At 43.2% G+C, this 71,761-nt stretch overlaps 1 protein-coding gene across 4 annotated transcripts; it reads left to right on the top strand.

Moving 5' to 3' along the window:
• Positions 1 to 12,419: 12,419 nt before the first annotated feature.
• On the top strand, positions 12,420 to 37,268 carry LOC309862323 (conserved oligomeric Golgi complex subunit 2-like). 4 transcript variants are annotated; one of them, XR_014310418.1, is made up of 5 exons: positions 12,420 to 12,486; positions 31,671 to 31,832; positions 32,979 to 33,041; positions 35,268 to 35,348; positions 37,202 to 37,266. XR_014310418.1 is itself a non-coding variant. In XM_082726071.1 (5 exons), exons 1-5 carry the CDS (start codon positions 15,336 to 15,338, stop codon positions 37,232 to 37,234), a joined length of 420 nt encoding a protein of 139 aa, XP_082582197.1. In that variant the 5' UTR covers positions 15,226 to 15,335; the 3' UTR covers positions 37,235 to 37,268. The 4 variants fall into 4 exon arrangements, 2 of the variants coding, with proteins under 2 accessions (XP_082582198.1, XP_082582197.1); XM_082726071.1 differs by lacking the exon at positions 12,420 to 12,486 and adding an exon at positions 15,226 to 15,416 and having other exon boundaries at positions 37,202 to 37,268; XR_014310419.1 differs by lacking the exon at positions 12,420 to 12,486 and adding an exon at positions 30,683 to 30,777 and having other exon boundaries at positions 37,202 to 37,243.
• Positions 37,269 to 71,761: the final 34,493 nt, after the last annotated feature.

The raw sequence follows: 71,761 nt of genomic DNA, 5'->3' as shown, positions 1-71,761 counted from the left end.
AATCGTAACTATAATAGAGTATTTAATTGCATCCTAGCTTTCATCAAGGGTAAGATGCACTATAGTTTATGTTCGACTAAGAAAGAGAAATGCTGTCAGTTAAACTAGGATATGTCATCAAGTGCAAGGTGAGTGCCACCTTAAGAGATATTAAAATGGGGGGGACAAATCTTAGAACAAGTAAATTGTGGTAGTAGAATAATTAAGAAAGATCCAACACTTGGATCAACTAAAGAAGTGATTATTGCTTACCATGTGCCCCAAACTATATTAAGTCCTAGAACAAGAGACGTGCTCATCTTGATGCCCCGCAGCTGTTAGACCCAAGGTACAGAGGGGAGTAGCCAACGACCAGCAGGCCCCAAGTGCCATGTGCAGACTCTAAGAGCAACTGCCTTTGAAAGAGGAAACGGTTGAGAGTGGGCTTTCTGATGTAGAGAATTACTAGCTGGGAAAGTAGGACAATTGACACGGAATCTGAATTGATGCCCCTACATGACAGAGTTGGTGAAACTTCCCTTCTCAGAGATCTTGAGGCTCCTCTGAAATGAATTTTTCATTTTGGACAGAACATTCAGGATAAATATGATCTGTTTGAGATCCTGGTTCTCTCATTAGGACAGTTTCTTAGGATTCACTGGCACAAGAAAAGGGTTTTGATAATCCAGGTAAATCCTGACAAAAGCCTAGCACGGGATCTATGAAAATCTAACCACTCAGAGGAGAACAACAGATAAAGGGCCAGGCCGACCTGACCCTGCAGGATAGGTAAGGCTGGTCTGGCAACAGGGGTAGAGGTGAAGTGCCCATCTCCTGCTAGAAGAGCTAGAGAACACCCCTTCCGGAGAGACCACCAGGAGAGGAGAGCAGTAGGTGCTGATGATGAAGAATATTTTAATCAGCAGAGAAGGTCAAAATGACAAAGTTCCACGATCAGAGTAAACATATGGGATAAAAAATAAAAAATAAAGAAAAAAGATTTTTTTGAAAGGACTTTTTTTTAAAGGAATTTAAACAAAAGTCCTTTTAAAGAGACAGTTGGCTGTTTAAACCAATAGTACAACTCACTGAGAGAATCGCCACATTATTTATTGGGGTAAAAAGGACCTGGAATGTAGAAAGACCTATTCTGCAGAGGAAAAAATAGAATCACTAACAGGCCTAATGCCTTGCACAGCCAGTGGCTAGAATCCCTGCCTCATGAGACCCTGTGCTAGAAGGCCGCTAGAACCATCTCAACTATGTTAGTCTTTCTTGGAAGCCAACAAGTGTTTGCCCAGTTAAGAGCGCGGTAACAATCAGTCACGTTATGTTATAATGATTGTCGATATCTTTAAAACCCTTGTCAAGTTCCTTTTCGAGTAACCCTCACCGCACCCTTAGAGAAATTTATCTGTGGTTCACCTCTTTGAAATACCTCATTGTTGTTCCACATGTACAATAGCCGAAAAAAAAAAAAAAAAAGCTTTCTATTAACAAAGTGTTCAGAAGTGGGCGCCACTGTAAACAATGAGAGTTTTCGCTGCAGGGACAATTTTGTTGCAGAAACAGCTGAAAGCAATCAGGTCAGACAGAGCCAAGGGCTGGAGTGATTTTTAAAATGACAAAAACCGAACCAAATCTAACCAAAACAAAAATCAAAAACAATGGCCAAGATTTCAAGTTTGCTACTAAAGGTATGACATTCTCCTAAGACATGCGAGTGACTTGATCACTTTATTTATATATTTATATTTGAAGAAGAAGGAACTATTTGATGCAGCAAATCCACGTTGGTTAAAAATTACCAGATATGGGGGCTCATGGGTGGCTCAGTGGTTTAGGCCTCTGCCCTCGGCTCAGGTCATGAATTCAGGGTCCTGGGATGGAGCCCCACATTGGGATCTCTGCTCAGCGGGGAGCCTGCTTCCCCCCTCTTTCTCTGCCTCCATCTCTACCTACTTGTGATCTGTCTGTCAAATGGGTAAATAAGATCTTTAAAAAAAGAATTACTAGATGTGAAATACATCGAGGGTATGGGAAGGAAAATGATTTCACCTGATCTGACTAGGAAGTGGTTGAAGCCTGAATTAAAGTGCTATAAAAGGAGTAAAGACCTGGGAAATATATGGGGTAAAAATCCGTAGAAAAACAGCAATAATAACTGGCTGCTCTTTATTGACCAGATCATGCGGTAGGAAAAAAGAGCTGGTTTTAGCCAGATGATGATCTCCGTTTGTCTTCATGATCTGGCATTTCCTGCAAGCCAGGCATGGGGCTCTGCACTACAGCTGCAAATGCGGGGGGCCCTCATTGTCCCTTTTCTCTTCTCAGGGGGACAACGGGCATGTCCATGATGCTGTGTGACAGGCTTTACCACAGGGAGATAATTGACTTCCAAGGGTAGGTGGGAGCTGGGAAAAGCCACTTAGGAACAGATTTTCAGGGGAGGTGATAGACAAGGGCAAAGCGAAGAATGAGGATGAGTGTGTCAAGTTTCAAAGTGCCAGGAGGCAGCACAGTGCATTCGGGAAACTACAGCAAGTTCATGACATCTGACAGCTGATCTGGCAGCATCACCTGGGGATGGAGGCTGAGCCCCGGGGTTAACACTGGGGATGAGATGGTTTGTATACTATGGCGAGGAGGTGAGGTACTACACTGTGGGGGCACAGGGAGCTACCGGAGGATTTCTACTATCAGAATCGTAACCATAATAGAGTATTTAATTGCATCCTAGCTTTCATCAAGTGTAAGATGCACTATAGTTTATGTTCGACTAAGAAAGTGAAATGCTGTCAGTTAAAATAGGATATGTCATCAAGTGCAAAGTGAATGCCACCTTAAGAGATATTAAAATGGGGGGGGGGGACAAATCTTAGAACAAGTAAATTGTGGTAGTAGAATAATTAAGAAAGATCCAACACTTGGAACAATTAAAGAAGTGATTATTGCTTACCATGTGCCCCAAACTATATTAAGTCCTAGAACAAGAGACGTGCTCATCTTGATGCCCTGCAGCTGTTAGACCCAAGGTACAGAGGGGAGTAGCCAACGACCAGCAGGCCCCAAGTGCCATGTGCAGACTCTAAGAGCAACTGCCTTTGAAAGAGGAAACGGTTGAGAGTGTGCTTTGAGAGGTAGAGAATTACTAGCTGGGAAAGTAGGCAATTGACACAGAATCTGAATTGATGCCCCTACATGACAGAGTTGGTGAAACTTCCCTTCTCAGAGATCTTGAGGCTCCTCTGAAATGAATTTTTCATTTTGGACAGAACATTCAGGATAAATATGATCTGTTTGAGTTCCTGGTTCTCTCATTAGGACTGTTTAATAAGTTTCACTGGCACAAGAAAAGGGTTTTGATAATCCACGTAAATCCTGACAAAAGCAAAGCACGGGATCTATGAAAATCTAACCACTCAGAGGAGAACAACAGATAAAGGGCCAGGCCGACCTGACCCTGCAGGATAGGTAAGGCTGGTCTGGCAACAGGGGTAGAGGGGAAGTTCCCATCTCCTGCTAGAAGAGCTAGAGAAGACCCCTTCCGGAGAGACCACCACGAGAGGAGAGCAGTATGTGCTGATGATGAAGAATATTTTAATCAGCAGAGAAGGTCAAAATGACAAAGTTCCACGATCAGAGTAAACATATGGGATAAAAAATAAAGAAAAAAGATTTTTTTGAAAGGACTTTTTCTTAAAGAATTTAAACAAAAGTCCTTTTAAAGAGACAGTTGGCTGTTTAAACCAATAGTCCAACTCACTGAGAGAATCGCCACATTATTTATTGGGGTAGAAAGGACCTGGAATGTAGAAAGACCTATTCTGCAGAGGAAAAAAAAGAATCACTAACAGGCCTCATGCCTTTCACAGCCAGTGGCTAGAATCTCTGCCTCATGAGACCCTGTGCTAGAAGGCCGCTAGAACCATCTCAACTATGTTAGTCTTTCATGGAAGCCAACAAGTGTTTGCCCAGATAGGAGCGCGGTAACAATCAGTCATGTTATGTTATAATGATTGTCGATATCTTTAAAAGCCTTGTCAAGTTCGTTTTTGAGTAACCCTCACCCCACCCTTAGAGAAATTTATCTGTGGTTCACCTCTTTGAAATACCTCATGGTTGTTCCACATTTACCATAGCCAAAAACAAAAACAAACAAACAAAAAAAAGCTTTTTATTAAGAAAGTGTTTAGAAGGGGGCGCCACTGTAAAAAATGTGAGTTTTCGCTCCCCGGACAATTTTGTTGCAGAAACAGCTGAAAGCAATCAGGTCAGACAGAGCCAAGGGCTGGAGGGATTTTTAAAATGACAAAAACCGAACCAAATCTAACCAAAACAAAAATCAAAACCAATGGCCAGGATTTCAAGTTTGCTACTAAAGGTATGACATTCTCCTAAGACATGCAAGTGACTTGATCACTTTATTTATATATTTATATTTGAAGAAGAACGAACTATTTGTTGCAGCAAATCCACTTTGGTTAAAAATTACCAATTATGTGGGCTCATGGGTGCTCAGTGGTTTAGGCCACTGCCTTTGACTCAGGTCATGATAACAGGGTCCTGGGATGGAGCCCCACATGGGCTCTCTGCTCATCGGGGAGCCTGCTTCCCCCCTCTCTCTCGGCCTCCCTCTCTACCTACTTGTGATCTATCTGTCAAATGGGTAAATAATATTTTTAAAAAAAGAATTACTAGATGTGAAATACATCAAACGTATGGAAAGGAAAATGATTTCACCTGATCTGACTAGGAAGTGGTTGAAGCCTGAATTAAAGTGCTACAAAAAGAGTAAAGACCTAGGAAATATATGGGGTAAAAATCCCTAGAAAAACAGCAATAATAACTGGCTGCTCTTTATTGATCCAGATCCTGCGATAGGCAAAGAAGAGCTGGTTTTAGCCAGAGGATGATCTCCGTTTGTCTCCATGATCTGGCATTTCCTGCAAGCCAGGCATGGGGCTCTGCACTAGAGCTGCAAATGCTGGGGGCCCTCATTGTCCCTTTTCTCTTCTCAGGTGGAAAACGGGCATGTCCATGATGCAGTGTGACAGGCTTTACCACAGGGAGATAAAAGACTGCCAAGGGTAGGTGGGAGCTGGGAAGAGGGCACTAAGGAAGCGGGAACCTAGAGACACCGAGTACATCCACGTTTGCTAGTGATAGGCGTATTCGGTGCATGGACCACCTATGAGAATTCACACACCTTGCACATTTTTAAGTTGACATCTGAAACTTTTTAATCATAAACTTTTCATCACAATATATGTATATTTTATTAACTAGGTTTTGAAAATATTAAACATTTAAAAAATGAGATAGAGGGCACCTGGGTGGCTCAGTCACTAAGCAGCTGCCTTTGGCTCAGGTCATGATCCCAGGGGCCTGGGATGAAGGCCCACATTCCTGATCAGCAGGAAGCCTGCTTCTCCCTCCCCCGCTCTCCCTACTTGTGTTCTCTGTGTGTGTGTGTGTGTCTACCAAATAAATAAATAAATCTTTAAAAAGAAAATGAGATAAGAAAGGATCGACTTCATTGGAATAACATTTGCCTGCTACAAGTTGTTTTTTTTTTTAAAGCAGAACAGTCTCATTTCCTGTTATTTTATTTCCCAAACCACACTGGAATGGAATGAAACCATTAAAATCCTTACTTGTGCTTTTTCCTATTATGTCCCTAAAAATATGTAGTTTAATTTAAATATGAAGGAATGAGTGTCACTAACCAAAACTGATTGTTATTCTGATGTCAGAGCACTTCCAACATCTGCCCTAATCCCCTTTCCGATGTTAACCTTTACCCTTAATAAGGAGAGGAAGCTCTAAAGGCAGAGCCCCAGGATTGCCCACAGAAGGGCATTATTTGAAACAAAACTGGTATTTCAACTTTGGTATCAGCCCAAGTCCTACACTCTAATAAGATCTGAGAGGAGTGTCTTGATCTTCCAGGAAGTAGAGGAGTATCCTGATATCAGACCCAAGAATGGGCATATGACCTATCCTACAGAGCACACATGGAGTTTGGATCTGGAAATGGACTCCCTTAAAATGATCTGCACATAAGGATTCTTTATAGAGATTTTTCAACTACCCTTGGGGACACGGTACCCTACACCCACAGGTGTAGACAAATATTTTACAAGCTATGCTGGGAATGAGGTGGGGAGAGAAATATGGAGGTTGTTATAGGAAGGTCGAAGGTTAAAGGAAGTCTTTGTTTTGGGCTTTTACCTTTTGTTTTTAAGAAAAAGGTCATTTGTATTCTGACTGGAAGGATCCATTGGGACAAGAATTTGATATTGACCCTGGGAGTGGAGTCCTGGAGAGGGTTGGAGGGAACAAATCTCAGGCACAAGGAAGAACAAACCCCAGCTGGGGATGTCTGCTCTTCTCAATAAACCTGCTCTGTCTTCAACTCTTTCTGTGTTTCTTGTACATTTCTCCAATTACCATGTAAATTCCATGATGCCAGGGACTTTTCTGTGTCGTTCACCACAGATTTACAAACACTCAGGGCAGTGTGTAGCACACAGTAGGTACCGACTAAATATTTGTTGAGTAAATGTCTAAAAACAAATTAAAAATGGATACAAATGTAGGTATAGATTTGATTGGGTGGTGGTAAGATAAGGGAATTCCTGCACAAGGGGCTTTTATGTTCTTGAAGTGTGACACTAGTGATGAAGTTTTGGAACACAGGTGAGGTTTGGTGGGGTGAGGTCCAGAGCCGATGACCAAGAAAGGATTCTTGAGACGTCTTAGGTGCAAATGGTGGTTTTATTAAAACACAGGGACAGGACCCAGGGTCAGAAAGAGCTGCTCAGACAGAGGCATGGTTGACTGGGAGCTGAGGAAGGTGAGGACAAAGGGGGTGTCCAGAAGGACTGTCATATGCTAAAGAAGAATTTCAGGATAAGGGAGACCTGGTTATTGTCAAGTCAAGGCTGTTTTTGCCTCTAATGAGGGAAAGCATGAAGACAGCTGGGAGTTTCCTGGAGATATGTTACATTCCTCCTATCACACATCCTTGTCAGTGGGCTTTGGGCTTAGAAGAAATGCAGTTTTATTACACTTCCCTCCCCCTTAGCCTCCCTCAATTTTATGGAGGGGAGGGTGATGTTAGGGCTTCCGGAAACTGAGGTATGGGTGTCTGGAAGTCAGGCTATTGATGAGAAAGCTTCTTCCTTCCTTGTAAGTCGCTAGGACATTTGTAGATGGAGGGAAACTCCTGTCCTGCAAGACTGGGATCTCTATCAGTTAAGAATCGTTTTTCCTTTAGGGCAGCCGGGAGTGCATGAGGAATGTTACACATATGGCATGGGGAGAGGGTGTAGGGCGCCAGCTTCTGCTTTGTCCTCAGCTTGCCTTCTGCTCCCTCATCCTTAGGACAGGAGCTGGGAGTGAGGTGACATAGTTCAGAAGAGGTAGGGGTAGGGATTGTTGAGGCAAGTCTTGAAGGTGTGAAACGGTCATCCATTAGAGGGAAAGCAAACTCACCAGAGAGACAAGGGAGTTTGAAGCCAGAGTTGAGTATCCACTGTAGAATTGTGGTCAAGTGTTTTAAAGTACAGCAGGTTGGCTCAGCTGTATGATTCCTTCCTGGTTTCTGGTGCATGCCGCTGGCATTGGTAGAATCATTTCTAAAGAAACAAAACAAAAGAGGATAAGCCATTCTTTCAGAAATGACGATGAATCAAGTTTTGAACATGCTGGGTTTTGAGGCACAGGTGGGATATCAGTGAAATAGCATGAGTAGGTAGTCAGTTACACAGGCCTGGTGGGTAGGAAAGAAACAGATGGTCATGTATCAGTGGGAGAGATGTTGGCTAGGGAATGGGAGCTGAAACCAAGGGCACAGTTGATAGCACTACAAGAGAGGGTAGCTTGGAAGAGAAAGGTTAACTGAACCCCCGGGGAAACCCTGATGGGAAAGTCACATGCATTTCTCAGGCATGTCAATGTTGACACATATTATTGTAACTTCTGGAGGCCAGAAGCCATGGCTTTGAGACTCATTCATTCTCTGCCTCTGGCATAGCATGGGCCACATTAAAGGTAATTCTAAAATTCATTCCGATTTGATTGTACATAATTGATTGCACTTCTCATTTACTAGAATCTTGTCATGGTTTGCTAGTGTATCATTTTCTCGAAAAGATTAAATAAGGACCATTTTACAAATATGAGATGAATGCGTGAAGGGATTTTGTTTAATTCATTCATTAGCTCGGGAACCACTAAGATGTTACCACCATTTCAAGCAAAAATCTCCAGGCAGACACATATACAATCAGTAATACTTAAACGAATTTGCTTTGATATTTGCAAATAGATATGCAAATAGAGTGCAAATGAATGCAAAACTGCCTTCTACCAAAGGAAAAGGGGTCAACTCTACTTCCAGTGGACAAAATTCATTTACATATAGCTAGACAAGATCATCTACATCCACATCAATTATGTACAATCTATAGAGTTGCAAAATAGCTCAAAGACAAGAAAGGCACAGAATATCCCATAGAATTGGTCATCCCAGAAGGTTACATGAGACAACACGTGTTTTCCCTTGGAAGACACTATAATCTTTTAGGTTCATTTCAATGTCTTTCGTGATTTTGCCTATGCTTTAAAAAAAAAAAAAAGTTACCCTTATTCTTATTAGTTTGAAAAAAAACTAATAAAATACTAGTCTGTTATAAAATACACATGGAAGAATGTTCTGGCACTATCATACCCAATTTGGGGTACTAACTGATTAGGAAGATGAGGCAGAATTTGGGAGCCCCTAGAATGAGTCTGTTTCCGGTTGGAATGGAAAATATTTAAGAATCAAATTAAATGATCTCAAATCCACTCTGGAATGAAACAGGTTATAAGGAAAATACAGAAGATGTTGAAATGGACCTGTTGGCTCATTGTGAGCTTTCCTGGTCGAATGGAGACCTCTACCATGATGCTTGTCCTCCATGTCCCACCCGTCCCATACCTGCTATCCTGGCACCAAAGGGCCATCAGACTTTAGGCTCAGTCTGCAGTTCCAAATGGAAACCCTCTGTTCCCACAGTAGTGGACAGGATGACTCTGGTTGCTGGTGGAAGCGTCAGCTGCTTTAGTCCAACAGTTCAAGAGAGGATCAGAAGAGCATAAGGACGATATTGGAAAAAAATGCTCGGACGAATTTCCAGAACACAATATTTCTCTTTGCAATTTTTGAGTGTTCTGTAGCCAACCTGCCAAAAAAATGTGAAAACTATAAATAGAGAGGAGTGGGAAGGAGAAATGAGGACCTGTCACAGTGCCAGCGAAAATAGGGAACTGAGAATCTTCCAGAGATTCAGAGTCAAAGGGGGTTAATATTTACTTAGAAAAGAAGTCGTGGGCACAAGTTCTAGGATGAAATGAAGGCAAGAGAGGGAAGTTAGGGAATCGAGAGAGAGAGAGAGACTTGAAGATAAAAAAAAGTCAACTTAAAGTCTCATTCCTCATTAAGGAAAGTACGTATCAAAGAAGAGGGGAGAGACTGGGATATAGTTGATCGCCGATTGTGTCTGGCTCTGATTAGAAGCTTTGTATCCACTTTTTAATTTAATCTTCCAGCCTGTTTCCTGGATTCCAGCTTCTATTTCCTATGAAATAGGTACAATCACCAAAGACAAGAGTCAAACATGTACCAGTAGTCAAATCTTTAACAGCGCGGACAACTAACCAACCAAAAGCTGGCCCGGGGACCCCTGCAGAGTCAAGTGTTACACGCCCAGTGCCTGGATCACGAGGCCATGGTAGGGATCTTGGGAAGGGTTTAGGGTAGGGAGACACACAGCAGGTTCTGGCCAGAGGCTAGTCACCAAACTTTGTGTGGCTGAAGGGGTGTGTACCAGCTGAATGTCAGCTTCCAGATGAAACTGAGGGAAATGTACTTTGGGAAGGTTTCCGCTGACTCTCTGCCTTTCCTTCATCCTCCCCAGGGTGTTCCATTAGCATTTGGGGTCTGGGGTCTTGCCTGTTGCTCCTGGCTTTGGTGGGCCACGCCACTGCCACAGCCAGGGCTCCAAGTGACAGTGCACTGTATGGGCTCTTGACTGTTCCCTCCTTACTCTTGGAAGGAGAACAGGCAGCAGGGATTTTCATTCTTTGTTGGCACCTACTCTCTTCAGCAACCCCAAGATCAGTACCCCAGGCTGCACAAGCTCAGGTTCATGTCTTTACCAAAGGCCGGCAATAATTTCAGAAAGGAATGACAATGAAGGTAAAAAACAGTTCAACTACTCGCTCATCTGGACTTCTAGGGCAGGTGGGGTTCCCAGACAACTTTATTCCATCGGTCTGGCACCCTTGCCCCCCCGTCTCGGTGCCTTGGTGATGAGTGTGGGCCTTGCTGTTTGCGCTGCCTGAATTTGCCCTTGTCGCTTATTAGTACTGTGGCCCTGGGCTAAAAGTCATGCCTCTCAGAGCCAATCGGAATAGCTTATTACACCTATTGATTCTGGCATAGTGGGCCTGTGCGGAAATCTCTCTTCTTCATCCCTCCTCCTTCTCAGTCTTCCCCTCCTCCACCTCTTCCTCCTCCTTCTTTGATGTGTAAACCAAGGTATTTGGGGAGCAGGGAATGATGTGATGTTTGGGATTTACTTTAAAATATATTCCAGACCTCCCCCCTCCCCAAAAACAAAAATACAGGTACTTCGGGGGCAGTAGAAGGAGGAGGGCCTATGAAACAGTTGGGGAAGCAGAGTGATAAGTACTCGGAAGGGGCGGGATCCTTCTGCTCTACACATTTTGGTGTATGCTTGAGAATTTTCATAATAAGAGTAAACAAACAAAGACCAAATAATGAGGCTTTCATTCCCTATATCCAAATGACCACAACAGGGCATAGAATGCAATTTCATAGTTGTTCCCCTGGCAATTTATTCTGATTCTCCAAATAAGATTCCAGCTCTCATTCTACCTGTCATAGTCTCTGGATATTGACTGGGAACGTTTTCCTCAACAAGGCCTTGCCAGGCCCACTGCTAGGGAATGTATTGTTTCAGATTCTGTACTCAGGTTTTAAAGATTTTTTTTTATTTATTTATCAGAGGAGGGGGAGAGCGAGCACAGGCAGATAGAATGGCAGGCAGAGGCAGAGGGAGAAGCAGGCTCCCTGCCGAGCAAGGAGCCCTTGTGGGACTCCATCCGAGGACGCTGGGATCATGACCTGAGCCAAAGGCAGCTGCTTAACCAACTGAGCAACCCAGGCGTCCCTGTACTCACGTTTTAAAAAAAGTGACCAGTTTCCCATTTGGAGTGACTCGAATGCAAGACTCACTGTAAGCCATTGTCTTGCTGTGTCCCATCCCTTTCTAAGGACTGCTTGTGCTATCTCTGGGAGATCACAGCATTGGGAGGGGCAGCCCAGGCCTGGGCTATTACAGCAAAGCTGCAGCCTGAAGGGCACGCGTGAGATCTGTGGTTTGAGCTGTCAGAGTCTTACGGAGAAAAAAAAGAGAAATGAATCATCATTTGACCATGACATTCCCACTAAAGGGGAGGACAGTGGGAGAAAGAGCAAGGGAAGAGGAAAGAAAAATCTCAAAATAAATGTGGGGTGGACGGCAGGAGGAGGGGGGGCAGGTGTGGCGATTGAACCAACGCTAGCCAAACACACGATTCCGCCCATTCTAGAGCGGACTGGACATAAACATGCTCCCACATCTAATTGTCGGCTGCGTTTTGTCAGCCAGTAGCGAGGTGATTCTTTAAGAGCTCTGAGAACCCAGACTTGTGGCCTCCCAGCAGCTGAGCCGAAGTGGAGCTGGGAGCTGCCCAGACGACCCGAGGCTGCCAGCTGACCACCTTCCTCCCTACTGATCGCTGGAGCCAAGCTTGGCGGGGGAGAAGCCACGCTCGCGGGTGGGTGCGGGGGCTAAGGGCGGAAGCCGGGTTCCCACAGAGGACTCCGCGCCCAGGCGGCTGCAGCGGCGGCGCAAGGGGACCGGAGGCCTGACACCGGGACGCGCCCCCCACTCTGGACACCCGGCCGCAGAAGTAAAGGGCCAGCATCCCGCCACAGCTATGCTTCCCACGGGACAATCTCGGGAGAAGGTCCTGGAAGAGGCTCGCAGGCCGATTTTCCGAGGGAAACGGCGAGGTGGGGAGGGAGCGCCCCTGACCCTACCCGCCCTCCCCTCTCCCGCTCACCCCGCATCACCAGCGGCGGGGCTGCTCCGCAGAAACTTACTCGAGGTTGTAGTGTCGCCCTCCGCTGCATGGGGGCCGCATCACCTGCTGGCTCGGCGTTAGTGGTCCGCACCCCTCTCTTGGCAGAGGCAGGCGGAGGCGGGCCTGCGGAGTCCTCTTTCATTGGCCGGGGCACAGACGCTGCCATGTTGGAGGAAGCAGTGCCTTCTGTTCGGTGGAAACGCCGTGGCTTCACCGGTAGCGTTGGTAGGAGCGCAGCCTCCTACCTTTCCTCCTCGCTCGAGTGTCGGTGCTGAGAGGCGGCGTCCGGCGGAATGGAGAGAAGTAGGATGAACCTGCCCAAGGGGCTGGACAGGCTCTGCTTCAACAAGGACGTGTTCATGAAGGTGCGCGCCTGGGCTCTGCTCCCCGGAGCTGGGCTGTGGGTGGCCTGCCCTCCTTGGCCCTCCGGGGCCTCTCCTCGGGCTTCTCCTGCGGGCTTCCTGGGCCGTCCCCGCCCCGGACGGGTCCTCGGCAGGGACCTCACTGCACTTTGCAGTGAGTCTCTTGGCCTCGGGTGGGCTAGGTGCAACCTGGAGAAAGCACTCCTGTGAAATCATGCACATTGAATGAAAAAGCCTGAAAGTTCAGGGCAAGTGGTTTTGAGCTAAACGTAAAAGCCCCGGACCCCTAGGACCCGCCTCTGGTACCGTGCGGCACAGTAAGACCGCCGCTCCCCCAGCCTGACAGAAGCCTCCCAGTGCCTTGTGCCTAGAAGCTCAGCGACTGTGAGTTGAACACATCTCTGAACACACGTACTTACCAGGAATCGGGTCAAAAAGGCACTTAAGCTAACGTTTATGCCTGACTTTCGTCTTAAGCTCAGAATGAGAAATCTGAAAGACTGTACTGTCCTTACTGGTTCTGGTCCAGTACTACAAAGCATACCAAGCTCCTTTTCTAATGTTGCCCTACTTCTCTTGGTGAAGTCAGCCTCAAGCTGGCAGCAGATAACTGTAGGACATAAACTTACAGAATAGAAATTTAAACTGAAAAGACTTTACTGACAGGAAAGGTTCATCAGACATAGCCTTGAAAATGTCCCAAGGTTTGAATCAGAGCCAGGAGGAGCTTTATCTGTTTTCTGTATCCCTCTGGGTCTGTACTTAAACTATCAAAACGTATATGTTTAATTTCTAAGGATTGGGATTTAGTAGCTGGTTTCAGTGTTAAAAAGTTTTGGCTCTGTAGGTACCTAAAATTCTGAAGAGTTTGAATTTCTTACTTTTTTATGGCTTCAAGTCATAATATGTTTTTTTCTTTTTTGGGTTAACCAGCTAGTTCCTTTTTGATACTTGCATTCAGATCACATCTCCCAAACTCTGGCTTTAAAAGTGCTTCTGTCCGGATCCTCTGCGGTGTGGCCATATCATTTTTAATATGTAGGGATGTCTAGACGAAGGTATATTGTACTCTTGTTCTTGTATGGTGATGTTAAGCCACTGTAATAAAAGGTGTTAAAGTGAATGGAGTGTCTGAAGGAGAGCACAGAGTGAATTCTCTGATCCAGAAACCTTTTGTTAATGAAGGACACGTGATGAGGAGAGAGGTCATTGGAAGAAGAAAAGGCACACACATAGACTTAAAGAATCTCAAAGCACGGAAGTCTCTTTAGCTTGTCTGTCTTTGGACTTCGTCAGGCTTTCTTTGGGCCTAACACTAGCATTTTCTAACACTTCCTAGCCCTGCCGTCTTTCTCACTCTGAGCTGACAGAATGCCTTTGGTCAAAGCAGCTTCGGAAAACAGAAATCTCAAAATAGCAGTTCTAAAGTAGGACTTAGAGGTAGGAAGAGAGCAAACTGGGAAAGTGGCTAGAATGCCAGCAATTCCATATTCTTTCAAAGCTCTGAAATTTCTGAATATAATGTACAATTTGTAGTGTTAATGAACATGACCCCTTCATACATAGAAGGAAAATACATGGAACAGCTGTTCTGTGTAAAGTGGTATTGATCTTCTATGTGGGAGCTGGAGATAAAGGTTATTTGCAATTTCTGTTTCCATCAGAGAGATGTTTTGTTAAGTTACAGTTCCGAGGCAGAAATGAGCGGAGAGCTTGCTGTCGGGGTTGTATTTCTACATAGGTGTCTTGTTTGGCACATTTTGGAATGAGACTGGGATGGTAGAAAGGGAGATGGGGTGGGGCTGCGGGTTGCACCTTGGACACTGCATACATTGAGGGGTCCACGTTGATGCAGTCTTCATGGTAGAGCTGCAGTCAGGTTTACAGCAGGAAGTTGCATGGTCATATCTGTTGAGTTCGAGCTGACTGGTGGCAGGAGACTACTTAAAAAGTCATGTTTATGAGATCTAATAAGAAATAGAAGGGGAAAGGTATGCAAAAGAGGTAGGTGATCAAAGTGCAGGAATGGCAGATGGGGAAGGGTCACCTGGGGCAGAGGCACTGGCAACATCATACTTTGTCGGCTTAGAAATCCGAAAATCCTTTGGGTTGACATCCAACTAATAGATGAGCAGGACATAAGGTATTGGTAGTAGGGGGAGAAAGTGGCATAACAGATAAATTAGACCATTTACATGGGTGTGCTATTGACACCACAAGTAGCCTTCCTCTTTCATCTCCAGTCGTACAGAAAAATTAGCAGCCATCCCACGGGACCTCTTCCATCCTGCTGATCATGATCCCATTCTTGTATTTGTCCCCTTCTCCTCTTCGCCTGGTACGGGGAGGGGCTCTCCTTCCTCCTCGGGTTCAGTCTCCACTCTGGCGAAGTCCATGCCCTCCCGCCCTTCCAGGAGCCTGCAAGGATCCTCTCCCCTGCACTCCTTCCCATCACGCGCTCCTGTTTGATCCTCTCCCACTTGACTGCCCCACCTCTAGGTATTGCCCTGTCACTGTCGCGACTGCCCCACCTCTAGGTATTGCCCTGTCACTGTCGTGCATCACAGCCAGTGCTCAGGGGTTGACTTGACTTTCCCACCTTCCACCCTTCAGGCCCTGTCATTCCACTAAAGAGTTCTTACCAAAACTGTTTCTAAGTCAGCGCACCTGACCTTTCTCTGTCTCCTTACTCGACATCGCAGTAGACCAAATGCTCTGCATTGCTTCCTGTCTTTCTTCTACCTCTCTGATGTGTCTCCTGTGCAAAGTCATGCTCCTGGTAGCCACTGAATGCTGATTATGGGCTCAGCCCCGTGTTCCTTTCTTTCCCTAGATGACCTTTTGTGCAGCTTCATGACCACCTATCAGCAGGTAAGGCAGATTCCTGTCTCTGGTCCACACGCCTCCTGAGCACCAGTTCTGTGTATCGGACTTGCTGACCTTTCTTCTCGGATGTGTCTGTGGCCCCTCAGACTCATCAGGTTCAAGACGGAATTCATGAGCACCTCCTCCACGGAAAACCACCTTTCTTATTCTATTGCCTCTCTCGGTAAACACTTCATCCGTTTAGCCTGGAGTCGGGAAACCAGAAGTCAACTCCTACTCTGTCACCTTTCCAAAATCTAGTCTGTTACACCAAGTCCTGTGGATTTTGCTTACTAAACCTTTTGAGTCCATATACTTCTTTCCATCTCTTCTCGTACCTTTGCAGTGCGCCCTTGCCATCACACCGTAGAAGCTTCTCACCCAGTCTCCATGTGCCTTCCTTGTCTTTCTGGCCCCTGGTCTACACTGCAGGCAAGCCACTCTTGTCAGAATGCGGATGTGATCTTGTATGTACCAGGTGACTGGTCAGTCCACTAGCTCTTGAAAAACCATTTTCCCACACACTCGAACGTATTTCAAAGAGAATCAGTCCCCCATGGGGTAGTTTTCCTTGGTAGACAGTTTGTTTCTGCAATGAGCCATCTGCCTCCTTCGAACTTCTCTGTGTCAGTTCCTCTCTGGAACCTGTGGCTTCGTTGGCACCCTGGGTAGGCACATGATGACCTTTTCCATGAGAAGTGAAGGCAGGAGCCCTCTGGACGGTGAATGTATGTACCCTCATGTTCCATAGGTAAAAGAACCGTGTGTGGGGGTGGGGGGGTAAGTCCTTGAGGCTCCTCCCTGTTCTAATTGGGTGAACTGGGAATTTTGAGGCAGGAAGCAGGTCCTGTGTGTCCTTGTTTGCAGGGAGCATGCATTCTGATGGACAAAACGGAAAAGGGGAAGAATGAGCAGCTGCTCAGATCTGTTTGTACTGTGCTGGCTGATTAGCTGTGACCTGCAGATGTGGGTCCCATCCTCGGCTCTGCTCTCTGCCTGCTTATGTCTGACTTGGGGCAAATCACTCGCCTCCGGCCTTCTGTTTGCTTGTTAGTATAATGAGGTGGTGCTTATCTATGTGATCTTTGCGGGCTCCTCTGAAAAGACTCTAGTCCATCCTGGCTTGCAGATAAGGAAACTGAGGCCTGAGGTGTGATGACTTCCTTTAAAGCCACACAGCTAGTTGGGGCCAATCACAGGCCAGATCTCCTGACCCCCACGCATCAGTCCTTGGAAATCCTACTGTAATATGTTCCTTTCCAGAGGCCACAGGTGGGAACTGAGGGAAGTGGGACAATCAGAACATTAAGAATAGCGCAGAAGATGGCACAATGTCCGCATGCCTTGGCACCTGCATTTCACCAATAGGGCCACCTCTTACCTTAGAAGAAGTTCCCACAGAGCTGGTGATCTGGATGCCTGGCCTGGAGCTTAGCTATGGTAAATGGGACCAGAGGGAAGTGATGGCTGTTTGAGGGGGACTTTGTTGACAGCAGCTGGAGATAGCAGCTGACAGAGGAGGAACAAGGAAGAGTGACAGACGGCAGATAGCCGCAGGCCCGCAGGTCAGCCACTGTTGCCCAGGGTTGCCCATCCCCAGGAGCCGACTTCGTATCACAGGATCTGAGTGCTTACCCTGTGGGTTCTTAGTTCGATGTCACGTCTTGATGACAAGATTCCATTCTCTTCCGCATCAGTGTGAGACAGACATCGTAATGAAATTCTAATTAGCCAAATATGGAATGTAAGCCTGGGACTCATTTTATAGAGAAATTTTCTTATGTGAACTACTTTCCCTGATGATAGAGGAGTTGTGACGATGTAACATCAGATAAAGTTTATCTGATTGGCACTTGTAAGAAGGGTTCCCGGCAAAAAAGAACTGTTTTTTTGTTGTTGTTGTCCTCCCTTTTGATCTTTCCTTTCCATTACTTTTTTTTTTTTTTTTTGTCTTGTGAGTGGTCATCTGATTTATAAAAAGATGCAACAAAAAGTAAAATGGTACAAGATAATCAGTTTCAAAACATAAAAAAGTGAGTGTCTTTAGCCATAGCTCAGAACAGAGGAACTGGGTAAGGAGAATTGCTTGTATGAACTGGCAACAGGAAAAGTTGGTAAAGGAGAGCTGAGGAACTCTATTAAGACATAGGAGTGAGGGGCTCCATCATCATCTGGCATTTGCTCAGTGTCGTCTATATGGTTAGAGATGTCCATGATGGGAACTCCAGCAATCTTCTGGGTCTGGGTCAGCTGATGCCACAGTGTAACACTCTGAAGTACTTCCATACTGAGCAGTCATCTGCATAGTTTGTCTTGTGTGTACGTGGTAATCATTTGAATCTTGGCTCTTTCGCAATCTTTAGAGCCTCTTGATACTTTCACCCCGGTTTCTCAGGTTCAGCCATTACACAGTCAGTTGTACAACTGGTAAACTTGGCACACAGCCCATCCATCATTGACCGGTCAAGTTTGGCTTAAATAGAAAAGTTGATAAAGTCGGTACCAACCAGGATGTGGTAAGTCGGCCCAGCTGTGTGTTTATATTGGAAAAAGCAGGAGGGATGTTGGGGGACTTCTCTTTCCTTGAGTGCATGGGATCCTTCTTTTCTTTCTTTTTAGGTTTTAATCTGTCCTTCTCTCAGAGAAGGATCTCAGAGCTAAGCATTCGCTTCCCGGTCACATACTTTCTTGCTTTCTCTTGCTTCCCCATGTTTACATCATGCCCATTTCTCCTTGCTTTTGATTTTCTAATTCACTCTTTGTAGTACCATAAAACTTATTTAAATAAAATGTTGGCCTACTAAGTCATTGATTATTAGTAAGTTCTTTGTTCAAAATTTGAGAGCAAGAAGTATTATGTAAATATATCTTTTTGTTATTTAACTAGTCTTACAACATTTAGCATCAAATTTCTTGAAACATTTAAACAAATTAATCACAAACTGGGGCTTGGGCTCTTTCTTTCTTTTTTTTTTTTTTAAGTAATCTCTATACCCAACATGGGACTTGAACTCACAACCCTGAGATCAAGACCTGCACGCTCCAGTGACTGAACAAGCCAGGTGCCCTTTGGGCTTTTTGTTTTTAAGTTCCTCAGGTGAGGGGGTGCCTTAGTGGCTCAGAGGTTTAAGCTTCTGCCTTCAGCTCAGGTCATGGTCTCAGGGTCCTGGGGTCGAGCCCTGCATGGGACACTCTGCTCAGCATGGAGCATGATTCCCTCCCTCTCTGCCTACTTGTGATCTCTCTCTCTGTGTCAAATAAATAAATAAAATCTTAAAAAAAAAGTTCCTTAAGTGATTCTAATGTGTGACCAGTGTTGAGAACTCTAGCACTGGATAGTTCCTTTAAATAGCTCAAGAAATTAATTTTGAAAAGCGAACTAAAAGCCTACATAGATTATGATTGGTGTTAAATTGAGGGGAAAAAAGAGATAAAGAGAAGAAATCAGCTGGAACAGAGTGTAATTAGGTACTCAAATATTTGTTAGATGGATAAATACATTACGGAATGTAGGGTTTGTTGTTTTTTTTTTTGTCTCTTCATAATTATGTCAAATGGGTCTATAAATTCAAGAAAGGAGTTTGATATAAAATTGATTAAAATGTTAGAACAGAAGTTTTTTAGAATTTTAGTGTTACTATTTCATGATGCTTTTAAGATGATCTCTCTGTAGATGGTGGGAAGATCTTGTTAGCATATGTTTTTAATTTCTCAAGCTTGAATAATTTAGTCACCGAACAAAGATTTAGAATGAGTTTTGGGAGACACAAGTCCTAGATTATGTCCCCACCTAGCTGTGTCAGAGATTTGAGAGCAGGGGAAGGAGGGAAGAGCTTCAAGGACACTTTTGTATACATGCTGATACCTTGGGTGGGAACACTCTTCCCACACTTCCGGTGGCTAGCTCTTTTGTGTCATTTGGATCTCAACTCATTGTTCTATATTTCCTGGTTCATCCAAGTTAAAATACATCCCATTTGTCACTCAACCTTTACTGTGTCCTGTTTTCTTTTTAGCTGTGATCACTATTCATTAATCACTATTTGATCACTGTTCATTAATATAATGTTTGTTTACATATATATTTTCTCATTTCTGCATTAGAATATCTGCTCCTTAAAAGCAGAGACCTTGTCTTTTCTTTTCATGACTGTGTCCCCAGGTCTTAGAGCAGAGCTGGAGTTGCATGATAAATATTTGAGGAATATTTATGGGATATACAGGGACATTTATTCATCTCTGTTGTCCATTGTTTTCAAGAATGGTTGGAAACACACACATACGTGAGCTCACACAAACTTTCTATGTCTTTCAACCCCTATGTAGTGTGCAGATTAGTGCTTAACTATTTTGTTTTTTTGTCTCGATGAAATGGGACATGTTTCATAAATTTCATATGCCCTCTTAGTACTTCTCATCATTACAGAGTGATGGTTCTTGGGGATTCTGCTTCTCGTGGAGATAGTATATAGTGATTTTATAAGTCCATGTATCTGGGAAGGAGTGTTTTACTTCTTGGCAGCTTAGAGAACTTCAATCTTTCCAAATTCTATGTAATTTTCATAGCATTAAAGCTACTAATTTCAGATTATTGGTAAGTTTTAAATGATTAATTCCCAGGTTACTTTGAATTAGTCTTTGTTTGCCATCCCTGATTGCAGCTAGTTAGTAAAGTAGCTAAACTTTTAAACTCTACTTGGTTTTAATTTTGAGTGATGTCACTGCTTCTCTCATGGTTAATGGTTCTTAATTACCTGCAGCTTGTCTGGTTTGCTCATTTATTTTTCTGTGTTCCAACACCTCTTGTGATCTCCCAACTTCTGGCCTTTTGGGGGATTTGTACTTTAACTGGGTTCAGATAGGAAATACCCCTGAGTACAGATATTTTTCTTCTAACTTCACTATCTCCTATTATTAATGTATTACATTGTTGTGGTACATGTGTTACAACTGATGAACCAGCATTGATACAGTATTAATTAAAATCCATGGTTTACATTAGGGTTCACTCCTCTTTCTATAGTTCTGTGGGTCTTGACAAATGTATAATGTTATTTACCTACTGTTGGTATCTTTCAGCCTAGTTTCATTGCCTTGAAAAACCCTGTACCTCATCTATTTGTTTCTTCTCCTCTCTCTGCACCCTCCTTGCTCACCCCTCAGCCTGGGATCTTTTTACTGTCTAGAGTTTTACCTTTTTAGAGGCACCTGGCTGGCTTAGTTGCTAGGGAATCTGACTCTTGATCTCAGGGTTGTGAGTTCTAGCCACCACATTGGGTATAGAGATGACCTAAAAAATAAATAAAAATTAAAATGTTGGTTAATTTTTACCTTTTCCAGAATGCCATAGAGTTGGAATCATATAGTATTTAGCCTTTGAGACTGGTCCTTCACTTAGCAATATGCATTTAAGGTTCTTCGAAGTCTTGTGGCTTAATAATTCATCTTTTAATTGTCGAATAATCCGTTGTGTGGGTGTGGCACAGTGTACCTGTTCACCTACTGAAGGAGATTGGATTGCTTCAAAGTTTTGGCACTTCAGAGAATAAAGCTGCTGTAAATATCCGTGTGCAGGTTTTTGTGTGGACACTAGTTTTAAGCTCTTTTGGGTAAATACAAAGGAGCACAATTACTGATCTTATAGTGAGAATGTGTTTAGTTCTGTGAGAAACTGCCAAGCTGTCTCACACAGTGCCTCCCATTTTGCATTCTGACCAAACAGTGAATGAGAGTTCAGTTGTCCCACATCCTTGCTAGCATTTGGTATTACTAGTGCTTTGGATTTTTTATATTCTACGTGATATGTAATAGTACCTTGTTTAAATTTGCAATTTCTTAATGACATACAAAGTTGAGCATCTTTTCAGATCCTTTTTTTTTTCGTTTTTAAAGATTCTATTTATTTATTAACAGCACAAGCATACGGAGAGGTAGCAGCAGGCAGCAGGAGAGGGAAAAAAGCAGGCTCCTCGCTGAGCCGGGGGCCCAGTGTGGATTTCAGTCCCAGGACCTGAGCTAAAGGCAGATGCTTAACTGACTGGGTTTCCCAGCCACCGCTCTTTTCACATTTTTAAATTAGGTTTGATTTCTTGTTGCTACTAAGACATCTTTATATTATATTTCTTATTTTAAGTCCTTTACCATGGCTGTGTTTTGCAGATATTTTCTCTACTCTGTGACTGGTCTTTTCATTCTCTCTCTCTCTTTTTTTTTTAAGATTTTATTTATTTATTTGTCAGAGAAAGAGCGAGCGAGAGTGAGCACAGGCAGACAGAGTGGAAGGCAGAGTCAGAGGGTGAAGCAGGCTCCCTGCGGAGCAAGGATCCCAATGTGGGACTCGATCCCAGGACGCTGGGATCATGACCTGAGCCAAAGGCAGCTGCTTAACCAACTGAGCCACCCAGTTGTCCTGTCTTTTCATTCTCTTAACAGTGTCTTTTACAGAGAAGTTTAATTTTAACAAAATCCCTCTCATCAATTTTTTTTCTTTCGTAGATCATGCTTTTGGTTTTATATCTGAAAAGTCATTGCCAAATCCAAGGATCCCTACATTTTTTCTTATGTCATCTTTAAGAAGTTTTGCATTTTACGTTTAGGTTTTGTGAAAGGTGTGAAAAGTTTGTTTTTATTCTTTTCATTTGTTTGTTTTTTCTTATCAATGTCCCATTGTTCGGTTCCATTTGTTGAAGACTGTCCTTGCCATTGAGTTGCCTTTGCCTGTGTGTGTGGATGTTGTTCTGGGCTCTCCACTCTGTTCCAAGCACCTGTCTCTTTTGCCAGGCACCTTCTGTCTTAATCACTATAGCTTTAATAGTAAGTCTTGAGATTGGGTGGTGGCAATCCTCAATTTCCTTTTTTTCCCCGCTCTTTAATATTTTGTTGACTACTCTGGGACTCTTGGTTTTCCAGTTTTCCATCCAAATTTTAGAGTCAACATGTTGGTATCCACAGAATAACTTCCTGGCATTTTGATTGGGATTGCATTGAGTCTGTCGATCAGTTTGGGAAGAACTGACCTCTTAACAGTATTGAGTGTTCTTACCCAAGATTATGGACTTTCTTTCCACTTCACATCTTACCTTGCTTGTTATCTTTCATCAGAATTTTATACTTTTTCTCATATAGATCTTGTGCATATTTCGTTAGATTTGCACCTAAGTATTAATTTTTTTGGTATGCTAATGTAAATGGTCTTGTGTTTTTAACTTCAAATTCCACTTGTACATTGCTGGTATATATGAAAGCAATTGACTTTTTAAATTTTTTAATTAAAATTCAATCTCGTTAACATACAGTGTACTTTTAGTTTCATGGTTAGAATTTCGTGATTCATTGGTTGCATACAACACCCAGAGCTCATCCCAACAAGTGCCCTCCTTAATACCCCTCACCCAGTTACCCCAACTTTCCCCTCTCCAGTAACCCTCAGTTTGTTTCCTGTAGTTAAGTCTCTTGTGATTTGCCTCCCTGTCTGTTTCTATTTTTCCTTCCCTTCTCCTATATTCATCTGTTGTTTCTTAAGTTCCACATGTGACTGAAACTATATGGTATTTGTCTTCCTCTAGTTCCATCCATGTCCTTGCAAATGGCAAGATTTTGTTCTTTTTGATGGCTGAGTAATGTGTGTGTGTGTGTGTGTGTGTGTGTGTGTGTATGTATACCACATCTTTATCCATTCATCTGTTGATGGACATCTGGGCTCTTTCAATGGTTTGACTATAAACATCGGGGTGCTTTTGCCCCTTCAAATCACTTTGTGTACTTTGGATAAACATCTAATAGGGCAATTGCTAAGTCATACTGTTTTCCAGAGTTGCATTCCCACCAACAGTGTAGGAGGATTCCCCTTTCTCCACATCTTCGCCAACATCTGTTGTTTCCTGACTTGTTAATTTTAGCCATTTTGACTGATATAAGGTGGTGTCTCATTGTGGTTTTGATTTGTATTTCCCTGATGCTGAGTGATGTGGAGCCCTTTTTCATGTGTCTGTTGGCCATTTGGATATCTTCTTTGGTCTGTTCATGTCTTCTGTCCATTTCTTGACTGGATTTTTTTGTTTTTTGGATGTTGAGTTTGATAAATTCTTTATAAATTTTGAATACTGGCCCTTTGTCTGATACATCATTGGAAAGCAATTGACTTCTGTATTTTAACTGTGTATTGTGCAGACTTGCTATAATCACTTGACTAGTTTCAGGAGGGTGTGGGGTGTGAAGTCTTTGTATTTTCTGTAGACAGTCATGTCATCTGTGAACAAAGTTTTATTCTTTCCCAGGTTGTATACCTTTTGTTTCCTTTTCTTACCTTATTTCATTAGTTTGGCCTTCCAGTATAGTATTGAATAGTAGTAGTAGAAGGGACATCCTTGCCTTGATTCCCTGTCTTCTATTTTCTCAGTATTAATATCATGTTAGCTGTGAATTTTTGGAAACATTCTTTATCAAGTTGAGGAAGTCCTCCTATTCTTAGTTTCCTGAGGGTTAATAATGAAGAGGTGTGGATTTTGTTAAATGTTTTTTTTCCTCCCTTCATTGATATGATCATGTGATTTTCTTTCTGTTGATATGATGGATCACATTGATTTTCTAATGTTGAACATTTTCTAATGTTGCATACCTGGAATAAATCCTACATGACCCTGGTGTATAATTTTTTAATATAGTGTTTGCTTTTATTTGCTAATTTTTGTTGAAGATTTTTGTGTCTGTGTTCATGAGAGATACTAGTTTGTAGTTTCTTTTCTTGTAGTATTGGTTTTGGTGTCAGGGTAATAATGATCTCCTAGAATGATTTAGGAATGATTTAGGAAGTACTCCTTCTAGTTTTACTTTCTGGAAGAGATTTTAGAGAATTGTGTAGTATTCCATAAATGTTTGGTTGAATTTACAGTGATTGGGATTGTTAGCAGTAGCCCTCCCTTCTTTCATCTGATATTAGTAATTTATGTCTTCTACCTTTTTTTCTTTGTTTGACTGGCTAAGGGTCTGTCTGTTTTATTGATGTTTTCAAAGAAACAGACTTGGGGTTTATTGATTTAAAAAAAAATTCCTGGTTTTAATTACATTGATTTCTGCTCTAATTTTTATTCTTTTTCTACTTCCTTTAGGGTTTTTTTTAATGATTTTATTTGACACAGAGAGAGTCAGTGAGAGAGGGAATACAGGCAGGAGGAATGGGAGATGGAGAAGCAGCCTCCCTGAGCAGGAAGGACCCTAGGACCATGTCCTGAGCCAAAGGCAGATGATTAACCAACTGAACCACCCAGGAGCCCCTCCTTACTTTAGATTTGATTTTGTTGTTGTTGCCTAAAATGGAAGCTTAGATTATTGACTTTAATCCTTTTTTTTCTAATATTTGCATTCAGTACTGTATTTTCCCTTTAAGCAGCATTCCACACATTTTGCTACATTGTATTTTGTTGAGACTGGTCTCCTGTCATTTAGAAGTGTGTCATTTAATCTCCATGTATTTTGGACTTCTTCAACTATCTTCTGTTACTGATTTTTAATTCCATTGCGGTCTGAGAACATACTTGGTATAATTTTTATTTTTAAAAATGTGTTGTGTTTTGTGGCCCAGAATTATTCTGTCTTGATGAGTGTTCCATATGAGCTTAAGAAGAATGTGTGTTGCACTATTACTGGGCGAAATAGTCTGTGTACATCTGTTGTACGGTAATTGATGGTGGTGTTAAGTGTGCCATGTCTGGACTGAATCCTTGTTGCCCTGCTGCTGGATCGGCCCATTAATGATGGAGAAGTGTTGAAGTCACCAGCTGTGATAATGGAGTTGTTTATTTCTCCCTGCAGTTCTGCTAGGTTGTGTCTCACCTGTGTTGATCAGGCACACATACCTTAAGGATAATTGTGTCTTCTTGGTCAGTCGATTTCTTTATCATTATGTAATGCTGCTCTTTATGCCTGATAATTTTCCTTCTCTGAAATCTGCTTTGTCTGAAATTCATGTAGCTACGCCATTGTTCCTGTGATTAGTGTTACTTTGGATTGTTTTTAATGTATCCTAGCATTTAGCTACATTAGTTGATATTTAAGTTGTTTCATTTTTCATCAAAATATAATTCACAAAGCATAATAGTTGCCATTTTAAAGTGTACTCTTCTCTGGTTTTTAGTATATTTACTGTGTATATGGTACATACGTCACTTCTGTCTAATTCCAGAATGCTTCAATCACCCGAAAAATAAACCTCTTACTTCCAATTCTCCCCTCCCCTTATTCCCTGGCAATCATGAATCTACTTTTTGTTTTTATGGATTTGCCTTTTCTGGAACATCTCATATCAGTGGAATTGTATAACACGTGACCTTTTGTGTCTGGCTTCCTTTAACCTGAGAGTAGAATGTTTTCAGACTTCACTCGTGTTGTAGCATGTAACAGTTTATTCCTTTTTATGGTTGTGTAAGAGGCTCTTCCACATTTTATGTATCCATTCATCAGTTGATGGACGTTGTGTATATACTCTTTTCGCTGTTACGAGCAGCGCTGCTGTACACATTCATGTACAGGTTGTGGCAGGAACATCTGTTGTCAGTTCTGTCGGTGTCATACCCCTAGACGTAGAACTGCTGGGTAATTGTACGTGTGTAACTTCTTGAGGAGCTACCGAGCTGTTTACTGCCTTAGCCACACTGTTTTACATTCTCACCGACAATACAGGAGGGTTCCAGCTTCTCCGCCTTCTTGCCAGCACTTTTCTTCTTCTTTTTTTTTCTTTTTCTTTTTCTTATTTTACCATAGTTGTCCTAGTGGGTGTGACGTGGCATCTGCATGTGCTTTTGATTCGCATTTCCCCAATGACTAAGGATGTCGAACATCCCGACATGTGCTCTTGACCGTCTGTGTATCATCTTTGGATAAATGTCTATTCAAAAGTCTTTGGCTTGTTTTTAAATTAGGTTATTTGTCTTTTTGTTGTTGAGTTCTAAGAGTATATTTGCATATACTGGTTATTAGACCCTTGTCAGACAAATGATTTGCAGATACTCTCTCCCATTCTGTGGGTTGTCTTTTCACATTCTCCGTAGTGTCCTTTGACACACGAAAGTTTTTATTTTGATCAAGTTCAGCTTATCTAATATTTCTTATTGCTTTGTGTATCATGTCTAAGAAAGCTTTTCCCGATCCAAAGTCATACAGATTTTCACCTGTTTTCTCTGAGTGTTACAGTTTTGACTCTTACATTTAAATCTTTGATCCATTTTGAGTTATATTTTTGTGTATGTGTGACGTTGCTGTTCCAAGTTCATTCCTTTGCATGTAGATATTCACTTGTCCCAGTAGTAGGCACTCGAAAAGACTGTTCCCCCCCCCCCCCATTAAATGGTCTTGGCATCCTTGTGAAAAATCAGTTGACCATAAATGTATGGGTTGTAAATACTTTCTTTTTGAATACTTGGGGAATCTACACTATAAAGTAAAACCATTTCTAAAGTAGTAAAACCATTCTTGGTTAAGTGAAATGGGTCTCTATTATGGCACTGTGAGTTTGGGTTTGCTTTTCACAGCAAACGCTGCCTAACCCAGTATTCACAGATGTTCCGAGTTATTTAGTCATGTGTTATGCAACTTTTGTTTATCTGAGAACAAATGCATAAATGGTAAGTTGAGTACTAATATTACCTAATAGCATTTGTTCACTGAGGCTAAGTTATATGATTTACTTATTTATTTATTTATTTAAGATTTTATTTGAGAGTGAGAGAGTGCAGGAGCAGGAGGAAGGGACAGAGGGAGAAGCAGGCTCCTTGCTCAGCAGAGCGCCTGATGTGGAACTCAAACCCAAGAGACTGGGATCATGACCTGAGCCAAAGGCAGATGCTTAACCACATAGGCACCCCAGTTATACAATTTAGAATGCCATCATGAAGTTCAAGAACTTCAACAATGTGTAACTGAGGCAGGGAAAGTGATCGACCTAAAGGTATACAGTTGATGAGTAGGATGGCTAGGATTATAAACCGAGACCCCCTCCCGTGATGTACTACATAACTATGATGTAAGGTCTGAAATTGTCTCCGGAGAGAAAGGTCCAGGCTAATTTGGTCACCAGTGTAAGGAGCAGGTGGCTTTCTGTAGATGACTGTGAAATTACGGTTTTAAATGAAGTCCTTCTCTCTGACACTAGCAGGGTCAGTCTTTGGTTGATTAACTAAAAAAGTCAGTTTAAACAAGTACTCTTAGGGAATGGTACATACAGTTTTTAGCATTTTATTTGGAAAAAATATGTACATTTATTCTCCATTGAAACAGTGCCAGGTCTTTTCTCTGGAAACTGGCCTGCAGATTAGATTTCTGAGTTATCACAGCACTTGGGTCGCTCAATACCATTCCTACCTTCGGTTCAGGTCATGACCTCGGGGTCCTGGGATGGAGTCCCACATTGGGCTCCCTGTTCAGCAGGGAATCTCCTCCCATTGCCCCTTTCCCTGCTCATACTGTCTGTCTGTGTCTCAAATAAATAAAAAGAATCTTTAAAAAAAGCTTTCTATGTTGTCTTTTCTTGCATTCAGTTTCAGTTTCTTTAACTGAATTGAGTGAGAATCCTGTGATCACTCCCTCCCTGCCAGGTACTTGGTCATCTCACCCATACCTAACTTAGCAAAAATTTTCTTATTGATTTCTTTGTATCAAATCTTTCCAAAGTAGCTGTGTTGGTTTTCAAAAGAACAGTGATTTTTTTTGCAGTCATATTTTGTTGGTTTACATAGTGTTTAATGAAAAGTAAGTGTAGGTGTCCTTAACTAGTTTGGGAATCATCACATTTGATTCTTGCTGACTAAACAGGTCATGGAGTAGCAGAGTCACAGGGGAATTAGATAGTAATTTATTGCCTCTAAGCATATAAGCCTACCAGGGTATCACAGTATTGTAAAGGGGAAACACAGGATAGCTAATCCTGTGAGACCAATACTTGGAAATAGGTTATGAAAGATTTGGAACATCTGTTCAATGGGACACTCAGCATGCACATAAAATATTAATAGAAATGTATGTGTTTTATGTAAAGACATTCAAGTTATATTTTTAGATGGGAAATTTTTTTTAATAGAATGGGTTTTTAGTTTTTATTTTTTTATTCTTTTTTTAAGATTTTATTTATTTATTTGACAGAGAGAGAGAGAGAGAGGTCACAAGGAGGCAGAGAGACAGGCAGAGAGAGGGGGGAAAGTAGGCTCCCGGCTGAGCAGAGAGCCTGATGTGAGGCTTGATCTCAGGACCCTGAGATATGACCTTAGCCGAAGGCAGAGGCTTAACCCACTGAGCCACCCAGGTGCCCCTAGATGGGAAATAGTTTAGAAGAGCATGAATATTTGTGTGTGTGTGTGTGTGTGTGTGTGTGTGTGTGTGTACACATATGTGTGTGTACACACATACATAGAGAAGGTCTGGGGTTTCCATTCAAGATGGTGGCATAGGAGGATCTTGAACTCATCTCTTCTATGAAATACACACTGAATCTATAGCTCCATATGGAAAAATTTCCTGTGGAAAAAACCCTACAACTAGCTGAGTGACTCCTACACATTAGGTGAGTAAGGAAAAAAAACCTATGTTGAAGTAAGAATCAGTCTTGCCATAAACCCCACCCCTGGTACAGCGACCTGGGATTGGGAGGGTACTCAAAACCCCAGGCTTCTCCCTGAGGAGCAAAGGGTTTGAGCCCCACTTCTGGCACCCCAACTTCCAAGACGTACATCTAAGAGACAAGACCCCAAAACATCCAGCTTTGAAAGCCATCAGAGCTTGCACCTATGAGACCCACAAGGCTATAGCAAACTGAGAAACAGTTCTTAAAGCAGTCCTGCGAGTAGACTGACCCACCCTGGAACTCAGCACAGAAGCAGCAGACTGAAATGGGATCAGATTTCTGTGAAAGAGGCTCATTTGCTTATCTTAAAGCCCTGAGGGGCAGGCATCTAATTTAACGTGGATCTGGGAGCCTAGTAAGGTATTCTCCAAAGATGGAGCTGATGGGTACCATCTTTGCGCTGTCCCTCTACCTCACTTCTGCTTTCTGGTATCTCCTGGAAAGGAGCTTGAATGCTCGTATGATGCCCCGAGGTTTGCAGTTGCTACCCAGGTATACCTCTAGATCACCTGGCTCTAGCGGCTAGCAAGACTCACACTCACGGTAGTGAGTATCACAGTATTTACAACAACCAAGACTTGGAAATAACTAAAGTGTCCACCAATGGGGTGAATGGATAAAGACAATGTGTGTGTATACGATGGAATATTAACCATAAAAAGAAGGAAGTCTTGCCATTTGCAACAACATGGATGGACCTTGAGGATATTGTGCTGAGTGAAATAAGTCAGACAGAGAAAGAGAAATACTGTATGATCTCCCTCACATGTGGAATCTAAAAAACAAAACAAAATGAAGTCATAGAGAACAGATTGGTGGTTGCCAGAGGCGAGGTTGTAGAGGAAAAAGATGAAGGGGTCCAGTGGTATAAACTTCCAGTTAATAAGATAAGCCTTGGGGATGTAATGTACATCATAGTGACTGTAGTAAATAATACTGTGTATTATTGTATATTAATTTTATTATTTTTTATTAGAAATATGTATTATTAGCCCCAGGGTTACAGGTCTGTGAATTGTCAGGCTTACACACTTCCCAGCACTCACCGTAGTACATACCTTCCCCAATGTCCACAACCCCACAACCCTCTCCCTGCACCCCTCCCCCCAGCAACCCTCAGTTTGTTTTGTGAGATTAAGAGTCTCTTATGGTTTGTCTCCCTCCCAATCCAATATTTTTTTTTAAGATTTAATTTATTTATTGGACAGACAGAAATCAAAAGTAGGCAGAGAGGTAGGCAGAGAGAGAGGAGGAAGCAGGATCCCCGTTGAGCAGAGAGCCCGATGTGGCCTCGATTCCAGGACCCTGTGATCATGACCTGAGCTGAAGGCAGAGGCTTTAACCCACTGAGCTACCCAGGTGCCCCCCTCCGAAACCAATCTTGTTTCATTTTTCCTTCCCTACCCCCACACCCCCCACTTTGCCTCTCAAATTCCTCATATCAGGGAGATTGTATGATAATTGTCTTTCTCTGATTATTTCACTCAGCATACCCTCTAGTTCCATCCACGTCATTGCACATGGCAAGATTTCATTTCTTTTGATGGCTGCATAGTATATTATATATATATATATATATATATTTTAAGATTTTATTTATTTATTTGACAGAGATCACAAGTAGGAAGAGAGGCAGGCAGAGAGAGAGGAGGAAACAGGCTCCCTGCTGAGGAGAGACCTGATGTGGGGCTCGATCCAAGGTCCCTGGAATCATGACCTGAGCCGAAGGCAGAGGCCTTAACTCACTGAGCTACCCAGGTGCCGTATATTATTATATATTTAAAGTTGCTAAAGCTTAATAGTTCTTAGCACAAGAAAAAAATGTGTATGTTTGGTGATGGATTTTAACTAGTCTTAGGGTGATCATTTCACAACAGATAAAAATATGGAATTTTCATGTTGTACGCCTGAAACTAACATGTGTCCATTATATGTCAGTTTCTTTAAAAAGTAATTGATATTTTGTTTTTTTAAAAATTATTTATTTATTAGACAGAGATCACAATTAGGCAGAGAGGCAGGCAGAGAGAGAGACAGGGAAGCAGGCTCCCTGCTGAGCAGAAAGCCCAATGTGGGCTTGAACCCATAACCACTGAACCAGCCAGGCACCCCAAAAGTAATTTATATTTTAAAGAGAAAGACTATGGCACCTGGGTGGCTCAGTCAGTTAAGCGTCTGCCTTCGGTTGAGATCTTGATTTCAGGGTCTTGGAATGAACCCTGGCATCAGGCTCCCAGCTCAGCAGAGAGCCAGCTTCTCCCTCTGCCCCTCCTCCCACTTGTTCTCTCTGTCTCTCTCTCTCAAATAAATAAAATCTTAAAAAAAAAAAAAGTAAAGAGACCAAAACAAAGTCTGGAAGGATGTGAATCGCTGTGTTAAAATTAAGAAGAAAAAGCTGTTTCTATTTTGAGAAGAGCCTCTTTGAAATGTATAATTAAAAGAAATAAAATGCCTGTAGAGTTAGGCAACAGGAGAGAATGGTCTTGGTGAGGGGCCCCCTTTCCCATAATCTTAGGAAGTGAGCAGACCCCCTGATGTCCTGTGTGTGTTCCCCTGCAGTAATACAGCCTCTTATTCTTTCTCTGATCTTATTTTTCTATGTAAAATGTGGTATCAGTGCAATCATTTTTTCTTTCTGGTTTGATTTTCAGGAAGATTTCGACGTCGATCACTTTGTGTCTGACTGTAGGAAGCGTGTCCAGCTGGAGGAACTAAGAGGAGATCTGGAACTCTACTATAAACTTCTTAAAATAGCCATGGTCGAGATCATCAACAAGGATTATGCAGATTTTGTCAACCTTTCCACAAACTTGGTAAACCTGAAATTCACAAGTCCTACACGCACACACACACACACACACACACACACTTTCTCTCTCCTTCATATTTATTAAAAGGGCAGAGTTTTTAGAAACCTTTCAGTTGATTACCCCACCAACCCCACCAGAAACTTGAAGAAATTACCAATTTCATTAATAAAAGAACTAAACTTTTTGGAATACATTTTTTTGTTTTAGTTTTTATTCATTTAAGGTTGCTCTAGTTTGATTGTTTCAAATTCATTAGTCAACAGTGAAAAGTAAAGGATAATAATACCCAAGAGGTTGTTTTATTAGTTGCTAAGTGATTACCCTGAAGTCTTCCTTGATTTAGACTAATTTGTAGGAGCAAATGTCCACCACTCTTACAATGTTTAATTTACTCCCAGGTATATCTGTTAGCCAGAGCTAGGTTGAGGGAACATTGGCCAATATTGATATTTAAAAAGTTTGGTTTTATAAAAATATAAGAATGATTTGCAGTGAGCTTATCAATTGTTTGTAAAAGCCATTTAGAAATGTTGAATTTTGTTACTTGGCAGAAAAGTCTCCTTGTTGATGCTTCATTTTGTTTTAAATCTGTTTGTCCAGAGAAGCACAGAAAGTTGCAGCTCCATGGGAATTTCAAGAAGCATTAAAATTAATGATGCACATTTGCTTTTGGGAAATATACCACTAAGATAAATATCCCAATAGGATTAAAAACCTAGAAAATTTTACTTCTGTTTAATTTCTATTTTTCTCAAGGCTTATAATAATGTTTAAGAGAGACATAGCCCGTCAGACTTTCACATCAGCTGGCTGAGTATCATCAATTACAGACAGAGAACTGTTCACCTTCTGTGAAAATTTTTCACATTCATTTAAAATGTCATCTAAAGGCAAATTGTTCTTAAGGAAGCTTTCGTTTCTCCTGACTTCCCTTATTTTTATAGTTTCATGTATTTCAACAGATTTTTTTCATATTCTATGAACAACATTAATGCCCAAATAACACTTCTGTTGTTTAGCTAGTTATGTAGCAAAATACAGTTGTGCCAAAAAAATAACTTAAATCTGGTACTGCTTTGATCGTTAAATAGATACGTCACTATTACTCCTTATCGTGATGTGTTTGTGCCAACCTGGTTTTGCCTTTAGGTTGGCATGGACAAAGCCCTCAATCAACTTTCTGTGCCTTTGGGACAGTTACGAGAAGTTCTGGTAAGTCCCCAATTAATGAAAACAGTCTGCTGTGATGCCTGTTGTCCTCGTTGGCTTTTCTCTAAGAATTCTTTTCATCTGTTAGTTTGGTGGTACTGGTGGTTGTATTTTAATGGTTCATGATTATAATATTCACCTTCAGAAGAGTTGTAAATGATTTTGTTTTTGCATATGCTAAAAACCTAAAAAAACATGTTCGATTTGAAGAAGACATATTCTCAGAGTAGACAACCTTAAAATGTCAGGGGAGAGGAAGCATATTTCCAAATTCAACTTATTAATGCCACTTTGGTCATATGTAAGTGGTTTCTAACTTACGAATGACTTGTATTTTAACAGTTTGTAATCTTGTAAATATCCCCCCCCACCCCACGTAATCTATGTGTGGTTAGGTTCCTGGGCTGATCTACAAAAACTGTGTAATCCCTAATGGAACTGAAGGATAATATAAATAAAATGTAATACTTAATAAATGTTACATTTGCATGTTCTCTCAGAAAAATCTCTGTTGTGGGAATGGGACTCCCCACGTCTAAGCCATTGGGAATAGGAACTCCACCTGGGTGAACAGTGGAGGGGCAGTTGTGGCATCACTTCTTACAGAAAACTGTGCTGCCCTGTCTCCCCTCCCGCCCCCCCCCGTCTGTGTCTGGTGCCCTGACTTACGGCCTCTGTCCATTTTGATGCCCTGTCGTAAACTTGTCATAAACAACACCATCCTTCCTTGTGTGTCTCCTCTAGCTTGAGTGGCCTCTTACGTCCCTCCCCTAAGACAGTGCCTGCATCCTAGAGAGAATATAAGGAGAACATAATTTAAGGGAAGACACAGTACATGATTAGAACCAAGAAAAATGCGGAGTGATGGAAATATCAGTACTGAGAAGCCTAGGGGAGGGGCAGGCAGGAAAGAGTTCGTGAAACAGGTAAAAATCTTGAGTTGTGCCTTGAGGTAGCCAATACTTTCCATGGTTTATGTCTCATTTGAATTTTACAAAATCTTGTTAAAGATACTTTTCCTTGGAATGGAAGGAATTTTCATGGTCCGCTGTTGGATTCCACACCAGCCGCTGTGGGGCTCTCCCACTGCCTCCTTGGTGTGCCTCTTCCTCCCAGGGCCTCATAGTGGTGTTGTTTCCCAAGCCTAGCCTTCCTTTGGCCTCCCACTCTTCTCTCGAACCCCCTCCCTGGAGGCAGATTTGCTCTACTCACACAGGCTCCTGTCCCACCTCACCCCCTGCCATCACCGTATCCCCTCCCTTTTCCATGGCCTGTTTTTATGGCCACTTTGGTCCTGCTCAGCCACAGGCCTGAACTGCCTTTCTGGTCCCAACTCTGAAGCTGTTCTGTGAGATTCTCAGACCACTGAGGGATACGACTATATCTGTCTTCATTGCATCCCTGTAGGCTGCCACAATACTGACGTCCAGGAGGTGTTTCATAATGTTGATGGAGTGAATTAATTCACCTTCCTGTGGAATTTTTGTGATATGCCTACTTCATTCTAGTTGTTTCTGTTAACCTTTGTTTTGGCCCTAATTCCTAATTATCTCTTTATTCATTAGCTTCTGGACATGTTTCTCTACCTCTGTGCTCTGCCTTTTTCTGGTCTTCTGTTCTTCATTCTTGATTCCTGGTATTTCCATACCCACATTTCATCATCATGCATCAGTGCTTTGACATTCTTTCGTTCTCCAAAATATGCAGAATCTAAAGACTTCATCTCAGTGAAGTTGGCCCTCCATTCCTATTTCTGCTTCTCTCCAGAAGGAAGCCTGCAGTGCACATGGCTGTGTGCCTGTCTGACCCTGCCCCTGAGTGTGTGTGCACTTACATCTGCTCCCCATCCCCTCCCCACCTCGGCAGCTGTGTACACATGGCTTTCAGAGTCCGATTCGAGCCCCGTCGCATTTCCAGACTCTCCTGTACTTTGCTTCATATTATCTGTTCTCCATTCTAAGCCCCCTCATCCCCATAACTTTCACTGTATATGTCATTCTTCTTTTGGCCATGCGACCCTGCCTTCGTGTCATTATGCCCCAGGTCATGAGTCCCCTCAACAGTAACTGTATCTGGTATATCATGTTTTTTTTTTTTTTTTTTTTTGGTCAATATCTGCATAGTACAGGTGCACAGGTATTAATTTCTGTGGAATTGAATGAGATGTAGGAAATTGATAATGTGACAAAACAATGTCTGTAATACATTTTCTTTATTATTCTTTTAAAGAGTCTCAGGTCATCAGTCAGTGAAGGAATTCGGGCAGTAGATGAACGAATGTGTAAACAAGAGGACATAAGGAAGAAAAAGGTACCCTCCAGTAGATTTCTTTTTTTTTTTTTTTAAGATTTTATTTATTTATTTGACAGAGAGAAATCACAAGTAGATGGAGAGGCAGGCAGAGAGAGAGAGAGAGGGAAACAGGCTCTCCGCTGAGCAGAGAGCTTGATGTGGGACTCGATCCCAGGACCCTGAGACCATGACCTGAGCCGAAGGCAGTGGCTTAACCCACTGAGCCACTCAGGCGCCCCCTCCAGTAGATTTCTTATGCTGCATGCCAGTTGAAGCCCTCTCCTCTTGTCTCCGTGAACTTGTCAGCACTATTCAGCTTTTTTTCTTTTTTTTTTTAAATTTAGCTTTTTTTCAAAGCTCTCACGCATGTGCATTTTATGCATTATGTCACGTTATCTACCTGAAATAAGAAGACAGAATTTCAGAGGTACCCACACGATCTCAAGTCACCCACTTTTTCCAGAACAAGAAACAGTGATAACTGTTGTCGGTGCAGCGCTTGACAGTTAACGACTGTATAAATTGTCAGTGGCCCTGTAAAGAAAATAGGCCTATATTAGAGACTAGGGGAGAAGTGGGCTTTCCAAAGCAAACTCAGGATTCTGCCGTAGGTTTGCTGTTATTTTCTGATCCTGTGTTCTTTATGTTCTGGTGTTCACTTTAATTTTTTCAATTCCCGTAGTTAGCATGCGGTGTTGGCTTAGTTTCAGGTGTGTGAGACAGGCAACGGCTCTGTACATCTGAGGGCTCACCCCGGGAGTGTGCCCCTTAGTGCTATCTCCAGTTCCAAGTGTCCCCGATATCATTCATGATCATAACGATGTAGGGGCACAGCGGGCATTGGGTGTCTGGGCTTCTGACTCTCGCCTGCTGCTCTGTACAATGTTTTCTATGTGTATTATTAGCATATTTGTTAAAATCTCAGTGGGGAGAAGCCTGTTTGAGGGACAGGCTTCTGTTTAATTCGCCTCTGGATCTCCTCACAGCTTTTGTCCAAAGAATGCTTGTCGTGCGCTTCCAGACAAAACAGTAAGCTTTGTGAGAGCAGGGTGTATTTCTTGCTTTATTTTCTCGTGCCCCCCCCACCCCCCGTCAGAATGAATATCGAGCTCCCAGGGGTGTTCATTATTATTATTATTTATTGAATGGATGACTTTGTATTTTTTTGTTCTTTAAGGATGAGAGTTTTCATAATGTCCCTCAACCTCTTTGATAATATTTGTAGTGTAAAAGGTCTTTAATGATTTGGTGCTTGGGCATATAGGTATATGCACATGTAAACTGAGAGGGCCAGTACAATCAGAAGCCAAAGTTAAAACATGAATAAAGGGCCATAAGAAAACAAATGGAGGGGCGCCTGGTGGCTCAGTTGGTTAAACGTCCGACTCTTGATTTTGGCTCAGGTCATGATCTCAGGATCATGAGATTGAGCCCCGCATTGAGCTCTGTGCTCAGCAGGATGTCTGCTCAAGATTCTCTCTCTCCCTCTGCCCTCCCCTGCACGCGCACATGCAGTCTCTCTCTCTCTCAAATAAACAAATCTTTTTTAAAAAAATAGGAAAGAAATGCCCATAGAAAGATTCAGGATGGGAAAAAAAAGAAATAAGAGTATAGAATATGAGAAAGCAAAGTCTAGGGTTTTTTTTTTCCTCTATAAACTTGCAATAGAATATGGAAGTATGCTTATTCTAGAACTAAGATTTGCATTCTTGAGAATTCTGAGTTTCATAGAAATATTCAAAATATAGCATGCCCTATATATTTGAAGTTAACTTTTGGTCTTATATTTTCCTGCATTTAGCATGGGAAATAAAGATGATTAAGAGTAAAGATGGTGACGTTTTTTGTTTGCTTAATTTTTATTTTTATAGATGTGTGTGTTGAGGCTTATACAAGTTATTTGATCAGTGGAAAAGATTGAAAAAATCTTAAATTCACAAAGTTCGAAAGAAACCTCTGCACTAGAAGCAAGCAGGTAAGCATTTTTTTTTAACTAAGTAGCACATAAATTAATACTTCACATTCAATCTAATTAGGCGGGGATGGCTTAGTTAGAATTCATTTCTGAACAAGAAGAAAATCCAGGTTTGTGGCTAGAATGTAGCTCCAAGAGAGTGGAGAGCATGAAATGGTGAAATCTATAACACGTTCCTATAAACGCTTTGGTTATAGACCACAGTTCCAACACGTCATTATGCTTGCAGTGTAAAAGTATATTTGGAATCACCTTCCCTGAGGACTAGCAAAGTCCGGTTGATCTTTAAGGCATACCTACCATTCATCTTGGTTTTTCTCCATCTCATTTTTTTTCCTAGACATGCCCAGAGTATTACCATTGATGTATTTTGCACCAGCATTATATTATTATGAAACAGTATAGGACATATCCAGTTGAAATTTACAAACAGGAAAGGAAAAACTTATGAAATAGGAAAAAAGATGATGGCTCTCTTTGTTATACTGTGATTGTCTTGTTCCCTTCCTGGTGTGAATTTTCAATCAGCCAGGGTAGATGAGTGACTCAGAAAATGAGTAGTTAGGTCCTGTCAGCACTGTGAGACGCACAGTGGTGCAGTGGGAGTAGCCGGGGCTGGTCCTACACATACCAGCTGGGCTGCCTGCGTCAAGGTCGCCTGGTGCCCTGAGTGCTCTGTTGTGTGACGCTAACAGTCCCTCCCCTTGCAGGCGGAGTTAGGTTTCTAAATTTTAGGAATTAAGGTTTTAGATTTGGAAGGAACTTGAGAGACCATATGCTCCACATGTCTCATGATGGAGATTAAGAACGGACACATCCCAAAGGAAGCGATTCTCTGGTCCTAGGTCTCTGTCCCCTTTCACATCAAGGCATTCAACTAAGTGGTCAGCCTCCACTGTGCTTGTGTCTCTAGCCCGTTGCACTCGTGCTTCTGCCCCGTTCGTCCACACTTAGCAGACAGTCTGCACACGGCCCTTCTGCAGCCCGTGTGTCTCCAGCGGCTCTGCTTCACTGCGGCCCTTGGCAGTGCCTGCAGCCCCTCCAGCCATGTCCACGTTCGGCCCTTGGGGAACTGGCCCTCCAGTGTTCTTCCCATCTTTGCTGTTGCTGCTGTGCTCATCGGATAGAAACACCTCAGTGAGCTCTGTGTCTACAATCCTGTCCCTTTGCAACACTGTCCTTGATAAACAGACATTGTGCGCTTTCTTGCTCAGAATTACCTTGGAGGACTTTTTTCTCCAGAAGAGCAGCTCTGAGCTCTAGAGTCAGGAAAGCCAGAGCAGCGTCAGCGCACAGTAAATCCATCATGCTCTGCCAGGCCCAGAAATGCCGAGAAAAGGATAAATAGGAAATGCGCATGGGATCAGTCAGTAGAGGTTGGCACTGTTCCTGCCAAGCGCTTGCCTTCCCTCCACACCAGTTCTGATGCTCTGGGACGGGGCACACCATTGCAGGTCTCCAGAGATTTTGGGTTTTCTTACAGTGTGTTTCCTCACTACCTGACTGCCCATCCTCAGATGTGGGATGCCTCATAGAGCCCAGCAGGGGCTTTGGGGCCTTTGTTGTGTGTTTTTTTTTTCTTTCACTGTTCGACTTCCTTTTGAATGGGGTTGACGCTTTCTAATGTGGGGGGCAAGAGGGAAGTGTATCCAGTCCACTTGATGGCAGATGCACTGTGAGTGATTTCTCACCAGCTCCCGGAGCACCGAGCTTGCTCTTTCTGCCGTTGGGTAAATTTAAACTTGGAGTCCGCTGCTCTGAGCGATTTCCCAGGTTGCTGCTAGGCGGTCAGTTTTAGCTGATTGAGGAGACAGCAGTAGTTGGTACTGGGGAGGTACTTGGGAGGGAGAATGAGGCAGGCAGAGAAGAAGAGGGGGCTTCGGGTATGAACGGTAGGACAGGGCAAGAGAGAGGAGGGGGTTAGAGAATGGGAGAAGAAGGGAGAAGAAGGGCACGAATGGGAGAGCCCGAGGAACGTGGAGGAATCATGCAGTTGTACCCACACTGACCTAAAATAGCTCCATCCCCTTGCCTGGGCCCTGTGGCCTGGGCCAGGCTGCGTCAGTGGCTTCTACAACCTCCCCGCTCCTCACCCCTTGCACTGGGGCCTGCTGCACAGACAGTTTGTCATGAAAATTGATGGCGTTCAGGTGCAGGTGCCTGAGCGCTGTAAGGCATGTGGGGCGGTGGGGGTGGCAGGTTTTTAACTTTGGGAATTACATTTCTCTAATTGTCTCTACTAGCCCTCTCTGGACTAGACAGATTTTGGAGAGAATTGCCACAGAATTTAACCAGTTACACTTTTATGCTGTTCAGAGCAAAGGCATGCCTCTTCTGGACAAAGTAAGACCAGCAAGTGTTGGTTTCGATTTTCAATTTGCTGTTTGCGAATTTCCTGAATGATTTTGGTTTGACCTAGCATTGCCCCTGATAATTGCTACTCTACAGGATTTTGAAGCTAGCTTTGAATTTTTTTTTTTTCAGTGTCTCCTGCTTGGGACCCTGCTTCCATTATGTCACACTAGATAGATTTTGTGTAAAGACACAAGCGTAGTCTCCAAACTATGCAAGTAAAATTAATTCTGAATTTCATGTAACTTGACACATCATATGATGTAGTCAGAGTTCGTTTATCCAAAGCCCTTGACTGGGTTTAAATGCACGTTTGTCAGATTTACTCCGTAGCTTAAGAGGCAAATAACTTTTTGTCATTCCGTAATTGTCTAAACTTCACTTTGATGAAGCCAACTTACTTTCAAAGAAATCATAGGGAGGGGACACCTCAGTGGCTCAGTCAGTTAAGCCACTGCCTCTGGCTTAGGTCATGATCCCAGGGTCCTGGGATTGAGTCCCACCTTGGGCTCCTTGCTTGGCAGGAAGCCTGCTTCTCTTTCTGCCTGTGTCTCCTTGTGTGCTTGTGCTCTCTCTCGACAAATAAATAAATAAAAACCTTTAAAAAAAAAAGAAAGAAAGCAATCATGGGGAGAAGAGATTCATTGTTATTCTCTAGGAAATGTTGGGATTTTAATCTTACATATATTCTGGTAGAATTAGAGGCTCGCTTTATATATATAACACATATGTATATAAATTATACACATATATTTGAGCTTTTAGAAACTGTGGTACCTGGACCTTCTTTCCTGGTCTCTCTGTTCTTGCAGTGTATAGCCCACATTACGGCCATGCTGCAGCAGTCCCTGGGAGGCCTGCTGCTAGAAGGGCTTCAGACTTCCAATGTGGACATCATACGGCACTGCCTCCAGACTTACGCTACAATTGACAAGACACGGGATGCAGAGGCGTTAGTCGGTCAAGTACTGGTGAAACCATACATGGATGAGGTTTGTGCCCCCATGCACCTCATTCCACAAACACAGAGCATCTAATCTGGCTTCGTTTCTTGACTGGGTGCGAGAGAGCTCAGGGCTCTTCCTTGAAGATGCTCTTAGTTCCTGCTCTTCTGGTTGTAAGAAAAGGTTGGTCCCGCTTGGTGCCCATCAGCATGGCAGGAATCAGGCATGCGCTCTGGTCTCTTCCAGTGATGCCATAACTCAGGGATCATCTTAATTTAGTAGGGGTGAGGGACTTGCCTAGGAAGAAGGTACGGATCAGAACATTTTCAGGTCAATTTCCATTTCCATAAGTTATACGTTAATGAAGTTGCCGAAAAGCGTGACCCCACCAAGGCGCCCATGCCCACTGGAGGAGCTGGAAGACAGCTCTGTGCGCAGGGAAAGTCTGTGAGGGGAAGCGTATTCGCAGAATTGATGTGGCCTAAGTCTTGAAGACCATGGGGGAGTTTGCCAGGCTAGGAAGGTGGGAGGGAGGGAATATTCAAAGATAAAGGGCTTTGAAGGGCGAGTTAGCGGGGTAGTACCTTAAGTCCAGAACTTGGTTACCCAGTGTTCTTGACCTATAAGGATACAGTAAAATACAGGGAGTCAGTGTATCCTGCCTCTGAGCGGCCAGAGTATGGGCTGCACCATGTGAGGCCGCCAGCAATCAGCAGCTTCCAACTTAGAGAGCGTCGGTTTCATCTAGTTCAAGCTGACAGAAGTCATGAATCCAGTCTCAGCATTTGAGGGCTTTCTTCCAGTCACCTGCCAGTGCGAGTGTTCTTTCTGTCTGGTAAGTATAAAGCTACCCACCATGATTTCAGGATGAAAGGCTTCCAGTTTTAAAACGAGACAGTATCCCAGTGATAGAAGTGAAATTGAAGGATTAATTTCAGTAATCTTCTCAGCTTCATTAAGACTACTAAAAGTAAATGATCTGTCAGTTCTTTGTATGTATCCTATTATAGTTCATAGCTCTCTCTGTGGGGGTGAAAAAGATCACATTATTCTTTGTCACTAAATGAAAATATTTTAGTTATTTAATTTATGCCCTTTTCATTGAACTGAATCTAATATGCTAAATTAGGGAAGTACTTTACGTTTCCGTGTCATTAAATGAACTGTGGCCACGTTTGCATTTTAAGTTTGTATGCTTGTCATTCACCTCCTGCAACTCAGCCTCACCAAAAAAAATTAAATACTAAAGCAAAATAAGATGTGTTTTCTTCCATCACTTTCCATCTCAGCCCTTTCCCTGTTCTGGAGACGGTAGAGGATAAGGCCAGGGTGAAGATGATACAGAGCTGTTGTCTGCAGATACAGTATTTTGCTTTTAAGCTCAGAAGGGAAGCAGATGAGTGTGTGTGATGTTTTAGCTTCAGGCCAGTCTCTGTCCCTCAGCCTCTGTGTCCCCTAGGGTTGGAGTAGTATTCCCAAATCCCGGGACCTATATTTTTATGCCATTGTTACTTACCTCCTGTTTAGAAAGCATACTGAGTGGGGAGGAGGAAGGACGAAGTGCATTTTTAAGGTTTACACGATTCTTTTCTCTGTAGTGTATAGTTCATACTTCTCTTTTAGGTGCTTTAAAAACAAACAAAAACACAAACAAACAAACAAATAAATAAATAAAAATAAAACGCTCTTCCTTCTGCTAGGTGATTGTAGAGCAGATCGTTGAGTCTCATCCAGACGGCCTGAAGATCATGTATGCTAATAAGCTCCTGGAGTTTGTTCCTCACCACTGCCACCTTCTTCGAGAGGTCACAAGAGGAGCCATCTCAAGGTGACGTAAAATGCTGTGTATGCACCTGAGCTCAGTTTAGTGACCACCTGTCACCTCCTCATGTGCCGCTGATCCCTGGCTGTCCTGTCTGACCTGGGAACGTGGGAACGTGTGCTCTTCCCTATTTGTTACCAGTGCTGTGAGGCAGGTGTCACTTGCCTGGGTTTACAGGGAAGGGAATGAAGAGTGGGGATGAATCTCAATGGTGACATTTGTGTGACTCCAGAGCCTCTGCTTTTCTCTTGTCTATACTGTCTCCTTAACCAGGCTCAAAATCAAAATTGGTTTCCTTCCATTATTGTGATGTCATCATCGGTCTAGAAATACCAATTCATTTTAATTCAACATGTTTTATACTGATGGCAATTAAAGTCATGAACGGTTTTCCCTCCCTCTCTTATTTCATTTCCATGGCTTTCCAGTTCTGTTTCATGAATATCCCATTACCTTCCACCATCTCCGTCATCCCAGTCCAGACCTTTGTTGCCTTTTGTTCGAGGGTAGCAGGCTCTCCCCACCTGGTCTCCCAGCTCCACCTGTCCCTCTTCATTGCAGCCCTCAGCTGTCCCACCTGCCCAGAGCTCTTCAGCCTTCCTGAGTCGCTCGTGGCTTCTCATCGCCCACAAAAGAGCATCCAGTCTTCCTGGTGTAACCTGTGACCGTTGGTGCTTGAGTCCTAGTGTTTCTCCGCTGTAGAACTTTCTACTGTGGAACTTTCCCCCATACCACTATGGTTCCTGGCCAGACAGGAGCACTTGACCTTCCCTAACAAACCTGGTACAGAAGATCCCTGACTTCACCTTGGTTCAGTTTATGGTTATTTTGGCTTTTTATAATAGTGCAGAAGTGATATGCATTTAGTTTGGATCTTTTTCCAGGCTGGAGATCTACAGTAGGGTCCTCTTTTGTAATGCTGGGCAGGGGCAGCGAGCACAGCCCAACAGGCAAACCACGTGATCACGAGGGTCAGCAACCAACACACTTGAACCGTCCTGTTCTGGCTTTCAGTGCAGTGTTCAGTAAGTTACATGAGATACCAGACACTTTATTGTGAAATAGGCTTTGTGTTAGAGGATTTTGCCCAACTGTGCAATACTGTAAGTGTTCTCAAGACATTTAAGTTTGGCGGGGCTAAGCTCTGATGTTCAGTCGCTTAGGTGTTTTCCATGCATTTTCAACTAAAGAGATTTCCAGCTGAACAATGGGTTTATTAGAAGCCGAGGCCGTCATAAGCCGAGGAACATCTGTCTATACTGTGCGCCTCTGTGTTTTCCTTCATTGCTTCCTGTCTTTGTCTTTCTGTTGTCTTTCTGTTGATCTGTCACTCCACATGAAGCTCCAGTCAAATACAACTTCTTTTTTTTTAGGTTATTTATTTATTTACTTATTAGAGAAAGCATAAGCAGAGGGGGAGGCAAAGAGTGAAGCAGGCTCCCCACTGAGCAGGGAGCCCGATGTGGGACTCAATCCCAGGACCCTGAGATCATGGCCTGAGCCACCCAAGCGTCCCCAGGCTATGGTTATTTCAAGAAAAAGTCCTATTTGTGAATTCTTCATCTAGTGAAGATGAATTAAAATCAGAAAGTCAACTCTGCCACCTTTAAAAACCCAGGAACAGAAAAAAATTCCACGAGCAGGTATAACCCTATCCACAATAAATCACTTTCAATCCAGTCCTGAAAACTAATACAGAGTAGGAAGAAAGCATTACAGAAAAATTTTGTTTTCATTAATCAAGCTGGAAAATAACGGGCCTTACATGAATGCCCTTTAGGAAGACAGTTCTTATAGTTTTATGTTGATAGAAACTCACATTACATTCGAAATGCATGTTAAAACCATGACTGTAGGGCGCCTGGGTGGCTCAGTGGGTTAAGCCACTGCCTTCGGCTCAGGTCATGATCTCAGGGTCCTGGGATCGAGTCCCGCATCGGGCTCTCTGCTCAGCAGGAAGCCTGCTTCCTCCTCTCTCTATCTCTGCCTGCCTCTCTGCCTACTCGTGATCTCTGTCTGTCAAATAAATAAATAAAATCTTTAAAAAAAAAAAAAAACCATGACTGTAGATTAACTACCACTTTCAGTCGTCAGAAGATGAAAAATGGTCAAGAGTCACCCAAACTGAATCCTGGTTCCTCCTGGAAAATGTGTTCCTAAATATTTCCCCCCTGAACTACTGTGCTCTTTCTGTATCTTACATAGCAGACACTGTGATGCACAAACACATCCAGAAGGCCTTTGAGGGCTGACAGCCTGCTGGAACAATGAGGAATTCACCTGGGTTTCTGCCTTTCTGCCGGGCCCAGAAAGTTCTGGGTAACCCAGGTGACGTGTCATGAGAATACATGTGTAGCTCACACCATATGTATTATCTCCTCAGGGTAGACACCAAAATCCATGTTCATATATGAAAATCCGAGATGCGTACAGAAATCAAGAGTGATTCTGTCATCTTGAAAGAAAAACACACTGTTGCGCTGCCACATGCCTCGTTTCTCCTTGAGTGACTGCAGGAAGTAGCGATTGCAGTCAGAAATCTCAGAAAGAAAAATTAGAGTAAGGGCAACACCTGAAGTTTATTCCTGAAAATACTTGGAGAACGACTGTGACCAATAAACCAGGGCTTAGTTCATGAGACTATGTCAATGAGCTTATACCATCCCATGTCCTGGTCAAACCCTCATGTCTGGGAGATGGAGGGACGTCTTCATCTTCCAGAGCTACTATTAGGGAAAAAGGTGGAGACCATACTGACTGAGTCCCTACTTCAGCAGGAGAGCCAAAAACACCTTGCCCCTCCATAATCCCAAATGAAAATAAACATCTCGGGGCGCCTGGGTGGTTTAAGCTTCTGCCTTTGGCTGGGATCGAGCCCCACGTTGGGCTCTTTGCTCAGCGGGGAGCCCACTTCCCTCCTTTTCTCTCTGCCTGCCTCTCTGCCTACTTGTAATCTCTGTCTGTCAAATAAATAAAATAAATAAAATCTTTAAAAAAGAAAAGAAAAGAAACATCTCATTTTACTAGTGTTCAGCAGTGACTATGCAGGAGAAATTATTATTATTTTATTATTAGATGATATATTATTATTATTATTATTATTATTGTACTATACTGTTAACCTTTTGAATTCGGACACCTAAAATTTTTAATAAAATATGAAGGCCTTTTTTTTTTAAAGATTTTATTTATTTGAAAGACAGAGATCACAAGTATGCAGAGAGGCAGGCAGAGAGGGGGAAGCAGGCTCCCCACTGAACAGAGAATCCGATGCAGGACTTGATCCCAGGACCCTGGGATCATGACCTGGGCTGAAGGCAATAGGCTTTAGCCCACTGAGCCACCCAGGCGCCCCATGAAGGCTTTTTTTGTTTTTTTTTTAAAGATTTTACCTATTTATTTGACAGAGAGATCACAAGTAGGCAGAGAGGCAGGCAGAGAGAGAGAGAGAGGAGGAAGCAGGCTCCCCGCTGAGCAGAGAGCCCGACATGGGACTTGATCCCAGGACCCTGAGATCATGACCTGAGCCGAAGGTAGCGGCTTAACCCACTGAGCCACCCAGGCGCCCCATGAAGGCTTTTTTTAAAGAACAAAACTTCAGACTATATCTTTATCCTATCAGTTCCCACTACAACTGGCTTCTGTCTTGGCCAACATTTAGCCATTCAGATAAAGTCCGTATTTAGTGCTTCGTGTGTATGCATGTGTAAAATAAGCGGACAGTCATAAATCTTTAAGATTGTGTATAATAACCGTGAAATAAGGATTCTTGATACACAAGGTTTCGTCTGGGGAAAACAGCTGGAGAACAGTATGCAGTTTTCAAATGACGAAGGGGAAATACGCATTTGGTTATGAGAAAGGGAAGGAGAACAAGACCAAATATTAATAAAAGGGAAAAAAGCTTTTTCTGCCATCTTTCCGTGCCGCAGTAACAGTGTGAACAAATGTCCCACAGATGCCCTCAAGAACATTAACACTGCTGAAAGGGGGGGCGAAGGCCAGGCTCTTAGGAGGCTCTGCACCAAAGTCATCGTCCCGTTTCCTCACTGTGATGACGAAGCATGAGTACATTGGCAAATTTGAAATTATTGATGACCACAGAGCTGGGAAAACTGCTGTGAACCTCACGGGCAAGTTAAACAAGTGTGGCATGACCAGCCCTAGACTTGTATAACTGAAAGATCTAGAAAAGTGGCAGAAGATTTCCATCCCCTCAGTTTGGTTTCACTGCATGGAAAAATTCTTCTGGCATCATGCACCATGAAGAAGGAAGAATCCAGGCAGGAGGGAAAATCCTGGGATTCCTTTTTCCTAGAAATATAATATACATGGCACGTGAAATGCCTCAATGGGGGAAAAAAAAAAAGAAAAATAAATTACAGTCAACTAATGTTTGACAAGGGTGCCAAACAATTCAATGGGGGTAAGAACAGTATTTTACTCCCAAGCAGCCACATGCAAATAATGAAACAGGAGTCCTGCCTCACACCATACAGAGAAAATAACCCCAAATGCATCAAAGACATAAGTGTAAGCATTAAAATGATAAAGTTCGGGATGCCTCGGTAGCTCAGTTGGTTGGACGGCTGCCTTCTGCTCAGGTCATGATCCCAGAGTTCCCGGATTGAGTCCTGCATCAGGCTCCAAGCTCCACAGAGCTTGCTTCTCCCTCTGACCTTCTCCTCGCTCATGCTCTCTCTCATTGTCTCTTTCTCAAATAAATAAAATCTTTTAAAAAATAAAAATAAAGTAAAATGATAAAGTTTTCAGAAGAAAACACAAAGGTAAATGTTAATGGTCTTGAATCTAACAACGGCTCCTCAGCCAAACACCAAAGTACAAGCAACTTAAAAAAAATAATAAACAAATAAATGGGACTCAACCAAAATATTCCAGTTTTGTGCTTCCAAGGACCCCATTGACAAAGTCAAAAGACAAGCCACTAAATGGGAGAAAATATTTGCAGGTCATATATAAGGAACATGCATTCAGACTGTGTGAAGAATTCTTACAACTCAAATAAAAAGACAACCAAGTTAAGAAATGAGCAAAGAGGGGCGCCTGGGTGGCTCAGCGGGTTAAGCTGCTGCCTTCCGCTCAGGTCTTGAACTCAGAGTCCTGGGATCGAGCCCCGTGCTTTCTGCTCAGCAGGGAGCCTGCTTCTTCCTCTCTCTCTGCCTGCCTCTCTGCCTGCTTGTGATCTCTCTCAATAAATCTCTCTCAAATAAATAAATAAAATCTCTTAAAAAATGAGCAAAGAACTTGAATATACATTTCTCTAATATTCAAATGTATACATTAATATATAAATGTATATATAAATATATTTTACATGATCATATATTTATATAAACATATTTATGTAAATATATTTACATTCTTAAATATGTATTTAAATATAAATAAAATATGAAATATATAATATATATTTAAAGATACATATAAGGTATATATAAAATATATGGGACAATAAGCACGTGAAAATATGCTCAACATCACTAATCATTCGGGAAATGCAAATCAAAACCATGGTGAGATAACACCTCCCACCCACGTGGATGGCTACTATCAAAAACCCCAAAAGCAGGTGTTGGAAGGATGTGAAGAGCTGGAACCTGTAAATTGCTGGTGGGCTTGGAAAATGGCGCAGCCACATTAGAAATGGTTTAGTAGCTCCTCAAAATGCAGAACACAGAGTTGCCATATGACACACCAATATCACTCCTGTGTATAGAGCCAAGAAAAAAACTATGCCCACACAAAAACTTGTGCATGAAGGTTTAGGGTTTATTCGTAATAGCGAAAAGGTGAGAACAACCCTGATGTTCATCAACTGATGAAGAGATAAATAAAATGTGATCCATCCAGCCTGTGGAATATTATTCAGCCTTGAAAAGGAATAGAATGTTGATATGTGCCATGACACAGAGGAGCCTTGAAAACATTCTGCTGATTGAGAGAAGTCAGTCACAGAAGACCACGTATTGCATAATTTGATTTATATGGAATTTCCAGAATAGCTAAATCTACAGAGACCGAAAGTAGATGAGCGGTTGCCTAAGACTGGTGGTGATGGCTAAAGTTTTCTTTTGAGGATGATGAAAATGTGTAGGTAGTTCAGTATAGTATAGTTAAATATAGTGAAAGCCATTAAATTGTCCACATTAGATGGTGAGTGGTATGGTCTGTGAATTATATCTCAATTAAGCTGTCATCGAAAAATGCAAAGAACTTCTCTATTTATCAAGTACAAAAAGAATGAACTTGATTAAAAACATCAAAAATGGGGAAAATAAAAACAAAATAAGATGGGAGGAATAAAATTATAACTGTTTATCATTAATTTAAATGTGTACAGACTGACTTTTTCTATTAAAGCGCCTATCAGGAGGTTACAGATCCACGCTGTTCAAGAAACATACTTAAAATGCAAAAGGGATTGAGAATGTATCAGGTGAGGAGATAGCATGCAAAAGAGAAAGCCGGAATGGCAAAATTTATCGCAGACAAGTTGGGTCTAAAATTATAGGTACTAAGATGAAGAGGGACATTTTTAAAGGCAGTGTTTGGAAAGAAGATGTAAAAGGTATAAGCAGGTATACATCTAACAACATAATACCTGAAGACTCTAAAAATGCAATAACAAGGTAAAATTTTAGCTTTTCAAAAGGGAGTATCTACTAGAAGGAGGGAAAAACAAGGACACACAGAAAATAGACATCCTGGGGCGCCTGGGTGGCTCAGTGGGTTAAAGCCTCTGCCTTCGGCTCAGGTCATGATCCCAGGGTCCTAGGATCGAGCCCCACATCGGTCTCTCTGCTCCGCGGGGAGCCTGCTTTCTCCTCTCTCTCACTCTCTGCCTGCCTCTCTGCCTACTTGTGATCTCTGTCTGTCAAATAAATAAATAAAATCTTAAAAAAAAAAAAAAGAAAATAGACATCCTTATTTCCCTCGGAAAACATTTCTTTCTTACACCTAAGGAAAGCCATATTTGTAAAGATATATTGCATACTAGGCAACAAAGGAAACCTTTACAAGCCTTCCAAATTAAAGATTTAAAGAACAGTTCTTTGATCACAATCCGGTAGAATCAGAATTAGATAACCTGGTAACAAAAAATTGAAACTACAGAAAAGTTAAGAAATACAGTCTTCAGTCAAAGAAGAAATCATAAGATGACTGAAGAAAATCTTGAAAGCAATGGAAAGGAGACAATTTCATACCAAAACTTACAGAAGACACCAGAAATTATACTCTAAGGAGACTTTAGTGTCAAATGTCTTCAATTTCAAACATTTTTTTAAATAAAAGAAAGTACTCATTTAAACCCATCAGAAAAGGGCAGCTCAATCCAAAGAAAGGAAGTAGTTATAATAAAGATAAATTTTTAAACTAAAAAAAATTTCAGGGGCAAATAAACTCAAAGTTGTTTCTATGAAAGACTAATGAAATAATAATAATAAAAAAAACTTCACATGCCCTATTAAGGATAAGAGAGGGGGAAGATGGGGTGTGGGAAGAGGTGGGGAGAGGGAAGAGGAATGGGGAAAGGGGGGTTTCAGGGAGGAGGGGACAGAGAGAGGGAGAGAGTTGCAAAACAGATAAGGATTGGGAACAGAGATATAAAAGCAAATGCATAATATAAAAGAATCACTAAACTGCAAGGCACTTTATACTAATCAATTTGATAACCTAGAAGAAACGATGATTTCCTAGGAAAACAAAATCATCCAAATGATTCAAGAATGGAAAATTAAGAAGATGAGTTCCAAGATCAGACAGGTTTGCAGCTGGATAACTGTCATTCTACTGTTAAATGGCAACAGGCAATTAAACAATAATAAGTCAATTCACTTGATGAAGCTGAGCACAATTTTAATACCCAAACCTGAGAGGGAGGAACGGGGAAGCTATTAACAAATCTGGCTTAGGACAGATTAGTTAACAGAAACTGAACTAATGTTAGCAAATAACAGAAGTCAGGCATCTATCAAAGGACTATATCCTGAGACCAACTTGGATTCATTCCAGGAAAATAAAGGGAGCTCAAGACCAGAAAATCAATAAGATTTACCTCATCACTAAATTAACTGCGAAAAAACTCTTAAGACCATAGCAATAAATGCATTTGATAAAAAAATAAAGGCACCTGATAAAAGGTGAGCAGCCATTCTTTATAAAAATGAAGATAAAAACAGAAGGACGCTATGCAGGAGGGATTATTAACTGGGAAGCACTAGATCAAGAGGTAGATAAAATGAGCCCATATTTGTTAAACAGTGACAGAGCCCCATGCGTGCGTGGATAGAGGCGAATGAGCTCATAGATGAGCACCAGGCTGTCAACAGGTATTATAGGGACAAAGGCAGCAGTGAGGAGAGGAGAGTCTTAACAACAGGGAAGAAGGTAAAAGGAGTATTGCAGTTAAAAATTGTGCATGATACAAACACATGCAAATAAGACCGGATATTTTCCGGTATATAGTTTTTTAAAACCCTGCACACACTACTGGAACTACCAACTCTTGCTTTAAGCTCCGCAGCCCTCGCGTGCTTTCCCAGTACCAGGATGCAGGGGTAGATCCTCCGTTGGTGACATCCTATGTCATTGTACTCCTAAAGGGACAGGTTAAATAGCGCAGGGGCTTGAGGTCGGAACTTAGGCATCGCTGTGCCCACCCCAGCTCCCTGCTCGCCCAGCCCCCACTCTGAAGTGGCGGGCACTTGGAGCTGTTAAGAAGCAGGGATCTGAGCAGTTCTCTGGTTTCCCCTGGAGCCATCTGCATCCATCATATTTCCCACAGCTCTCCCCGAGTGTTGGTGCTGGCTCCCCCTGAGTATTCCTTTAACTCCAGGCATACCCTTCTTATGACAGCACCTAGTACTCCCCGTCACAGTGCTCTGTCTGTCACATGCATCATTGATCAACTTTGTGCTGGTTGAGGGCTGGAGCCCCCTCCTGTTAACTTCTCAAGTCCGTTTCTAATGCAGCAGCACCTGGCACTTAAGCACCCTGTCAGTACCTGCCAAATGAATGAAATGTACTCAAAACATAGTATGAAGTCTGCGTTCTGAAACTCCTTTTTCGAGCTGTTTGCTATCATTTTCCCAGGCAATTAAAAAAATTTCCAGCCTTGCTGCCAATAACCTGAAGGGGTAAAGGAATGCCGGCATGCCCCATGGGACATGTCACTCTGGATGGTCCTTAGGCAGCATGGACTTAGATAGCGCTCTTCCAAACCCAGCAGGATGGTGGAATGGGTACGTGACTGAGTGCCTCCCGGGTCTGATCCTGTGTGACGCCACCCGGTGCCTGCAGCTGCCCTCTGGAAGGTGTTGCTTTTGCGGCAGAGCCGGAGGGCACCAAGCATGTGTCTGTCTCCAAAGTCCTGGGCACCACATCACAATGCCTTTCTGAGAAGCAGAATCAAGGACAGTTGCTGATCTTCATTCCTTCCCACCAAAGGTATCTCATACACCATCTTTGGAAGTTGGAGCCAGGGGGTGCCTGGGTGGCTCAGTCAGTTAAGTGTCTGCCTTCAGCTCAGGTCATGATCCCAGGGTCCTGGGATCGAGTCCCACACATTTGCCTCCCTGCTCAGCGGGGAGCGTGCTTCCCCTTCTCCCTCTGCCATTCCCCCCACTTGTGCTTTCTGGCTCTCTGTGTGTCAAATAAGTGAATAAAATTTTTTTAAAAAGTTTGGGCCATACTCTTTAGCCATTCTACTTTCCCTGGGGTAATTTGCCACCTCCCTGAATTTACCTGAATCTTTCCCAAAATCTACTTATCTTCCAGCCTTCTTGACCATAATGAGTCTATAAATTTTCAATAGACAGTGTGAACTTACACTTGCTAATATTTGCATAACATGCACCTCTTTCGATCTCAAAGAAAAGCTTTGCACCGCAATGGTCTCTAATCTCCAATTAGGTTCTGTTCCGGGATCCCACTGGAATTCTACGCGCCTGTCCCCTAAGATCCCATAAATTGTGGTCCAGTTTCCCAGCCAGCCAAGGAAAGCACATGGGAAATCTTGCTGAAGTATGAGTAAGAGCCAACGAAAGGGAACATATTTATCTGCCTCGAATGCTGGGACCTGAGGAAAGCAAGTTTCATTACAGACAAATCAGGAAGGAGGTGCAGATTGCTTTTTATGTCACTCTGGAGTGGAGGTCTGCCATTGATCATTAAGGCCATTTCCTGCAATGCACTCACCAAAGTGATACTCACTTCGGAGTGGACAAAACTTAGGAAATGGCCAAGGGGAGCTCTGCTTACACTTTACACTCTCAGCATTTATTTGTATTATTTTCTTTGTAGGGCAGTATAGAGACTTGAGACCACATTGAAAAAGCAAAGCTTGTCATCCTGTGGCCTTGGGTCAAGAATAGAGATAGTGCTGCTCATGTCAGTTTCAACCTCCAGTGGCCAAGGGTTTGATCTGATGCTCTTTCAAGTTTTCACCATAGCCTTTCTCAAGCTCAATGGCCAATAATCCCACAGGAGGAGATTTTAGGGCCCTCTCAAACTTCTGTTTTGCTATCTCTCCCCAGCCTGCTTCCTCTGCAAAAGTCACCACTTTGCCTGTGCATCTACCACCTCTTAGAGCCTTTGGAATCAGCCACGAATTGCAGTGCTGATTCCTTCCATGACCACATATTGTTTACAGGAAAACTCTTCTTTGTTATGCCTTGCCAGTTAGAGTGACGGTTTCATCCGCAATCTGGACCAGGTTCGGGAATGTTCTACACATAAATGTGAGCAAATGTCTTCTGTATTGAGAGACATGTACAATCTGTAAATGGAATCTATTGAAAAACCAATACATAGGGTACACTTATGTCCTGACCCAGCTGGAAGGAGGCAATTCATTTCTATCTTTCAGAAAATTGGTGTAACACATTGATTTTCATAACAAAGAAAGCAGTTTTGTGTCCTCTACCAAAAGACTGTCATAGTAAGCAATAAATTGCCTCTTTGGGGTGAACAAATTAATAAGATATTTTCTAAATTTCAAAATAACAAAGACAGAATGATGTCTGTAATGCTAAGTGCATCCCCTTAGTTGCAGGGCACTGTGTCATGGACCACCTGAGCAATGACACATGGCGGCCAGTAGTCTGATTTGTACATCAATTCACCTGGCAACCTGTTAAAAGAAAGTCTTGCACATGACAAGCTTTCAATAAGACACTGACAAGATGGCCAGGAAGCCCCCTTAGCTGGCTTTTTCAGGTGTCCAGACATCTAGTCAACCTACCTCACCAACTCATCACCATGCTTACTGGAGTAAACCCAATCTCTTCCTTCCCCCCTGGAGATGGGAGAAGAGCCACTCACACGTTTGTATGGAATTCTCATTCCCCCTCGCTCTGTCCCCACATGGCGCTGTCCGTGTAATAAATAAACAAATCTTTATGTCACCCGGAAGTTTCTGGGTCAAATTACACAACTCGGACAATTTTGGGTCACTACAGCCTTTTGTTTTTCTCTCCACCTTAAGCCTTCTGGGTGACCAACAACTATCTAAAACTCATGTTGCTGCCATATGCTGTTGTTCTGCTTCATCTTCCCAGTAAAGTTCAGTATTTTTCCCTAAAGTTTGGTTTATCAGTATCTCCAGCGTCTATCTCCAGCTAGGGTCCTGATCCCAGGTCCTGGGATCAAGTCCCACTCTGGACTTCCTGCTCTGCGGGAAACCTGCTTCTGCCTCTGCCTCCCATCTCTTATGAATAAATAAAAAAAATCTTTAAAAAAAATTTAAAAAACCATTTCTATCTTCCCACTTTTAAAGATTAATTCAAGGAATTATTGCTATAAATCCAGTGTCCTATCTCTTTCTTAAAAAGTCTTCTCCAGGGCACCTGGGTGTCTCAGTTGATTAAATGTCTGACTCAAAATTTTGGCTCAAGTCATGATCTCAGGGTCATGGGATTGAGCCCTTAGTGAGGCCTCTGTGCTCAATGGGGAGTCTGCTTCTCTCCTTTTCCCTTTGCCCCACCCCCCTACTCACATGTGCACACACGTGTTGTCTCTCTCTCTCTCAATAAATAAATAAACAAATCTTTAAAAAGTCTTCTCCAAAGGGAGTTTGACAAATAGTCCAGTAAGGGGCTGGAAGAAAATATTATAAGTTTTATTCATATTTCATGTCATCCATTTAACTGCTTAGCTTTTGCATGCCTTTTATAATAATTTAGTAGAGTAGTAGAGTTTATAATTTATCAAAAATTTGCTTAAATTTGTGCTATGTCCGCAAATATTTTTTGTATGTATGTATGTATGTATTTATGTATTTATTTATTTTTGTGAAAGAGAGGTGCACAGTAATAAAAGGAGATCACTGCTCCAGGGACCCAGATATTTCCCCAAGTCCTGTTTCCTTCCATTCCCTCTGGGCTTCATTAGACCCTCTTAACACCAATCTTGTCCCTAAAACACGCCCTCTGCAGCACCAAGTTCAAATGCTTAACTCGGGCCATCACTGCAGGCTGTACCGGGATGACCTTAGGGAAAAGGGTGGTGGGTCTCACGGGTAGCTGTGTCACCTCCATGAACAGTCCTTTGTTCTGAACAGCTAGTGCAGCCCACGTTTGCAATCACAGGCTCTGGCACCAGAGTGGGCGTAGATCCCAGCTGGCCCCTCAGTAGCAATATGGCTTTGGGAAAGTTGTGTCATTTCTGGTCCCGACTTAAGGCTCATCCATAACGTGGAGGAGAAGACAGTGTGACCCTCAGTGGGCTGTTGAAAAGATCACGAGATGGTTCGACTCAGGTGCTCCGAGGTACCCAGCACACAGTAGGCCCACAGTAGAACAAAAAGTTGTTCTATTGATCTTATAGTTACTATTACTCATACTAACAAAACTAACTGATCATTTGAGATGATTTTCAAGCGAAGTGTCTTTGCCTGGATTTCTAAGATTAACCTACTTCAAAATGAATTCTGCTCTACTGTGAAAAACGAGCTAACCAGCAGGTTTCTTCTGCATCTTTTCTGAACTTTTTAGGATCCTCTCTAGAGAAAGGTTCTAAAGGAAGGCAAAGTGCAGAAATACTCTTGCTTCAAAGGATGTGTAGGAAATGATTAATTTTGCCAAAAAACAGTGCCTTGAACATAAAAGATATTTGACGAAGCTCACTGTAGACAGTGTATCCCTCCAGGATTCATAAGTTGAAAACTCAATGTCCAAAGGGACATAACTAGGAGATGGGGTCCTTGGGAGATGTTTAGGTCATGAGGGTGGAGTCCTCATGGGCGAGATTAGTGTCTCCATAAGAGAGACCCCAAAGAGATCCCTCGCCTCCTCCACCTTGGAGGTTATAGGGAGAAGATGGTCATCTGTGACCCAGGAAGTGGGCACTTGAACAGACACGGAATCTTCCAGGGTCTTGATCGTAGACTTCCCAGCTTCCAGAATTGAGAGAAATAAGTATGTCTTTAAAGCACCTAGTTTATGGTGCTCTTGTTACATCAGCCCAAACTAAGATAAAGCTTGTCTCTTATACTGAAAAATAACACAAATGTTAACAACAATTTAAAAAAGGAACATTGTGGCCAATGACATGTAATGAACATCATCTCTCCTCTACAGAGCCAAGAGCTTAATTAGTTTCGGGCAACTCAGTAGAGTATGATTAAACCAAAGAGCAGCAAGATGTCTAAATGCTCAAGTCCTCGGCCTCCTACTTTTCTGCCAAAACAAAAGAAAAGCCCTAGGCTGGTTTTGGTTACCACCAAGCACAAAACAGCCAAATTCCAAATTAAAAAGCTCTGGGGTTTACTTGTGGATGTATGGAATTACATAGAAGCTCTCTTTGATCATTCCAAAGGATGTTTCCCTCAAAGGTTACAAATACATCTCAGCCTACCAACCATCTCAGGCCTACCACAAAAATTATATATATACACTTTTAGCATTTTATTTTTTTTTATTTTTTTTTAAAGATTTTATTTATTTATTGTCAGAGAGAAATCACAAGTAGATGGAGAGGCAGGCAGAGAGAGAGAGAGAGGGAAGCAGGCTCCCTGCTGAGCAGGGAGCCTGATGCGGGACTCGATCCCGGGACCCCGAGATCATGACCTGAGCCGAAGGCAGCGGCTTAACCCACTGAGCCACCCAGGCGCCCCACTTTTAGCATTTTAAAATGTGTCTAAATTTCAGTTTCGGATCCAGTTTTGACTATTGTTATGGGCTTAGTTGGATGCCCCCAGATTCCTACGTTGACGTCCTAACACCCAGCATCTCAGAATGTGGCAGTATTCAGAGACAGGATTTTTAAAGAGGTGATAAAGGGAAAACGAGCTCACTGGGGGTGGGCACCAAGCCAACAGGACTGGTGTGCTTACAGGAAGAAGAGATTAGGACACAGACAGTACAGACTGAAGGACAATCGTTTGAAGACAGAGTGGAGAACACAGCTATCTGCAAGCCAAGGAGAGACGTTTGAAGAATCGAACTCTACTGCCACCTTGATCTTGGACTTCCAGCGCCCAGAACCATGAGAAAATAAATTGTATGTTGCCTAAGCCACCCGGCTGTTATTTTGTTTACGACAGCCCATGACTCAGAAATTTGAGGACCTCCCCCCCAGACTTTATCCTGAAGTTCTGTTTCAGCTTCAGGGGCTTGTGTAATACTACTGTATCAAGGAGGGAGGCTCCTGCCATTCCCTGCACTGGGTCATTGAGACACTGCACAGCTGTCCCCAGGGCTGGCTACATAATTTACAAGCCCCATGCAAAATGAAGATATAGGGCCCTTTGGGCAAAAACAGGGAGGAAGTGTTTGTTAAAGGTACTAAAATAGAAAGCTCATTTCCTCCATCATCTGTCTTCTGAAGGGGCATGGCTGCTGTTTTCTATTTGCATTTAATGTCATTCCAAGCAAATAAAAATTTTATAATGTGATTATGGGCATGATTTATGCCATTCATCTTCGCAGGGTGCAATGTCAGTGTTAAATAATTCACGCAGGGATTCCACAGCTGGGGCACACCCACGTGCCCTCTTCTTATCAGAACCGTAGAAATCCTGCACAAGACCAGCTCTGCCATCTTTACCTCACCTGGGGACTCACACCTGTTCCACCAACCCTGCTGCCCTCGGCTTCCTGATGAGTACGGAACTTGACAGGATCAGGAGCCAGGGGCTGCCTTTCTTTCCCTTCCCTCCTAAGTCACCACTTCCAAGGCTTGGCTAACACAGGGAGGTGACATGAGTGAGAAAGGACAAGACAGGGTTCTGGGCTGCTCACAAGAGGCCACCGCCTCCTGCCGGTGCTCAGAGCAAGCTCTGGTCTGTAGGGAAGGTGAGCTCCGGTTGACTCGGTCATAGACATCACGTGGTCAGCGAGTCTCGTTGACCACCACTCACGAGGAGTCCATTTCCATGCTGTGCTCACCGGGCAGGGCGAGCAGTACATGCAAATGAGCAGTACAGGCAAGGAATGGTGGATACCCACAGTGGGCTGTCCCCTCCACTATGTACGTGCTCCACTATCCCACCTGTTACGCCCCAATAATGGGTCCATGATTAAAAGAGTGAGACTGATACAAAGCGAAGGTCAAACAAAGCTTTATTTTGCACCAAGCATCAAGAATCAAACTGACCAGCCAGGGCCGCTTTTCTTACAGAGAAGTCAACCCCTCTCTCCTTTACAGACTAGCTTTTAAGGACATAGGCCATGTGGTTGGGCCTGGTCATGCACAGGTGGCCAATGAAATTGTAACACACAGAGAAAGCTGCACAGTGATGCTAGGTGACCAATTGAATTACAACTTACCTTTTAGTAGATATTTGACCTAGCCTATCACCTTGGTTAGGATTTTCGCCCAAAAGACTCACAAAGGGCGGGACCCATACTCCTTGGTAGCTAGGGAGACAGTATGCAGCCCTCCACTGATCAGATGTCTTACCTGGCCTGACCCACCCTTGTATTTGGGCTTTGTTACCTGAGGTTGATTTCCGGGACTTGTTTTTAAGTAAGTCCCCTGGGAGAAGGGGAGCAGGGACAGCTTAAGGGTTAAACAACAAGGTTATTGTGTAACCTCAATGGAAGCCTCTGGCTAAAATATAAAAATATAAAGTAGGTCCTTACACCACCCACTTCGCTCAAAAAACACAAAGTCAAAAATAAAACTGAGTAATTCCTAGACATTGAGAGAGAAGCACACTGACTTCACCTTAGAACCCTTATGAGGGCGGTGCTTGGCAGGGTAGGGGGGTGTGAGGGGGTTGGGGGTGGATAATGGGACCTCTGAGGGTGTGGCCAAAGGTCAGGGCCATTTGGGAAGGGGCTTTCTGGGGGAGGGGCCCTTCTGGGAGCAAAGCCCTGGATGGGGGCATTCCCTCTGGGGGCAGGGCTGGGAGCAACCCCAGAAACCTGGCCCACAGAGAAGCTGGTCCTTTCTCTCCCTCTGCCCCCTTTCCCCAGGGACCCCTAGGCTTTGGAGACTAAAGTCAAAATTAAAGCCATATGTCTAAATGGTTCATACTGTGGTTGGGTAGTGTTTTTAACATATTAATTGACTGGTTTTTCTCAGTATTTGTCAAACCTTTCCCAACTCAAGGCTTTCTCTTAAGCAGCAGCGCAAGGCAGGCCGTTTAGTTGGGTCAAGCTGTTTGGTGATTCTTTGTAAAAACCCACCCTCTTGCGCTGCTCAGGAGGGCAGTGTTGCGTCCTAGGATAAACATAAATATATATCAAATGTGTTTACAAGTTATATTTATATGTATACATTCAATTCTCTGTTTACATATATATGTATAAAATAAAAATAAAAATATTGTTTAAAAGGCTGTTTTCCGGGGTGCCTGGTGGCTCGGTGGGTTAAAGCCTCTGCCTTCAGCTCAGGTCATGATCCCAGGGTCCTGGGATGGAGCCCCTCATCGGGCTCTCTGCTCAGCGGGGAGCCTGCTTCTCCCTCTCTCTCTGCCTGCTTCTCTGCCTACTTGTGATCTCTGTCGGTCAAATTAATAAATAAAATCTTTTAAAAAAATGCTCTGTTGCAGGGAACCTGGGTGGCTCAGTCCTTAAAGCGTCGTTTTTCCACTCAGATCATAATCTTAGCATCTTGGGATGGAGGCCCACATTGGGCTCCCTGCTCAGCAGGAAGACTTCTTCTCCCTCTCCCACTCCCCTGCTTGTATTCCTGCTCTGTCTCTCTGTCAAATAAATAATTTTTTAAAAAGAAATACTTTATTAAAAAAATATATGTAAAATGCTATTTTGCCCTCTATCCTGGTAAGATTGAACACATTCCTAACAAGAGATCTTTCTTGACTCCGTGATAAAAATATAACATTGTCTTAATGAATCCTCACAACATCCGCCTCCCCAACCCTTCTCAGATGTTACAATTAAGGTTCAGTGAAGTCCAAACACTGGGCCTGAGGTAATATATCCAGTATGTGGCCTCTTGGCATAGTCTAGCAGCCCAAATTGGGGGCGAGGGTGTTTGAGTGTCGTTGGCCAGGATGAAAAAGCTGAAAGATGAAAAGAAGGGTAGTCTTGCTTTTTGTCCCAAAAAAAGAAGATTTAGAAAGAAAGAGACCTGTCGCCCAAAGGAGGAGGCACCCCACTGATCCCGGCTGGGCAGGAGTCAGAGCAGAAGGAAAACTCCCATCACCAAGGAGAATGGGCTTCTCCTTCATACAAAAGCATAGGATCCCTCTCACCTGATATGTTTCTGTCCCATAGTCATCCCCCTGTGCCTGCCCCATAATAGCATTCACAGGAAATGGCTGAGAGATACATTCAACTTGCAGAATTACAGCAAATAAAGTAATCTTTGACCCATCCTGGGAGCTTCTGATTACTGGGAGGGGCCAAGCCATCCTAGGGCAAGTGCACTCATTTCAAGAACCAGTAAAATGACTCCAAGAGTATCATAAGGGCTAGTGATCATGACTGGTCCAGAAATATTTCTGGGAGTCCCTTTTAACATCCCTCCCATCATTTCTTCTTATCTCCAAGGGAATGGTACTTAGGTATTCTGAAAGAAATATGCATGACTAGTAAACTGTGTGTGACCCCTGCCGCCTAATTCATCCCTCACCAGCAATTAACACTGATGGTTTGAAGGATGGCTACTCCCCTGGCAGGGCAAGAGCTGAAGCAGAACGTATGGGGCGAGGCGGCTCTTCCCCCTGGATATAAATAATTAAACCCAGTAGCCACCCTTCCTGCCTGGCCACTGTCATTTAGGTATGGCTGATTATCCCTAAATGGGAATGAGATGGGGGCGGGGGTGGGGGAGGGTAGCAGGTGAAGGTCAAAAAAACTACAGTAGCTGCCACTGAGGGTCCAACCTGGCATTAGACTAAGCTCAAGTCCTGATTCCATCATATACGAGCTGTATGAACTTGGAAAACTGAGTTCAACTCTCGAAGCATCTGCTTTGCCCCCCCTTGGAGTGAGAATAGTCAGTAGTATTGACTTCACAGGGCTTGTTAGGAGGATTAAATTAGATACTGTTCATTTAGCACAGTTCCTGGCCTATAGAAGGCACACATAAAAGTTGATTATCATTTTTATGGACCTCCAACTTTAAGCCTTCTATAAAGAACCAAATGATATCTCTGAAAAATACCAACTGCCTACAAGGTTGTAGGGAAAGTGGTATCTATGTTGACCTGATTAGAAAAAAGTGGAAAATCTCTCTTGTTTAAGCCTTGTTGAAATTTTTCTAAACTCTGTCCACTCTTCTGCTTTAGTAATTAGAACAAACGTTGGAGACTCGTGATTTTCTGATAATTGAGTTGCTTGTTGTTACGCAGGGCAATTCGACATTAGTGTTTATTTTAAAAATTACTGCAAATGAAGATAAATGGTGAGACGTGCACTAAATTTGATGAAAATCCTGACGTGAGTGTTTCTTCTTGGGATTCTCTCTCTCTCTTTTTTCTCCTATGATCTGAGAGCGGATTACATTCTACTTGGGTGATGGCTCAGGTCAAATGTGTGGTTTTGCAGGTGCCTAGCCTTTCACAGACAATCTTGGAAGAACCATCATTGTCTCTGTAAGAAAACGGAGGGAAAGATGTGATTTTAACACTCAGCCTACGACAGTTCAACAATCTACCAATGTGAATTTAGAAACGCTGAGCAAGTCCCCCTTCTAGTAACGAATATCTCTCCCGTTTTCTTATAATACCTGAGTTTCTACAACTGAGCAATCTACTCTTTTGTGTAAAACAGCTTCCCAGGATTGTTTCTCCTTTAAACGCAAGTGAACTTTGGGGATGGCACTCAGATCCCTTTCTTTTACTGGACAACTGTGGAGCAGGGGTTGGGTGTGTTTCAAGAGGGAAAATATCCACAAGGGGACAGAAAAAGGACATAAATGTACAAAATCCCATTTTCCAAGAATGTAAAAAGCTAACTTCCAGGGGAGCCTGGGTAGCTCAATTGTTAAGCATCTGCTCTTTGGCTCAGGTCATGATCCCAGGGGCCTGAGAATCCAGCCCCGCATCGGGCTCCCTTCTCAGAGGAAAAACCTGCTTCTCCCTCTCCCACTGCTTGTATTCCCTATCTCATTGTGTCTCTGTCAAATAAATAAATAAAATCTTAAAAAAAATGCGAACTTCCAATATTTATTTTTTTTCCTTTGCTCTAAATATCTCAATGTTCACTTGTTGAAAGCAATTGATTGAAGCCCTGGGAAGAAGTGGTAGATTGAAGCACTCATCAGAGTTGTTTGTGCTGCTTTGCAGGGGTCTGGCTGCACTAAATTATTTCAAGAAGTATTATCTAAGTCACTCAGAAGAATCCATTTACCTATTTCATTTTCTTTTTTTGAAGAGAATCTTTTTTTTTTAAAGATTTTATTTATTTGTCAGAGAGAGAGAGGGAGCAAGAGCGAGCACAGGCAGACAGAGTGGCAGGCAGAGACTGAGGGAGAAGCAGGCTCCCTGCCGAGCAAGGAGCCTGATGTGGGACTTGATCCCAGGACGCTGGGATCATGGCCTGAGCCGAAGGCAGCTGCTTAACCAACTGAGCCATCCAGGCGTCCCCCTATTTCATTTTCTGTGGTTTTTGATCCTTACCCCAAATTCTCACAGGCCTCCGCAGCTGGCACAGAGTCCACTCCCATAACTATAATCGCTGTCCCATACTCTCACCTCCATCATACATCATACATACCTGATAAAACCCCACCCTGGTAAAAACCCAACCTTCTGTCCACCCTATGTCTGCCCCTGGCAGCTGAAGGTGGTTGGTGAGAAAAGCAACAATGCTGGAAGCTTTCACATTAAATTCTTTTTTTTTTTTTAAGATTTTATTTATTTATTTGACAGAGAGAGATCACAGTAGGAGAGAGGAAGGGAAGAGATCACAGAAAGTGGAAGGGAAGCAGGCGCCCTGCTGAGCAGAGAGCCCAATGTGGGACTGGATCCCAGGACCCTGAGATCATGACCTGAGCCGAAGGCAGCGGCTTAACCCACTGAGCCTACCAGGCGCCCCTTTTACATTAAATTCTCAGCCACAAATCCAAGTATGTTTCTCTGACCGACAGAATCTCCATTCTTCTCGTGAAATATTTTGACTATTTCACATCTTCTTTCCTCCAACCTTAAGCCAGGGCTTCTCAGCACTGGCCACACTTTTGAATCACCTGGAAGACTTTAAAACACAGGAGTGCCCACCTCCAAATGACCTGATCTAATTGGTGTAGAACCAATTAGATTAATATCCAATTGGGGTCTGGATATAAGTGTGCTTTTAAAATTCTCCCAGTGATTCTAATGTACAGCCATTTTGTTCAGAGTGAAAATTGAACACCTTCCATCAGATACAGCTGATGACCGACCATTCTGATGACTTCTCTGAGAAAAGTAAATTGAGGGCACCTGGGTGGCTTCAGCTCAGATAATGGTCTCAGGGTCTCGGGCTCTCGCATCAGGCTCTCTGCTCAGCAGGAAACCTGCTTCTCCCTCTTCCTCTGCCTGCCTCTCTGCCTACTTGTGATCTCTCTCTCTCTTTTCTCTCTGTGTCAAATAAATAAATGAATAAAATATTTTAAAAAAAGAATGAAAAACAAACTGGGTGTGTGTCTAGTTGGCTAAGTGGTTAAGCGTATGAATCTTGGCTCAGGTCATGAGCTCAGGGTTATGGAGTCGAGCCCCACGTCAGGCTCCATGCTCAGTGGGGAATCTGATTGAGATTCTCTCCCTCTCCTTCTGTCTCTTCCCCCTGCATGTGTGTGCTCCTGCTCTCTCTCTCTCTCTCTCAAATAAATCTTGAAAAGAAAAATCGGTAAGGAAAGAAGACCCACAGAATCCCACTAAGTTTACCTGGGTGGAACCCTTACTCCAATCCCTTCTGAGTGAGGACAAGCCCCTCCACTTGGGGTTTCTTCTCATTTCCCTGATCTCTGAGTATGAATGTGCTCCAGGACCCAACCTCAGACTTCTCCTCTGTCTACACTGAGTCCTTGGTGACTGTCCCTCTTCTACCATCTATCTCCTAATGACTCCACATCTCCACCTCCAGTCCAGACCTGGATTTTGAGCTTTCTTCCACTGCCTGCTTTCCAGATCTACCTAGATGAGTTAAACCCAACATGTTCAAAACCAAGCTCTTATTCTTCTCGAGCTCTGCTGGTCTTGCAATAGCTCAAACAGGAAACTGTAGAGTCATTCTTGATTCATCTCTTTCTTTCACTGCCCACGTTTAATTCTTTGGTAGAAGCTGTGGATTCTATCTTCAAAATATATTCTAAATCTGACCAGTTCTCCACATTTCAGTTACTCCCACTGTGGTCCAAAACACCGTCTTCTATGAGTTATTGTAATAGTCTTCTATCTGGTCTTCTGGATTCCATCTTTGCTCTGTTCTAGTTTATTTTCCACTCAGCAGTTAAAGCAATCCGTTTAAGACAAAAGTCAGACCTTGTTATTTCTCTGCTCTAAGATCTCCAATGGCTCCCCACTTCACTCAATACAAAATTCAGTCTTACAAAATTTAACACTCAACTTCCTTCTCAATGCATCTCCTACCTCTTCACTCAGCTGTCTCTGCCTCCGCTCACCAGCCTCCTTAGTGTTTAACAGAGTACAGCAAGTGCGTGCCTTTCTTGGGGCGTTGTACTTGTTTCCTCTTCTTAAATGTACCCGTCTTGTTCTCTGAATCCACTCAAGGATCTGCCAATGCCTTATCAGAGTAATCTCCCCTAACTGCACACACAGCCAGAACCAGCACCATCACAATCAATATAGTTTCTGTCCCTCTCTACTTTTGACTTCTTATCAACAGCTGACATATTATATATTTATTTATTTACTGTCTGTTCTCTCTCTTCTATTTGAATGCATGTGCTATAAAAATGGTATTTGTGGGTTTTTTTTCCTTATTTATTCTGTGTTCAGAAGAGGATTTGATACATAATACTCAGTACATAATTGTTGAACGAATGAATGAATGAATGAATGAATCAATGGAAATATCAGGTTATCTCAACCATAAGAGAGATTTCTCTCAAGCATTTTCTATAGTATTGCCCTATTTCATTCTCTGCATCTCTGGGTTGATTAGTAGATAAAATCATCATGTAAAATCAGTTTGAGCAAGGTTGGATCCTTAAGCTTCTATGTCACCTAGGACTCCAAATGTCACGGTGTACCATGCACATTTGCCTCCAGCCTTCTCCCCCATATTTTGGTCATGGTTCAGCAGCTGTGGCATCGTTCAGCTTTCTTTTCCCCTCCCCTGTCTCAGTTCCATGAGGTCCTGCTTGGCTTTGGGCCCCCTCCCTGTGGGTGATGAAGGCAATGTAGGGAGAAGCATCAGCTTCCCTGACTCACCCCTGCTTTCTCCATTCATACTGATCCAGTAACGCATAGCCTGTGCAGTACAGGGCTGGCCAGGTCAGTCTCTGCCACCTTAGGACCTCATTTTTGTTCCCTGCGGCAGCTTGGCCATTTGCAAAATCAGAAATTGTAAAAGTACAAACAGGAGACAATATGCCATATTTTATGGATTTTAAGATGCCCCTCCCCTCCCATTTTTTTTCACATCTCCAATGTCAGGAATTGTCTTATAGTTGGGGCTGAGCAGGTGGAAGTCCCTATAAAGTTACCACAGCTTGACCCTGGGCCATGTGGTTATTGCTCCTAGGGCACAACTGATCATCTACATCCCTTGGCATGCCAAGCCACAGGCCTTTTGAGGACCATTTAAAGAAAGAAAATAAACTGGTTATTATATGAAAATCTCAGATAAGGAAAAAAAAAAAAAAAAGAAAAAGAGAAACCCTACCAGCATCAAACCAAGCAGAATGGATGACCTCAGAATACTTTTATAAGAAGTGTAGCATGCAAAACAATCTTGAGAAAGGAGAACAAAGCTGGAGGTATCAGTTTCTTGGATTTCAAGATATACTACAAAGTTATAGTAATCAAAACAGTAGGGTACTGGGATAAAATATACGCATAAATCAATGGAAACAGGATAGAGAGCCCAGAAATAAATCCACAATTATATGGTCAATTAATCTTTGACAAAGGAGGCAAGTATATGTAACAGAAGAAAGTCTCCTCAAAAACAGTGTTGGGAAAACTGGAGAGCCATTTGCAAAAGAATGAAACTAGACCACATTCTTTTACCATACACGTAAAGAAACTCAAAATGGATCAAAGATCTAAATGTGAAGTGTGAGGTGTGCCTGTCTTGCTCAGCCTTTACAGCATGTGACTCTTATTCTTGAGGCTGTGAGTTTAGGTCCCACATTCAGTGTAAAGCTTACTTAAAAAAAAAATTAAATGAATAAATGAGAGCCCTGAAACCATAAAACTCCTAAAAGACAATAAGCAGTAATCACTTGGAGATTGGTTTTAGCAACATTATTTGTGGGTATGTCTGCTTAGGCAAGGGAAACAAGAACAAAAATAAATTATTAAGACTACAACAAAATAAAAAGCTTTTGCACAGTAAGGGAAACCCGCAACAAAACCAAAAGGGAACCTACAGAATGGGAGAATACAGTGGTGAATGATAAATAAAATAAAGAATTAATAACCAAAATATGTAAAGAACACACACACACACCAAACCCCAAAAAAACACAAACCCCAACATATAATCCAATTGAAAAATGGGCAGAGGACTTAATAGACATTTTTCTAAAAAATACATACAGACACCCAATAGACATGTGAAAAGATGCTCAATATCACTCATCATCAGGAAAATAAAATCAAAACCACAGGGAGATGTATCACCTTATACTTGTCAGAATTGCTAGTATTAAAAAGACAAGAAAGAACAAGTGTTGGCCAGGATGTGGAGAAAAAGGAACCTCTGTACATTTTTAGTGGGAATGTAAATTGGTGCAACAACTGTGGAAAACAGTATGGAGGTTCCTCAAAAAATTAAAAATAGATTTACCATATGCTTTAGTAATTCTAGTACTTGATATTTACCCAAAGGAAATAAAAACACTTGATTCAAAAAGATATATGCCCACCTAGGTTTTCTGCAGCACTATTTATAATAGCCAGTATATGGAAGCAGTTCAGGTGTTTATCAGTAGATGAATGGGTAAAGATATGGTGTATATAGATATATAATGGAATATTATCCAGCTATAAAAAAGAATGAGATCTTGCTATTTGTGACAATATGGCTGGATCTAGAAGGTATTAGGTTAAGAGAAATAAGTCAGACCGAGAAAGGCAAATACCATATGATTTCACTTCCTTTTTTTTTCTTTTTAAGATTTTATTTATTTATTTGAAAGAGAGAGAGATCACAAGTAGGCAGAGAGACAGGCAGAGAGGCAGGTGAAGCAGGGTCCCCACCGAGCAGAGAGCCCGACTTGGGCCTCGCTTCCAGGAACATGGTATCATGACCTGAGCCAAAGGCAGAGGCTTTAACCCACTAAGCCACCCAGGGGCCCCTGTAATTTCGCGTCTATATGGAATATAAAAAAAGAAACAAGTGAACAGACAAAAAAAAACAAAACAAAACAAAAATAGACTCTTAAATACAAAGAACAAACTGGTGGTTATGGGAGGGAAGGTGGATGGGGGATGGGTGAAATAGGTGAAGGGGATTAAGAGGTACAAATTTCCTGTTATAAAATAAATAAAATAATTTCCTGTTCTCATCTGGAGATGAAAAGTACAGCATTGGGAATACAGCCAATGATATTATAATAAGTTTATATGGTGACGTGATGATATACTTATTGTGGTGATCACTGAGTAATGTATAGAATTGTCAAATTACTATGTTGTACACCTGAAACTAATTTAACATTGAATGTCAGGTATATGTCTAATAATAATTTTTTAAGTGCAGCATGACGAAAGCTCTGGGTGGCTCAGAGGAACATATTGTGAGAAAAATCTGGGCACTGAAATCTCTCAGTTAGAAAGTAAATAAAAGTAATGAGATTCTTAATGTGAGGTTTGGAAAAACGTTAACCAAAAATTTTAACTTTTATTTTATGTATGCATTAAGGCCATATGTAATAAAAATCTGTCTAAATACTTACCAAAGAGCTTTTTGAATACATTTAAATTAAAATATTAATGAAAAGAAAACATTGTATCATAGTTTGAATGGTAGCATTTTTTGTTTCTTTTTAAACTATACCAGGAAAGGAGGCCAAGACTCAATGAAATATGGCTATTATCCCCAGTTTCACAAGAGCATGAACCTCTCTGGCTTAACAAAGCCTAAGGAATCTACTACAGAAATGGGTTGTTCTTACTACCCTGGAGCCTTTTGTGCAGACTATGAACCAAAAGCTCAATATTAATCTTAAAATTAATTATATTACAAAGTTGTATTATTTGGAAGACTCAAAGTTAAAAGATCTCAGTATAATGCTGGTTCTATAATTATCCTCCCAGAAAACATTACTTGTAAAACTTAATGATGTAGAACCATAATCATAGCATCGAGTAGGAGGTTGCCAAGCAGATGGGAAAGTTTTTTGGTTTTTGTTTTCCAGTTGTTTTCTTCCCTTTCCTCCCCTCCTTTCACAAGGAGAATCAGCCACCTGTTTTTTTTTTTTTAAGATTTTATTTATTTATTTGACAGAGAGAAATCACAAGTAGATGGAGATGCAGGCAGAGAGAGAGAGAGGAAAGCAGGCTCTCTGCTGAGCAGAGAGCCCGATGCGGGACTCGATCCCAGGACTCTGAGATCATGACCTGAGCCGAAGGCAGCGGCTTAACCCACTGAGCCACCCAGGCGCCCCCAGCCACCTGTTTTTAAAGGCTGAAGTATTTTTACTGTTCTTGGTCGGAAACATTTGTTTAAACAAAGTAGCACTTGGTTGCTAAACCCTTGATTCTAAATGGACATAGCCATCTCATTTTTGTTGGGCCAGGGTTTGGATAACAATTTGATTTCCCAGTCTGTTTCTTTTGTGACCATATAATCCTCTCCCAGTGTTGCATGCTCTGTGAGCTACAAGCACTTGAGAGCTCATAAGCACAAAGACTCTAAGGTTTCTTTGGGATTAGCACCATACAAATGCAGATTTGGCACAATGGAAGACTGATTCCATCCTTGTAACTGTTACTACTCTACTTCCTGCTTCCTCTGGGTAGCAAAGCAAGCCACTGTTTTTAAAATACACACTTTAGCTGCTGACTTTTCATTGGCTGCCTGGAGAAAAGAAGGAGTTCTTGCCTATGTATTTCAGTGTTTTGATCTCTTTCAATTATTTTTTAAAATATATGTCATTAAATTTTACAGGAGTATTACAGAATTCCTAATTGCAGAATTTGAACTTGAGCTACACAATCTTACTTTTCGTCTTTAATCTATGTGTCAGTGACCTTTTTAAGTCTGATTACCTGTATGAACTCTCTTCAGAATCTTTCCCTGGTTAACACAGTATAGAGAAGTGCTGGAAACCAGTTCTTTTCTGTGACACAATTCTTCCAACGGAGTTGAAATGCTTTGCAAACAATTTCACGTATATCAGCCAATTCATATACAAAGCAATGTCATGTGAATCCTTTCCTTTTTATATATCATCTTTCAGTGATGATCAGGAATTCATGCTGGTACAGAGACTCTGGTTTGGGAGGAGGAAACAGGAACTTGCGAGGGGAGGGCGAGAGCAGAAGCTGCTCACCTGCTGTTAGAACGACCTTAGCTGGTGGTACCAACATCTTCACTCTTTATGCATCTGCATCCTTTATGCATGAAATAGCAATATGCCTTTCCCTTTCGTGTCATCCTTATTTAGTTAATACCCAGTAGGATTTGCAAGCCCTTCACATCTCTGTGGATTTATTTTATTTCAGAGTGCAAGTGACTTTATGGCCCAATTACCATCATTGTGACTTATTGCATTAGTGTGGGAGGGAGAGAGGAGCAAGAAACGCCTGATCACGTGTATCGTCATCAATGGAATGAGTGCCACGCACTCCTGGCCAAGGCAGAGGGATGGATGAAACCTTTCTGATCTATTGTTTATCAGAACACTGAAGCCTGGGTGATTGTGCCGTACTTTAACAGACAAGTGTGTCAAATGTATGGGTGAAGATGTTGCAGGGGTGGTGTTAGAGTAATTAATATTTGGAAGGTAATGAATATTTTGATTTTAAAGATGTCAAAGGTCAAAGACGGAAGGAATGACTAAGATCAGATGTTGACCCCCTCAAATTACAGGGTATTGAAGCGAGACTGAGTCACCACCTGACCCCAGGAATGAACCAGCGAGGAGGGCTCCTTATTAGAGCAAGGCTCCCGGAAGCCAGATAGCCCTTGTGCTTGCAAGAGCTCAAGGTACAGCCGGCTGTGGAGCATCGAAGCAGCAGCAGCCACAGCAGCCACGGGAATCGTGACCCTCAGGCCCGGCGCCTACCTGGAATTTCCGCAGCGCCTGCTTCAGAACCACCGGGGCGGACAGCTCCCCGCCGCCGCCAGCGCCGACTGCGGAAGGGACCGAGAGCGCGGGCTTCACGCTCCGTGAGCCGGCTGGGGCAGCAGGAAGACCGGCTGCGTCCCCCCCAACCCCCGACACCCACTGGGTTCCTCCCTTCCCCCTGCGGGGCCGCGCGGGGCCTGCGGGTGGCCGACCCGGGCCACACGTCCCGCAGGCGAGGAAGCCACCGGCCGCCCTCCCCCCTGCCGCCAACGCCGCCGCAGCTGCTCTCCTTGCCCCGCTCGGCCAAGGGGTGTGGGGCGTGCCACGTGCGGGCCCCGCCCCGGCCTGCTCCCCATTGGCCGGCGGGCGGGCCGCAGGTGGGAGGAGGCGGGTCCGTCTCTGGCGGCTCGCGCCTGGGAAGGTCGGCCAGGGAGCGCGGGGTGCGGCGGGAGGGCGCGGGGGGACGCAGCGGGCGCCGAGGAGACGCAGCGGCGGCGGTAGCGGCGGCACCTGGGCCCGGCCGCAGCCCCTGCCTCCCGCCCTCGCGCCCTCGCGCCCTGCGTCCCTCCGCGGCCTGCAGCCTGCGGCGCCCGAGCTCCGAGGGCGCTTCCTCGGGCGCTGGGCCCGAGGCGGCCAAGATGGCGGTCCGGCCGGGCTTGGGGCGGCAGGCGCTGTGCTGCGGGCTGCGCTGGTGGGGGGCGGCGGGCCGCGGCGCGGGCCTGGTGCCCGGCGCGTGCGGCTGGGAGGCGCTCTGGGGGGCGGGCGCGCGGGCGGCGGCCGGGGCCATGACCCAGGTCGGCGGGAGCGCGCGGAGGAGGGCGCCGGCGCTGCTCGAGGCGGCCCTCGCGGGCCAAGAGAGCCTGCACATCTGGGACGAAGTGTTCGGCGAGTCCGGCCCGGACAGCGGCGGGAACGCCTTCTACAGCACGTCCGCCGCCTCGCGCTCCTCCTCGGACGCCGAACACGAGCGCCCCGGCCCCCCCGCTGCCTCCCGACGCCCCCGAAGGGCCGGAGTCCGACGAGGACGAGGCCAGCGCGGGTTGGAGTGCCACGCTGCGGGACCGCCCGCCCCCGCGCTTCGTGGACACTGGCGGTAAGGCGAGGCCCGCGGGGGAGGGGGCGGCCTGGGGAGGCGTGAGTGCGGGGCTGGGAGAACTCCAGACGCTCCGCGGGCCAGCTGCTTGAGGGCGGCTTTTCGGTCAGCACCCAGATGGGACCCTGGCAGCGGGGATTTGAAGTGGGAGAATCAATCTGGTTGTGTGGTGGTGGTTGGTGGGGGCCGCTCCGACTTCCCCGCGGATGTAGAGGATGAGGCGGAGGCCCAGGTGGCACCCTGCCGCTGGCAAGGACCCAAGGGGGGGGCCTTCCCTCCCTTGCTGGGAGTGTCCAACCCAGTCACACCTGTGGGGTTGCTCGTTAGGGGTGCATTTGAGTTAGGTTCCTAAAGCCCGATGCAGCTTGTGTGTGTATGTGTGTGTGTGTGTCTGTGTGTCTGTGT

The sequence above is a fragment of the Mustela nivalis genome (genome assembly GCF_964662115.1).
Source record: "Mustela nivalis genome assembly, chromosome: 3".
NCBI lineage: Eukaryota > Metazoa > Chordata > Mammalia > Carnivora > Mustelidae > Mustela > Mustela nivalis.
This window is presented reverse-complemented; position numbering and strand designations above follow the sequence as displayed.

What these genes read in the sequence shown, in the direction of transcription:
- LOC309862323 (XM_082726071.1), top strand. Translation starts at nt 15,336, where the DNA reads ATGCTGATTATGGGCTCAGCCCCGTGTTCCTTTCTTTCCCTAGATGAC. An exon ending in TCAACCTTTCCACAAACTTG is followed by an intron (nt 31,833 to 32,978) that starts GTAAACCTGAAA and finishes TTTTGCCTTTAG; the next exon opens with GTTGGCATGGACAAAGCCCT. An exon ending in GACAGTTACGAGAAGTTCTG is followed by an intron (nt 33,042 to 35,267) that starts GTAAGTCCCCAA and finishes ATTCTTTTAAAG; the next exon opens with AGTCTCAGGTCATCAGTCAG.